General features: G+C 33.9%; 1 protein-coding gene across 1 annotated transcript; it reads left to right on the plus strand.

Moving 5' to 3' along the window:
• The first annotated feature begins 4,786 nt into the window (after window positions 1-4,786).
• Window positions 4,787-20,452, plus strand: LOC131070147 (triacylglycerol lipase OBL1). Its single transcript, XM_059207087.1, has 5 exons — window positions 4,787-5,111; window positions 6,146-6,360; window positions 6,447-6,480; window positions 19,434-20,056; window positions 20,185-20,452. The coding sequence occupies exons 1-5, from the start codon at window positions 4,823-4,825 to the stop codon at window positions 20,341-20,343; spliced, it is 1,320 nt and encodes a 439-aa protein (XP_059063070.1). The 5' UTR covers window positions 4,787-4,822; the 3' UTR covers window positions 20,344-20,452.
• The last annotated feature ends 47,865 nt before the right edge of the window (window positions 20,453-68,317 follow it).

The raw sequence follows: 68,317 nt of genomic DNA on the forward strand, positions 1-68,317 counted from the left end.
AATGAAGACAGTGTAATGGCCAAACAAAGGATTGAGAAGTCTATAACTCCAAAGAAAAGGTTAATCTCAAGTGGGAAGATACAAATTTGCTAAGGGGAAATAGGTGAACAAGTCAAGGTGGTCGAGAAGTTCAATGGAAAAAAAATTCATTTGTGAAAGGTGAAGATGAGCATGTTGCTCTGAAGAGAAGATCTATAAGAGATCTTTAGTGAAATTTAATTGAAACTTATTGATGGAAAGGTAACAATTAAGTACGAGTAATTGATGGAAAAACATTAGCTATTATATTGCCCAACTTGAAACATTCACAATTTTTGTATACAAGCAAAATAAAATCCTTAAAGAGGGCTTGGGAGATTGTGTCAGTTATTCAAGATGAAGGATGTGATGACAACAATGTACTTTTAGATAAAAATAAATTCACATTCAAATGGTTGATGAAGACTCAATGTCATCACACATCAACAATTTAAAATATTTCTTGAATTAGTTGGCTAAAATTGGTTTTCTAATCTTACAACAGGATAGAATTATGACACTTATGGGGAGTCATCCATAATTGTTTTGAATCTTTTCCTCTTTGGACTCACAAGATAATATCAAACTCTAAACAATTATAGGGTTGCTACTATAGGATGATTTGAGAAGAAAAGACATGGGACTGAAGAAAAAAAATCCATTGCCTTATGCCTTAGAAAGAAAAGTTACCTAATGAAAGATAAATGAATAAAAGAAAATTAAAATATCACTATTATGAGAAGGTAGGTTAATAATATCAAAAAAGGAAATATAATTACTTGGCACTCCTTAGCCCTATTATGTTGCTCCTCACTATGTGGACACTCTTAGCTTACCTTTTTGAGGCTCAATGTCATTCATGGTAGTACAATTTAACATGAAATCATTATTAGCTAACAATATAGAATTTTAATTATTCTTGTATCTATGCTAGAGGAAAATAATGATTTTCAAATAATTCATTCATTTTTAAGGATCCACTTTCCCTTTGTAGACTTATATCTTCTATAAGGGTATCCTTTCTTGCGTAGAATTTTTCTTTTAAAACTATCTTTTCCTTTCTTAAAGATTGTATTCTTTAAGGATATTCTTCCTAGTTTTGAACACATGCATTTTGTGAAGCTATATCCTAAGTGATGAAGATGTTTTATAGTTGATGTGGATCTCTATCTTCCTTAAGATTTATACATGACAATATCTTGACATATTAAGGGGGGGATGGGGGGGATAAGGCCTCCTCATGTTTGTTCTTGGTGCCACTGCAACACCCATTTCATAGTGTCACACACCATATTTTTTCTGGGTGTCACTACAACACCCATTTTGTAATCCATTTTCTAGGTTTATTTTCATTTGGCCTTACAATTTTTCATTTTCTTTAAATGTAGTGTTGTAAATTGTAATACTTCACAATTTTACACTCCTTTTTGGGTTGGTTGCTTTAGTGTGTTCTACTATATAACTCATTTCAAGCTTATTTGTAGCCTTGTCACTACCAAAATGTCATCATATTCTCAGGAGATAACTAAATCCTATGTCTTGGGCCTATGCACTCTACAACCATCCTTCTTTGCTCATTTTCTAGGTGGACTAGGGTGCCTACTATCATATTACTCCCAAAAGGGCCCAAAATAAAACATCTTAGAGTATTGGTTCCCACCACTTGTTATTTGATCCTGATATTTTTTATATGACCATTAAAAGTTAGCCTATTATAAAAAATACCTTGGGATACCTATATAAAATCACTATTTCTAATTCAATTTCATGTAAGCATATTCTAAGAACACCCTAGAGAAAGTAAATATTAAGCAAGAATCTTAAGATCTGGGCATTATGGAATAGAAAGCTAAAACAAACTATATGAAAGTGTGTTTTCATGATTGATCCTTTTGTGTCTTTTCATGTCATGTTATTGCATCAACCCTTTTGGAGGACTTATCCAAAAATAATTGCATCATCACCATTATCAATCCTAAGGTAATATCATTTCAATTCAATATTTTCTTTCATATTTACCCTCTACCCTACCAGAGGTAAGGTCTCTTTTCTAATCAATCATAGATATAGTGAAGGTTAACACCTACTTGGGGTTTGAATTAGGCAAGCCCCTATATAGAACATAAATTTCTCTAGATTTTGTTTGTGTGGTTACAAATCCGATAGCCAAAAATTATAGGATTACAACTTAGAGATGATTGAGACATATAGTTCTAGATTTTGAACAAGTTAAAATCATGGCCTAGGGAACCTAACACACTTGAATCTCATTTCCAATCTCACATTTCACTAACAAGTTCTTTTTTGTACCTCATCTCTAGATTTGTACTTCTACACTTTCTTTCTAATCTATTTTTCCTATTTATGTTCAATCTTGTTAATTTCCTTTAATTTAACCTAATTATTACATCTCCTTATCTAATCACAAACAACAAGAAGATCAAGAAATAATCACACACAACATCTAGCTCTCCTTAGGGACTATAGTTGGATCTTATTTATTATCTTCTTCCAATGAAAAGTGGAAATAGTAATTAATTAAGTTCTTATTTTAAATTTCGAAGCTAAGACATTTGTTTCCACTATTTCACATAAAAAAATAATTTTACATATTTTGAAAGAGTTTTATCACAAATTTTCTTCACCAAGTTAACAATATTGAGAAAACGAAGAAGCTAGACATGAAAATAACTAGAAGTGTATCTGTCTTGGATACACCAATGGAGTTAAAGGCCACAAGGTGTATAACCATGTTAAATGCTTAGTGACAATAAGTAAAGCTATAATATTTATTGAAAGCATGAACCTACCAAATAAAGGGATTGACAATAAGATTTAATTTTTTGTCGATCTAATTTTATTATTATCTAAAACCATTGTACCAAGACATAAATCAAGGTAGTGATGAATAAGAAAGCATACAAACTGATCTATATGTTAATAGAGTCTTCAAGATCCTTAAATAAGTAAACCTTCATGCAAAGTCTTTTATAGAGACAAGCTAAAACAACCTATTTTGCTTAACATGACACACATGACCTATAGAGGTTGAAATGCAATTAAGGAAAGGTCATAGAGGTAGGGAAATTGGAGAAATATACCTAGATTGGAGCTTACATGGTATGCTTCTAAAGGGACCAATGTTTCAAGTCTAAGGGGATAATTGTAATAAAACACAAATTTCAGCTCTGAAAAAGAAAACAAATTTTAGTGAAGTTTGGAATAGTTTTCACATGGAGCCTATAAGTGGTTCATGTGAAATTGATTTATTTTTAAGGACTCTTTTAAAGAGGATCTACCAATAAATTACTATATTAAAGTAAAAATTTCAAGCCATTTAGATGTATTATTAGAATTATAAAGTATTGATACAACATTAGGGCCAAAGGATCAACCATGTCTACTACTTTTAAAATAATTTTTTGGGATCATTTTGACAATTCTATTGTCTTGCATTTATTTCCAAGCTAGTAATTTAACAACTACTAAATTGCTAATATTAATGTTTAAATAGAAAATATGCCATTTTAAAACAAACTCTTGCTTTTCAATATAATGTGAACTTTGTTGACAAGAACAAAAAACTAATAGACATAAGAATACACAAATCAAAACCCTTTAAAAAAAATTAAAAAACATATTACTTAATTTTTGTCTTCACATTTTTTAATATTTTATTTGATATAAAACTATATTCTAATGTCAAAATTTAAATGTAATGAAATATGTAATACAGTTTAAAAAGAAGTCAAAATAGGTTAGACCATATGGCCAAACAAGATCATAATAATATATGATTAAAAATATAGTGATGATGATGATGGATTTTAATTTTTTAATAAAAAGCATTCAAACATATCATTTAGATATTATTTATGAAAACAGCCTTTTAAAAAAAATTAATTATACAAATTTCTGTAGAATAATAATTTTGAGATCATCTATACGAAATATTATTTATATTAAAAATTGATAAATAACTTGTTGTTGTGTTGTAGATTTCTGAATTAAATGTTTTTTGTTGGTTGGTTGAGTTTACTTGTCTTATTTTTATGAAGAAAGATTATACCTTTAAAAAGTCCGATCTTATCATTTTCAATTAAAAAACATGTGACAACCAATTTTACACTTCGTTCACATAAAACATATTATGAAAAACTAAAAGAAGATATTAATTATGATATGGATTCTCTATGTCTATAGTCTTATATTTTTTAATTTGTGAACTTTAATCCAAAAATTTAAAAAGATAATATGTTACTTTTAATTTTCAAATGTGCATTAGTGCTGAGGTCAACATCATTCAATTGAAATATTCTTTCCTTAAATAATTAAATAGTCAATTATAATTTTATTTTATTTTTATTGATCAAAGTACCCTGTCCACATGTGCACCTACTTTCATATTAAAATCACAAAGAAATACCAACTAAATAAATATTTCATTTTCATAATCAAAATTAAACTTGTCTTAATTTAAGAATAAAGTTCAACGCGGTAAACAACATTGATTTCATTTTGAGGCCACATAAAAGAGACAATTTCGATCCGACATTTAATCATCTTTATTATTTTAATTCAAAATATAACACAATATTTTAATTAATAGTTACAGTCAAATATTCATTGAATGCTGAATACGCAAAGATACCCAATATAATATGAAATGTCAAATGCTGAATAGATTGCCACCAAACAAATTCAAACTCATTAATATGATTAACTTTCAGAGTAGAATGGCTTGTAGACATTGGCAACACATTTCTCTGTGGGTGTAAATGCATGAACTTGTAAACTTGTGAAAATGGAGACAACTGGTGACTTGATAGCCTACCCTGAGAGGCTCAGTTTGTTGAAGCTGATTCTGAGTGTAATGTTGCCTTATGGATTAAGATCCCACCTCACTAAATGTGAAGACCAAGTCATATTACAGCTGAACCAGAACTGGAAAATGAAGCTCTCACTTATATTGATGAAAATTGTGGGGTATGTTGCAGGACCCTTGAAAGCATTGGGTATCTTGGTTGAATTTCTTCTGAACCTGTTTTCTCAGAATGGGGGATTGTTAAGAACCCTGTTCAGTTTATTAAACGGTAATTGTACTTATTTTTATTCAATGATTTGTTCTCACAAAAAAAATTGTACAAGCATTTTTATATTATTATTTTTTCATGATGGATCATTCCTTTCCATATATTTATGGGATGAAATTTGGTAACCCTTTTTCTTGGCTTAAGAGAGCAAAACACCTGAGATTATGTTGATACTATAATTTTTTTCTTCTATTTCAAATTTATACAGCTAGAACTTTAGCTTTTATGTCATTGTGAAACAAGTTATGAATTTGGTGGACAGACTCGCTCTTATATCTCAGGCTCTTCTGTAGAAATTTACTACCAAATCTAAATCCACTTTTCTAAAATTAGATTTATTCATATCCACTTTTCTAAAATTAGATTTATTCATATCCACTTTTCTAAAATTAGATTTATTCATTGTTTCTTTTTCTTTGACGTCAAATTTAAGAAATATCATTTTTGTTGAACTACAATTCATATAGATCAGACCAATGATTAGATTAAGATACTGCCCTGATAGAGAGATTATGCACCATAGGATGACCCAACTTCTTATTACCTGCCCTTGATCCCCTTTTTTATATTATTGCTCTTGGGACAGGAGAGCAATTACGGCTCAAACTTAAGACCTTCCAGGTGTATTCTATCAGGCTACTGGTCTTCTTTGGCCAACTTGTTTCGGTTCAAGTGTGGCTTATTTCCAACATCTTCTTTAATCGCACTGTTTTGATGACACATATTTAACTACGACTCATATGAATCATTTAAGACTCAAACCTAAAAGCTTTCATTTACTATTAGAGTGCTCTACCAACAGAACTATGGACCCTTCTTTGACCAACTCACCATATGAATCCGGATATAAACTTATTTCTAACAATTTTGAAAAAAAAATCACTGTTAGCGAAAGAAATATCCAAATCCAGATTAGCATCAGGTTCTCCTGGTAGTATGATTGACAATGATGAATAATCAAAATAGTTTTGAATATCTCCTCCAAATTTATGTCTACATCACCCTCATACTCATGTTTGGATTGTTTTATACAGGAAGCATGATCATACCCAAGAGAGGATCAGAGGAATTTTTAAGTTTGATTGGCCATTTAGAGCGGCGCACAGATCTGTATAAGAGCATCTCTAAAGATGATCTCTCAGTCATGGAGGGTGGGGATCGAGTGTTTGCAGATATCTCAGCCATGGCTTCAACTTTAGCTTATGAAAACAAGTTGGTTATCAGGAAAAGAGTCAACCAGCACTGGAAGGTATTTTATTTCACTTGTTTTAAAATCAGAGTACAGAAATTTGTTTAAATTTTTCTTTGACTGAACAAAAATGTCTAATCTTGCAGATGCATTTTGTGGAGTTCTTCGACTTTTGGGACGGTATGGAATCTTTCTCCGAAAAACTAAGTTTAATGAAATCGTAAATTACACCTTTTGAATATAGATTGATCGTTAAATCGATATGAATCAATATTGTCTAAATTTAAGATAAATTAGAATACCCAATAAATTTTTAATAAAAAAAGTCAATTTAAGAGTTTTTTTTTAAATGATTGAAATATTATTGGGTGAAATTTTAGGGTATTCTTAAATATTTTTAGGTTCAATGTTAAAACAAACTTTGTCAATAAAATCATAATAATTTTTTATATCAATGAAGGGAAATTGATTAGTTGAGCTTGACTCGTACTTGTCGTTTTAATATTAATATTATAATAAAAGGAATAAATGTAATAATGTATTATAGTTTGAAATGAGTTTGGATTAGAAATATTAAGATATATATTATTATATTATTTGATTTTATTCCACTCAAAAGTGATAGAGTATTAAATTACATGAAGATAACCTTCACTTAACTAAAATAAATAATTTAATATTATAATAACTAAAATATTGTTATTCCAAATATTATATTATTACTATTATATTAATAATATTATTTTATTATCAATTATTTTTATATTATATAATTCATGAGGATAAATCTAACCTAACTAAAACAAGGCTTAGTTCAATGAAAGCTACGTTAAATTGTCTATAGAATGGTGTGGGCTTCTAGGTGGGACTTAATGTTGGGTTAGAAAGTTGTCAATATCAATTTGACAATCAAAAGAATCTACTATGTCAATTGTCTTATGTGTTGTTTCAAGTATTTAAAATGATTATACAGTTGATTTGACAAAGAGTTAAACTTTGAAGTTTGGAAATAATTATTCACTATTTAATAATTTTTTATATAAATAGAACACTTATGATCTTACTTATGAACACCTTACACTAGTTTTTAAATTGCCAAAAGTAATGAAAACTTTAATCTAATTATGCTTTCTTTCAAGCAATTTTTTTTTCTTTTTCTTTATACATATACATTTTCACACTACTCATTTCCCTCTAAAAAATTACTTTCTTTAATTTTTTTTTTTTTGCATAAAATCAAATCACAAAATAGATAAAGTACATAATCATAATGTAAAAATACAGATTTATAACCAAAAAGATAAGCATTGGAATATCTCTACAAGTCGTCTTAACAAGAAACAATTATTTCTCCTTGCTTAGTTGAAAAGAGTTCACAATAAGAAAAAATGTTTAATAATGCAAATTTGAATGTACTATTTTGCTAAATAGAGAGGAGAGGTAAGTAATAATTTTTTCTTTTTAATTTTTTTTTATGTATGAAGCTGGTAGATTCTATGTTTGATTCCTACAAATTTGGTATATTTAATTTTCTTCCAAGATTCATTAAAATTTGAGTTCATCCGTTGTCATTTTCAAAGGAAGTGCATTAATACAACAATAACTTACCTTTTAAATGAATTTCAAAGGCCATCTAGAATATCTGTAAAAAATGTTTGTATGGTTAGAATTCAAAAGTAATATCATTATTGCCACGAACTATGAAAAATTTAAGTATATTATTAACAAAACTAAAAAATGAAAAAATTAAATTACCATTATTAACTCTTAATAACTTAGAATTGGAAGAATTTATATATAATTTTTTTGAATAGAGTGCCAAAACCCATCTATTAGCTATGTATTGCCACACAAATTAGCTATTTTAGGTGAGTTCCAAAGAGAAGGAAAGAGCTTGAATTTTTTTTTTATATTTGAATTCCAAATCAAAAGAATATCAACCCCTCTATTTGAGAACAAAACCTTCTATTTTTTTTTAATTGCAAAACAAATATGGTGTATATGTGGTATAATTTTCACTGATAATACCTCTACTTATATTTAGACTATTTATGAATAGTAAAATCCTAAATTGACTTGCAAAATGTTGAGTCGCAACCATACATAGATGACCATATCTGTTTATTTGGAATAGGTAGCACATATTAAAAAAGATCGTAATCACCTAAGCAGGGATATGAAAGATCAAATTTGAAAAAATAAGGATCATAATATACTAAAAAAAGAATCATAATATACTTCATTACATTTGTAGATATTTAGAGAAAAACTTGGACTGCAACTAAAATTAAAAAATATTCTTTTACAAGGATGAGATTTGCAAGCCTCCTTTGTTCATGGAGTCATAATGAGTTAAATAGTCCACCTTTAGATTGTTCTTAAATATAATACATTGAATTTGGTTTAAACATTTGAGGCTGTAAAAAATAATCATTATTATTAAAAAAAAATCATTATTATTAAAAAAAAAATATGAAATGTAGAATAGGATTATATGTTACTTCTTGAAAAAACTAAAATTTAGAGGATAAAAACAACATACATATATTGTAAATTAGTCACTATTCATTAGAAATACCTCTACAAAACGTGTCATTATATCATGCATCCAATAATAATAATACTTATGGATCCTATATGCTCACAATGTTTTCAAGTAAAAACAAAAATAACAAACCAAGTCGAAGCAATTTTAACAATATCCATATGAAAGAAACAATTTTGAAAATGTTTGAGGGAATATATTGAGAAATGATAAGTGGGCATCCCATGCCATTAGAAAATGTAGGTAATTAAATACCATGAGAAGTCATGATTGATACTAAATATAACATTTTTTGGTTCACAAAACAATATTAATGAATGTTATATTATAAACATTATCACTTCAAAGATGTTAGAATTGGTAGGCTCAAAGGTCTTTGCCCCTCTTCTGGGATTCAATTTTGCTCGCATCAACAATTTGTTGATGACACTCTTTTGTTGGGTGAAGGATTGGTGTTGGAATCTAAGAATATGAAGCAACTTCTATATCTTTATGAAAAAGGTTCATGCCAAAGGATCAACCTTCTTAAAATTTTCATCTTTTTCATTAACACCCCTAAACATAGGTAGATCAAAATTGCTAGAACTTTGGCATGTAAACTTGCTTCTTTTCCATCTACGTATTTGGGGCTCCCTCTCTATCTGTGGCTTGCCCCTGATTCCTTCTAGTCCAATCTAATTGATAGGTTTCAATCCAAGCTGGCTAGATGGAAAGGTGCCCTTTTGAGTCAAGCAGGTAAGCCACAACTGATCAAAGCTTCTCTGCAAAATCTACCTATGTATGCGATAGCTTATTCAAGATACCACCGAAATTTGTGGATTGAATGGAGAAAATCCAAAAGAACTTCTTATGGATGGATACAAAGACCAAAAATTGACTTCATTTGGTTGTTTGGGATTAGGTTTGTCTCCTGAAGAAGCTTGGCAGTCTTTCTATTAGACATATTCAAGATTTTAACTTTTCTCTTCTAGCTAAATAATTGTGGAGATGCCTTACGGATTCTAATGAATGGATCTCTATCATTTGGAATCTAGATCCCCCTCACTCCATCCAACATGTTTTAGAAGATCCCTCTATTACTCAATCGATGTTAGCCCTTTGGATAAATATTCTTAAGAAAAAGACCATAATCTTAAAAGGCTCAAGATGGAGCCTCGGTAATGACCAAAAAATTCAATTCTTGAAAGATTGGTGGGCGAGTGATGGCCCTATTGGCATTGCATGAAGGTTGCATTTTAATGAGCTATAACTGTTGTCATTGATGTCAATTGTAACCGGTAATGGAGTTGTATTGCAACCAGTAGTGATGTAGTAATGCAATCAGTAGCTGAGCAGTGAAGGAAACTGATATTACTATTGTAGCAGTAAGACCAACCGGTAACCCTTACCTATTGATATGCCAAACCCTAACCTATGGAGTTTGGTGAATCAATTGTGTTGATCTATGATCGAATAGTGATCGAAGATGATTATGCCATGTATGCATGATGCACATGATGAGTTTCAAAGTGGTTTTGGCATGTAGAGATAATTGTTTTATCTTGGGAATGAGTGATTACATTGCATGAAGTGGAAACCATGTGATGAGTTACATGATTCGATGAGTGGTGATCAAGGAGCAGTCAAGGTTGTCTAGGACAATGTGTAGATGATTGCTATGTAATCCAACGGTCATGTTTGAACCAATTTGTTTGTAATCTCTATGAGATCTTAGGTTTGGTGATGTTTTACTGACCTATTTTTTTGCTTATAAGGTCGATTTGTTGTTTTGTATTTGTGTTGGCAATTTTGGTTAAGTGTCAGTGTGATTGATTGTCGAACCAGAAGGAGTATCTACAAAATGTCTGAAGGTAGATAGGAGCATTGATAGGATTTGATCAAGCATAGTAGTGCTATTACCAGATCAACAAAAACCCTATTGTTCTCTAACAATTACAACCATTAAATCCCTTAACCAGGTTAGCTTTAACATGCTTGGTGTTTTCTAAATGCTCTAACTAGGTGATCCATTATCTTGGATTTGAAATCCTCTATCAAGGTTACTCCTAACAGGGTATTGCCTTTAACAGGGTATTGTAGTCAATCCCTTAACCGAGTGGTCCTTAACTAGATATGTTCCTAACCAGACATTTTTGTAAAGCTTCTAACAAGGTTTGGCTCCTAACAGGGTGAACTTTAGAAGAGTTCAAAATACTTGTGGGTATTCATCCCCACCATGGTTTTTTCCATTTGGGTTTCCATGTCAAAAATCATTGTGTCAAGTGGTGAATGGTTTTTGTGGTTATGTTTTGATATGGTTAATCTATTTAACTGGTAAAGCCACTTAGATGTGTTAAGATGATCGAAAGTGATATAAAATGTGCTATTACTTATGTTGGTAAAGTGGTTTGATGTTTTGGTTAAATAGTTTGATAGTTTCAGACTTGTTACATTATTATTTTGATATTCCAGTCAACCGATAAACTTGTCAGTGCAATTGTAGTTTATTGTTCATTGTTTAAACCGATTAGTCCAGTGATTGATTTATGAGTTAGGTTTGAGTTTTGTGAAAGTTTAGTCTTTTTTCTATCTACTGATTCACCCTCCTCTCTCAGTAGTTGTTCGGATCATTATTGATTCATCATATCACCAGGTACCCTGATTGATAAACCTTAGAATTCTTAGATTAGAACCTTTTGTGTGCAACAAGTTGGAGTCTGGGTTACTAATTATATTAGGGAATGCCACTGGGTAGATCTTTGTAGACTGGATCCTATTCTGAAACCCCTGTAGGATTGGCTTTCTTATATTCATATTCCCTCTTCTCATGTCGAGGATTCCTTAGTTTGGGGAGGCTCTTCTTCTGGTGTTTTTTAAGTCTTCCAAGCTTTTGACTTGCACTTTAGGATCTATTATCTTGGTCCTTTTTGTCCCTTCTTTGGAATCATCTCTTGGTTCCTAAAATTAACATTTTTTTCTAGCTTTATATGCAGAATAAGGTTCTTTCTATTGATAATTTATGCAAGAGAGGGATGTCTATTATGAATAGATGCTTTCTTTGTAAAGAAGATGTAGAAGATACCTCTCATCTGCTAGTTCATTTTGTTTTCTCCCAAGTGAGAGATATTGACCTATTTTCTTGACCTTTGGGAGATTATGTGGAGTTTCCCCTTCAGTCTCGTAGGCTGTTGGTTGCAATGGAGGTGCACCTCTCATTATCTCCCTCTACCTCCCCCTCCCTTTCTCTTCCTTTGTTAAGTATTTCTTTCCCTCTAACTCTCTTTCTCTCTCCCCCTCTCACTCCATTTCTCTTTCTCTCAAGTCTCTCTCCTTCTCTCTATCAAGTCTCTAGCTATCAACCTTTATCTATCTCCCTCTCTCTCCTCTTCTATCAAATCTCTCTCTCTCTCTCTCTCAATTATATCTCCCTCTCTGCCTCTATCTCTATATCTCACTCTCCTCTATCAAGTGTATCTCTTTCCCACTCTCTCCCTACCTCCCCCCTGCCCTTTCTATTTTTCACTTAACTCTCTCTCTCTCTCTCTTTGAAGTTTTTCCCTCTCATCCTCTATCTCTCTATCTCACTCTCCCCTTCTCTCAGGTGTATCTCTCTCATTCTCTCCCTCTCTCCTCCCCCTCCCTCTCTCCCTTTCTCATTCTCTCTCAAGACTCTCTCTTTCCCTCTAACACTCTTTCTTTCTCTTCTATTCCCCTAAATTTGCAAGTGTAAGAGCTTGACCTAACCCTAAGAGTACCACCTTTCTAAAACATATGTTACTCTTAAATTTGCAAGGCTATAGGACTGATCTCTATTATGACTATAGGAATTAAACACTTGATTTATTTCATGGGTATGTACCCTTCAAGGCCTTTTGACAAGTCATGATCATCATATACTATCACTTCCATGCTTACATCAAACTTCAATTCCTTTAGATGATAGGCATTGTGTAATAGCATGGGAACTCTAGCATACCCACCACTATCATTCTCTATGACATCATCTGTGTTACTCTCCCTCTTTCTCTTCCTACCGGTTGTTTCCTTCGAAAAAACATATTTTAGGTAGTTTGACTCATCATTTTGCTTTGTTGACACTATTTTCCACATCTTCTCTGCTCATTAAAAACACATCCAAACCATGATTGGAAAACCAAATAAAATGATTTTGTTAAAGTTAAGAATGAATAAAGTCGGAAGTAATATAGAACCAAAAAAAAAAAATATGTAATTACTCATGATATCTTCAAATATGACTGATTCTAGCTCCAGAAGTGCATCTACAAAAGTGGTGAACAACTTGCTTTTGCTTCCTACTTTTGCATTTGGGTTCATTTGCTTAGACACAATTTTGTGAGGGGAGCTTATTTTTTCTAAGATTATAGAGCAACAATCAAGTAGGCTAAGTTCCTCCAGTAAGGTTGATAAAATCTATAAGATAAAAATTGCCCATTGGGGTAATTCCAAAAAGAGAAAATGATAAGAGTTATCAATAAGAAGAAAACAAAGATCAAGGATAACTGCCAACTTATTTTGTATTCTCAACCAATTTATAAGAAGAAAGTTAGCAAAAGGTTGCTAACCTACTTATGATGGAAAGAATTTGGAGGAAAAGGAGCCCAAGGCATTGGAACCTCCACAAATATATCCATTCTTTTAGGAGATTGCTTATCCATGTCTCATTTTCTCAAGATCTACACTAAATTGGGTATCAATGGGGACAACCAATTTTCCTTTCATTTGGGAAAGAGCTCGAATGATTTGTGTAGCCATTCGAGAACAATATTGCTGTAGGTTTCCTTGTTTGTCACAGTAATGCACCCATGGTTCAATTTCAGACCCTTCTTGCTCCTATTCGATATACACACTTAAATCCATCAGTCAATTTTCTTAGGAGAGTATACATGATAAAAATCAAAGAGGAAGTTTCAGATAAGAAATAAATTATACCACCGAGCTTTCATTATACATGATAATAATCAAAGTGAATGATTCTAGGAGGTGTTAACATAGGTGCATTGCTTGCATTGCATGGAGGTGTATGTTCATCATTTAATTGATTATTCAATGATGTCCCTTCTTCAATTGCATTAGGTTCATACGGTAAATCAATTGTCTCTTTTTCAATTGCATTAGGAGCATTATGTTCTTATGGTAAATCGAATTGAGATGTTCAGGATGACATACCTTCCTACCCCATTGCTCTTATCTCATGTAATTTCTTCATACGCTTCCTTTATCTTTCCTTTATAGCGTCTCGTTGTTTCATTGTTCCTTGCTTATTCTTTCCCATGGTTGATATCGGTTGTCCTAAATAGAATCACATTACATATATATGTAAACAAAAGTAAATTTGGCATCAAATAACCTTAAATTTGAGCATTATAATTAATTTTTTGAATCAAAATTATTAATAAATCACAATAATATTGACAAAACTAATAAGAACGAAAATTCAATCATTTGAAATCATGTAAAAAATTAAAAAAACACTTACATCTATTTATAAAACAATGACAGAAGTGTAGAAACAGTTGCAGTGGGGCCTTCAACAACCTTAAAAACTTCTTTTGAGGTTGTTGAGGCTCTTGGCCAACTAAAACTATCTAAGTACCATGTATGCGGTATAATACTAACCGCGTACATGCTGTTTGTCCCTAAAATGCTGCCCAATGGTAATTTTGGTCACCCTATATGTTATTTGTAGTAAAGAAAATGTGAAGGAAAAGGGAGGGGGAGAGAGAGAGAGAGAGAGAGAGAGAGAGAGAGAGAGAGAGAGAGAGAGAGAGAGAGAGAGAGAGAGAGAAAGAGAAATCAATTAAATTGTATAATATAAAATCAATTGCATAGGTTAATAAATAGTTAAATGCAATGGAATTGAATTCCTTGGCATGGCTATAGATTGCTACCCAGACCATGAGTTTGGAAACCACTTCATATTCTAAGAATTGCAAGGAAGCAAATTAGGAAGAAAAACTGTGCATTACCAAAGATTTCCCAAAGCCCACCACAGGAGGAGTGTGGTGAAGGGATGATGCACAATGGGATTTGTACACTAAGTCAAATGATAAGTCTATCAAGGAAAGCATAGCCTCTGGAGCTCAAACTATGGGCCTTGGGATTATTAGATCTACTGTTCATCCAAATGGTGACCACTACATGGAAGACCTAATTGCAGTACAACAATATAAAGTAAGGGAAATAAAGGGGGTAGGGAGAGAAAAAGAGTGGGAAGGAAGAGAATAAGAGAGAGAGGGATGGTGTATGGAGGAAGGGAGAAGGGGAGAGAGGGAGAGAGAGGTAGAGGGAGGGAGAGAGAGAGAGAGGAAGAGAGAGGGGGAGAGAGAGAGGGAGAGAGAGAGAGGGGGGTAGAGGAGAGAGAGAGAGAGAGAGAGAGAGAGAGAGAGAGAGAGAGAGAGAGAGAGAGAGAGAATACACATACACACGTGTGTATATATATACTTAGTATATTATATATTATATATTATTATATACATATATATATTATATGTATATACACATATTATATAGTATTATATATGCTATATCATATTATACATATTATACACACTCCCAAATTTTAAAAAAAAGTAGCGCGTATGCACTTCTTACACCATATGTACCCCGTACGCGCTTTTGACTGTTTTGGCTTGTAAATAGGCCTGGATGAAAAAGCTACACGTTAGAAGTTTGATTTCCCTCCATTTCCCTCCTTTTTGATGTGTTTTATTTTATCAACTTGGTTTCTCAACTTTTTCATCATTAGGTTTACACTTCATCAAGTGGGTGTTTCTAAAATTGCCACAAGATTTTCACCCATGTTCTGAGCTTTCTAACCATATAATTTTTTTTAAATTTGAACAACAATAACATATTATTATTGAATTTCTTTTATTGGGTCAGTATCTCCATAGTTCTCACAGACATACATGTACCATTTTTTAATAACTTTTGATCTACTTATCCAAATTTAAAAAACTTTGTATATTATTGCAGTACACTTTATTCTTTACCATTTAAAAAAAAAATTGTATTTTCAATTTTTTTAGTGCAAGTTATGCTTGGCGCACAAACAAGTACCAATTTTCAGGACGTGCTCGATTGAAAAAATCATAAAAAAAAAATACTCAACAAAAAATTACAAAAAAATACACAAATTCTAGTGCTCACTCTTAACTATCTTTCTGCTAAAGAATTTGTCAAAATACTAAATCTAACTATGAATTTTTTGATGCACATGTCAAACACTATGTTATATTTTTTCAAAAAAAATCAGGCTCTATTTTTCATGCGCAAAGGATTTGACCCCCTTAATCTTATCCAATTTGAAAAAAATGAGTAGTTTGGAAACTAGATTGAGAGTACTACAATATTTGTTCTTTGATTATCTTCATATCTTGAGTGGATGACTTTCAAATTTTGCCTCCAAGTTTAGGTTCACCTGATTTCATAAAAAAAGTGTCCACTTATACCCCCCTTTTTGACCAGCATCTTTGTGCACTTACCCTAAGCCAATAGGTTGTGGGGGAGTGGCACGTGATTACAATGGTAGGCTTGTTTCAATAGTGGCACACCCTCTGGGTATCTAGACAAACCACTTTGCCAATGAAAATGCAACCTACATTAGGCTTCAACTTGCTATTCGAGGAGGACATAAAAAGGTATGGTTAGAAAGCAATTCCCCTCATTAATTATTTGATTAAAAAGATGCCTCCTAGTTGGACTATCAAACATTTAATCCAAGATTGTTTCTATTTGATGGCCAAGCTAGATGAATTTTGAATTACTTATGTTTATTGGGAAGATAACCAACCTGCAGACAATGTGGCCAATTTGGGGGTTACATATGATAAAATCAAGTGATGGATGGAAGGGGAAACCGTCCCAATATACTTGTGTGAGTTGACACAAAGGGATGCTACTGATCTTGCTTTCTCTCAACAAACAAATATTAATGGTGTCGTCCTTTCACATGATTAAATCCACTTCTTGTAATAAGTGGAATCGACATAATGCAAGGGCTTCCAGATTGCTCCTAACCACCTGGTTTTGTGTTATGTGGTTTTCGATGGGGTTTCAACAGTAAACATAATCAACAAAGAAAATCTGAGTATGGGGGGTGATAAAAATAGAATGGAGCCGATTGCGTACTAGAATTGGGAATGAAATAAAGAATTAAGGACTAAAATCTCTTATGGTGGCCTAGTTACCTATATGAAAAAGCTCCATTGTCAAGACCCCAAAGTGACAAAAGGTTTTGAAGAAAGTTGGAATAAAGGCATCCTCGGGGCTTATCAAGCAGAATTCAAAATCGATAAGATTTTCATTGAAAAAATAAAAAAGTTATCAATAGAGAGGAAGCAATTTTACAAAGAGCACAAGGCAATGAAGGAAGCCCTATCTGTGCTCTTTGACAAGCAGATTGAATGAGACAGGGTGAGGAAGATGACTGATGGGGGATATAAAAGAAAATATTTGTTGATCCTATGGGCCCATATGACAAAGGTCATTATGAGGTACATTACCTTAGATGGGTGGTACGCAAGTATTTTCTCCTATCATTTTACTATTTTAAATCACTTTAGACATGATAGGAAGATTTCTCTAGTGTTTTATCTTCTTCTTCTCTAGAGAATGGTCTTGCTAAATATGCTAAAAATAATGATAACCCTTTGTTACATGAGGGACTTATTCTCATTATCATATAATATGCTAAAATGAATGAGGTTACACCTTCCCCAACTCACAAAATTGGGTCCAACCCGAAACCCTCCTCTAGCCCTGATGTACATGTGGTGTTTGACACCAAATATAAGGATGATAAGGGGTCGGGTGAGATGACCATGGATTGATGTGATCTTCATGTGTCAAATGATGACCCAGAGTATTCAACCCTCAAGGAAGAGGGCATCAGACACTAACAGTAGTAGAAAAAGCCCTAGATTTGTAGCTAAAATGTACAAAACCCCACCTTCCAAACCCCAGGAGATGGGACATAACAAATCTTTAAAAAAAAGTGGAGAAAGAGGTGGATACAAAGGACAAAGGGGAAGAAGAGATAAAGTGGGATATTACCCTTAATATGGACCAGATGGACCCCAAAAATAATGAAAATATTGAAGTGGATATCAATACTCTTTTGGCTAATTCCACATCTAGCCAAAAGAAATATTTTTGTAGGGTTATTAGTGAAGTTTCCTCAAACAGGGCATAAAAGAGATCATTAACACATTCACTAAGAACCCCATGCTAGATAAAACTGATAAGATGCTGGAAATGACTCACAATCTGACTGAAGATGTGAAGGTAATGAAAACTGAACATGAAGATAGAATCATCAAGATGGAGAAGGGTATGGACAATTTAAAAGGTACAATCTCAGGGCTTTGGTGGATATAAGTAAAGAAGTGATGAATAACAGCGCCAATGGTCTCAAAAAATTAAATGAAAAAATCTCTATTCATATAGCCCAGCCGCTTAGTAGCATTCCATCATCAACTGTTAAATCAAAAAGAAGAATCTGGAAAAGAATCCATAGGGATCAGAAATGCAAGTTTCTACAAGACCATCTTCCAGAACCAATAGTAGGAACCAAGAGATAAGTGACATATGGAGCATCTTGGAGGAGCTCAAAGGAATCAACAAAAGCATCATTAAGAAAAAATTTTGAGCTTATGTAAGCTCTTGGTTAGTTTTTTGGTAGGATTGCCCAGGTTTCACTGTTATTTCTTTGTTGGGCTCTATGGGGTATTTCCCCTATTTTTGTCTTTGTTGGGCTGCTGGCTTTAGACTATTTCTCTTTTGTTTATCTTTTTGATTTTGGTGGGTTTCAGGTCCTTGTAAAACCCGTTTTATCTTAATAAAAAATATTATCATTTCAAAAAAATTTAATTGCTCAATTAATTTCAAAAAGAAATTAACCTAAAAAATTGCCTCATAAATTGCATTTAGATAGTGGCTATGTGAAATCCGATCATAAATACATTCTAGAAAAATAATTTCTATAATTTAGAAACTTAAAAATCATGCATTTTAACTTTAAAAAAAGAAAAAAAAATCAATTCTAATTGGTGAGAAAAAATGAATAATAATGAGCTAACAAAAAGCGATTGTTCCAATAGTACTAGCCTAAAGGCAACTACTAATAATCTAAATGGAGATAAAATCAATCATCACTTTTAAACCGCAACTTATCAAAAATAAAATTTGTCCATGTATACACATTTTTTGATCTACCTACTTTTATTAGGTGTATTTAATTAATTAAAAAAAATGGAGTACAATATTATAACATTGAAACATTATCAATTCCATTCATGTTTAAAATTTGATTTAATACTTTAACTAAATAAATTTAATAATAAAAGATAATAAAATTGGACTATTTTCCCAAACACATTCTAAATATTCTTTTGGCTTAATGTGTGTTGAAATTTATTGCTATTTTTTAATTCATGTGGGAGAGAATTTGTGATGATCTTTCATGTTTTTATTATAACCTCATTATTAATTTCACCAATTATTTACATGCATATTTTTAAAAGTAGGTAAAATCTTTATGTTAGTTGGATATGGTGAATACTAATATGTTGATATGGGTAACTTACAGATCACTTGCAGAAAAAATCTACACAAGCATTTGTATTATGTGACAAAGAAATTGATGCCAAGTTAATACTGGTAGCCTTTAGAGGAACACAATTATTTGATGCAGATGATTACATAACAGATTTAGATTTCTCTTGGTATGACTATGCCCAAATAGGAAAGGTCCATTTAGGATTTCTAGAGGCTTTGGGTTTAGCAAATCGTTCAATTGATAAGAAATATTCACATCATTTGGAAACACAAGACATCAACAAACCTCTAGCCTATTTTGTGCTATGTCAAAAGTTAAAAACCCTTTTACAAATCCACAAAAATGCAAAATTAATTGTGACAGGCCATAGTTTAGGAGGAGCCTTAGCTATATTATTTTCAGCAATGCTATTTGTGAATGAGGAGGATAAGTTGTTAGAAAACCTATTGGCTATTTATACATTTGGACAACCTAGAGTTGGTGATAAAGAATTTGGAGATTTCATGGATAGTACAGTAAATCAACCCACACCCAGATATTTTAGAGTTGTATATTCTAATGACCTTATTCCAAGATTACCTTTCGATGATGGCCTATTCAAGTATAAGCACTTTGGAGTATGTCTTTACTACAACTGCTTTTATCACCAAAAGGTATTGAAATTACTATTTAATTTTGTAATACTCATAATTATTTTTTAAGATAAGTGATATGCATTAAATTTTAGTAAGAATGTCTCTATGGATTTAATATATTATTTTGTTAAAAATTGTTATTGTAGAATCTTGCAGAAGCTCCAAATAGAGATCTCTCACTGCTATTTTTCATACCCATAAGAATCACTGCCATATGGGAATTGTTACAGTGCTTAGTACTACATTACATTAGGGGGGAGAGCTTCAAGGAGACCACACTTTCTATTATCTCAAGAATATTTTGAATTTGGGTTCCAGGGATTTCAGCACATAGTCTAGTAAATTACATTAATTCAATAAGATTGGGTCCTCCTAGATTGAATCCAACTTTTAGTAATGCAAAATGATAATATATCTCATTCAAGGGATGAAGTCTTATTAATATGAATGGTTAAATACAAATGTTTCTTCATATTGAAAGAAACATATTCACTTTCAAACTATCTTTTAATGGGTTTTTAATTATTTAGAAAATATTATTATGGAGTTAGTATATTCAAATTGTCTTATTAGATTTATAGAAAAACATGTTAGTAGTATATCCATCGATTGAAATATTTCTTATAGAAAATAATTTAAATAAGACTTAACAAAATTTTAAAAGTTATGAGTTATGTTTTTGTTTTTTATATTTTAATGAGTGACTAATTTAAATGGATGTTTCTTGATCTTTGATTCTAAACAATTAGAATCAATAGCTTGTATATTATTGTTAATGTGTCGATTATTCATGTGGTATATTTTCTTCTATTAATGAATCAATGAATTAAGCATGACATGTAGTTTTTTAAGCCTTTCTATTTGATTGATTGTGGTTTTTAGAATTTCAATAGATTTACTATGAGAAACCATATTTTTTCGATATTATTCTTAAAATTCTATGTATTTAAAAGAGAAATTCATACATATACATCTCTACGAAAATTTATTTGGTATCATTTTGATTTATTGTAGGAACCATTTATTTATTTTACATGAAAAAATGGTAACCAAATATTTCATCCATAAAGAAATAAAAACATGTTACCCAACGAATCAATCAAAAATCTTTTAAGATATTCAAGTGTAAGGATTCAAATGTATATTGTACAATTTCTCCATTTATTCTACAACACTTTGTTTTGGATCACTAATACATTGTCCCACCACCTAATTGGTCACTTTTGTGTTCTAGTTGATCTTGAGGCTAAAATACAACACTATATTATGTCATATCACATAGTTCAAAATTATAAATCTATTTGCAATAACTTTTCTCATAGTAGACAAGAATATGTTTCAAACTATGTACCTTAGACTAGACCACACCTAAAACATCATCCCTCCATTTTAAAATTCAAATTTAACTATTTGATATGTGTTGAATCTTCTAAAATATGATAGTTAGTCATTGAATAACATGTAAAAGATTTTGAATTGTATGTCTATTGGTTGCATTTAAGGCCATATCACATCATTCATATCAATCGCAAGATAATTATAGATTCTTTCATCTCAACTACTTTTAATTTATATTTTTTTAAAACCTTTAATACTAACTTCTACAATTCTCCATGTCCCAAAAGTTTTTCATGCTTGAACCATTTGTTAGGATAATTTCCATTGTCTTTTTAGTAGCTTAGGCCTCTCCAATCTCTCCCAATTTTGAGCTAGAAGGATATTTAGATCCACATCCAAATCTACCATTACATATTTAACTTTTCAATTTTTGAGATGTGCAGTGAAGAGAATAGTGCCATTCTTTTGGAAGGAGATTTGAAGGGACCTTAATATAGAAGAACCTTGGACTAACCAAGGGAGAAAAATTCTACAAATTAGAAGAGGAATAAAATAGGGAAGGCACAAGATTTGAAATAGAAGACACCAATACCAAAAAGATCTTTGAAGTAACAACAAGGGCTAGTGGGGTAATTCCATTTGAAGGGAACTACCAACCAGAGACAAATTAGAGAGAAAGTTTAGATAAGTATCAATACCAAGGCTTGAGAACACTGAAATCATTGAGTAACTTTAGAACACTTCTCATTAGACATATTGATGCTATTGCGAATACTCCAATCTCTCCCAATTTCTAGCTAGAAGGATATTTAGTTCCACATCCAAATGTACCATTACATATTTAACTTTTCAATTGTTGAGATGTGCAATGATGAGAATAGTGTCATTCTTTTGGAAGGAGATTTGAAGGGACCTTAATAGAGAAGAACCTTGGACTAACCAAGAGAGAAAAATTCTACAAATTAGAAGAGGAATAAAATAGGGAAGGCACAAGATTTGAAATAGAAGACACCAATACCAAAAAGATCTTTGAAGTAACAACAAGGGCTAGGGGGCAATTCCATTTGAAGGGAACTACCAACCAGAGACAAATTAGAGAGAAGGTTTAGAGAAGTATCAATACCAAGGCTTGAGAACACTCGAATCATTGAGTAATTTTAGAACACTTCTCACTAGACATATTGATGTGGCAAGTTGTGTGATGAGTAACACCTCCAAAATTTAATTGTAGATAAATAAGAGACCAATTCTCATTCCTAGAAAACTTAGGTTCTATATTTTTAATCTTTGATGACTGTTTTTTATTTGAAAAAAAATAATAAATATTCCATGCCACCGCTTTAAACTCTGGCGACTCTTTTCTGTTCTGAAGATATGGGAAGGTTTGCTTAAGATAGTTTAAATATTCATCAATATATTATAGCATCCTTTTCTTTATAATTTCACATCATAATAGTTTAAGAAATTCATCAATATATTATAGGATCTTATAATCTTCAAAGTTTTCTTTATAATTTATATATTGTTGCACATCGAATAATCCTGAAGTAGATTCCTGTTCCTACTCCAAATACAGGTAGGTAGGAGGCAGGTCAGTTCGATGGGCCGTCTAACGCAAATGGTCATTCAATTATTTTTAAAATAGTACTAAGTGATGACCAAATTGTGGGAGACCCATTGATATACATCTTTCTTTTATATAATTAACAGTCAGCTGTTTTTAAGTAATGATAAATTAAAAAAATTATGCAATTAGTTTGTTGGATGAATCTGAAGATTCAGACAGTACAGATGGACAAGGAAAGAAAATCTTTAAAAAATGTAGAGAAGAATAATTCAAAACAATCTAACTTCTGGCCCACATTTTGACATGTTCTACCTAATCTTAGAGATCATCATTATTGAGGTCATCATGGGTAGCCTTCATTTCACTTCATGTTCTGAGAAGACACATAATAATTCGCCAGCAGATAAAAATAAAAACATTGCCATTATAGGTTTGTCATTATAGAAGAAGCTGCAACGATTCTTCTCTTTCACATGCCAATACACATTTTTCACGAGTTTTATTGAATACAAATGCTTGAAGATCTAAATAATGGCAGTGCAAGTTTCTTCTTCTTCTGAGCTTTTGAGAACTAAAAGAAGATTAGATATGAAATTGTATTCATTCAAAACTGAATATAAACATTTTTTGATCGTGCGATCAAGGATCAGTGGTGAAATGATCAAAAACAAAGATTTCATTGAAATTAACTCTTATTTTGCAAACTATAATTCTTCCCATACAAATGGAAAAATTACCAACATTTCTATTTTTATCTTATGCAATAAACTAATCACTGAATGTTGGCCACCATGTTGAAGTTGTTTCTGAGTGTAATCTTACTTCACTCGTGGATTGAAATCTTACTTCACTGAATGTCCAGAGTCAATTAGATTAGAGCTGAAAGAGAACTGGAAAATGAAACTCTCCCTTATTATGATTAAAATTGTAAAGTATGTTGCAGGACCCTTAGAGAGTATTGGGAATCGTCATAGAATTTCTTCTGAACTTGTTTTTCCATAATGGAGGGGTGTTAAAAATTCCGTTCAAGCTATTCGATTATTCTACGAATATGACCAGACATTTTCTTTCAGTTGGGTCAATCCTTTTTTCTTGTTGAGGTAGATGTAGAGCCCCACTTATAAACAGCTGATTAATAATAATATGTTTTGAATCTTCTATCACATATTGGACTAATTAATAATATGTTTCGAATCTTCTATCATCAATCATTAGATGAACAAGCAAGAGAAGAAAATAACTTTTTGTTTAACTCCATCACATTCTATGATTTCTGATCAAGATGAATAAATAAAAGAAAAAAAATGATTTATGAATGAAGAATTCAAAAAACAATATGCTCTGATATCAATTGAAGAAAATAAAGAAATAAATAGACACAAATTGCTACATAGCAATAAACATAGAATTGCTTCAAAAAACAGATAAAATTTAATATTCATTCAAAACTGAATACAAACCACTTTTTGATCGCGTGATCAAAGATCAATGATCGAATGGTCAAAGACAAATATTTCACTACAATCTAGTTCTTTATATAGAGGTCTTTGGCACATGAATGCTAGCTAAAAATAAACAAACAAACATGTAGTTAGCTTTTCATGCAAATTATATTTTTAGAAATACATATCTTCAACTACAATTAAAATCTTGATGTAAATTCCATTTTAGAGCTCTTATTTTTGACTCATGCAAATAGAAGAAATTACCAATATTCTATTTTTATCTTATGCAATGAACTGCAGTTCAAACTATAATTAATCACATGAATATGAGGAAATTAACATGCGAACAATGAACTGCACTTTTTATGCAGGAAGCATAAATATACCCAAAAGAAGATAGAGGCCTTTTTTAAAGACATTTTTTAACATTTTATTGGTCAAGTAGTTGGCCGTTCAGATCTGTATAACTGTGGCTCTCAAGAGGATATAAGGGCTATGAATGGCTCAAAACCCATGAACCCTGGGGACAAATACTTTGCAGATATTTCAGTTATGGCTTTAACCCTAGCCTATGAAAAAGAGGCGGTTATAAGGAAGAGGGTCGACCAACACTGCAAGGTAGGACACTGATTTATTTATTTTTAAATCTTGTTTTACAATCACAACAGTGAGAATTTTATACAAATTCATATGTGACATTAAATTTCGATTGCAAATCTTGCAGATGCATTTTGTGGAGTTCTTCGACTATTGGAACGGTATGGGAAAGAAGAGTCTATGTACTCAATAAAAATATATTGTATATATCAAGTGGGTAGTAATTTTCTACCTAGTTGCATTTTTTCGTGAATACTGATATGTTGATAAGAATAATTAACAAGATCACTTGCAGAAGAATTCTACACAGGCATTTATATTAAGGAGAAAGATGTTGAATTAATAGTGATAGCCTTTAGAGGAATACAACCATTTCAGAGTGATGATTACATAACAGATTTAGATTTTTCGTGGTATGACTCCCCTCAAATGGGAAAAAGTCCACTTTGGATTTCTAGAGGCTTTGGGTTTGGGAAACCGTTCAAATGATAAAAAGTTCTCATAGCATCGAGAAAAAAAGATTCTGACACATATGGTCTACCATGTGCTACATAAAAATCTTAAAGAGCAAAAAACATATGGTCTACCATGTTCTCTCTACTATCATCCTGATGATGGATTGTGATCCTAAACGTTGATGCAAAAAAACTTACACAATCGAATCCAGAAGCATACACATATTTAGACTAATGGATTATGGAAATATACTGACATTAATCTTAAAGAACTTTTAGAATCCCACAAAAATACAAAATTCATTGTGACAGGTCATAGTCTTGGAGGAGCCTTGGTTGTATTGTTTACAACAATTTTGTTTGTGAATGAGGAAAAGATGTTGGAAAATCCGCTGGCTATTTACACATTTGGACATGATGTAGAGAAGGGGATTAGCATCTCTCTACTAACTCAATCAAGTACTCACAACAAGTCTTTTGGCATGGTTCAATGGTAGATTGTTCACAACTAGACCTCTTCCTTAGTAAGCCTCTTGAAGGGTCTATTCCCCATAATGTTTGAGGCAGGCATGATAATCAAAATGTAAGACCAGTTTCAGATACTCTTTTGGCTTTTATTTAACATATCTCACAATTAGGGTAGGTCACTTTGTCCGAAATGCTTCAAAAAATGATTGTCCTTCTGCCAATTAGACCTAAAAAGGGCTAATTTGGGACCTAATGCTCTAGGACATCACCACAAATAGGTCTCTAGAGATCTCCCAACCATATCCTGGTCCTAACTCGGTCTTTACAAGTCCAATGACATGTTTCCCTTTCCAATAATGCATTTACAAACTCCCTTTGTACAATTTGCTACTCCTTTCATGGTTTATTGGCCTAGCACATGAAGATATCAGTCAACCAGTCATTTATAACTTTCACACAACACCAAATGAGATCAATTTCTCTAGTCAAATTGTAGATAAGATAGTTACAGAATTTTCCCCAAAGTTTCATAAATATATAACATTGGAAACAAAAGTTATGTTGTTTTCTCCAAAAATGGTAACCCTAGGTAGAGTTCCAAGAGGCCTGCAACAAAATTGCCATAACTCCCTCCAATCTTATTGAAATTAAACCAAACAAAAACCAAATTAAAGTTAAATCATTTATCTTTCCAACCATACCATATTTAGGCCATACAAATGTTGTACATATCCATACCCATTAAGAAAGCAACGAAGAAGTGTTTAGAAAATGCAGGAAAATAGAATTTTATTGCTTTCAATCTGTACAAAACATTGAAAAACCCCCTTTTTTCTCAACTATACAAGGCCCTTTTAAACCCTTTTCAATATATCCTCAACAATCCTTTTTGAATTGCAACCATTCAATTTCCCACATTTACAATGTACTTAGCAAAATTGACAACTTTCGCAACTTGACACTTCAACACACCTAGCAACCTAATATGGACTCCAACACACATAATATGGTCTTAAATGACCTTATTACATGGAAGAACATAAAAAAAAACCAAAATGCTAATTTTGAACCTATTAAAGCTACGATGCTCCTACATGAGGATAACCCAAAGTTGGTGATAAAACATTTGCAAAGTTTATGAATGTAATGGTACTTTTCCCCTATGATTAATTAAGTATTTGCAGAGGATTAAATAAATCAAATATTAAGTTAAACCTAATGTAATTAACCTTTTTCTTAAGGTAAATAATTTAAAAGAAAGGTATGTACATCAATAATCAATAATAAAACATTGAGATAATAATTTGCAGCAATGAAATATTAGGGCAATGACAATATGGAATTGATTAATACATATCTGTAAATCACGGAGATGTTGCTTTCCTACACGCATATGATTAGTTATAGGTATAGGGTTTCCAGACAAGGGAGCACTCCAAGAGGACACGGTTCTTACACAGAACTCCACATGTCTTCACGGCATGAAATAAACACGGTTCTTACACAGAACCCCACATGCCTTCACGGCATGAAATAAGCACAGCCCTGGCCAGGACACTCCCGTATGTACGTTGTACTCCGAGTTGGACACACACCGTATGGCACTTTTCCAATGCCCACTGCCCATGTATGCCCCTTCTCCAATGCCCACTGCCTACCCACCAGACCTTAACTATCCCCTCTCTTGTGCTTCCTTTAATTTATCCTTCTCTTCTCTTCTTCTCCCATATCCCCCTTCTCTATTAATTCATAGGTTTATATAATTTTACAAGGGTGTTTACCAAAAATCACACCCTTTCATTATAATAATATTTTTTAATTGCTTTGATTTATATATTCTTTTATTAAAAAAAATTTCACGGGAAAAAGTCCCATAACATTTCTCCCCCTGTAATTTAGTTGTTGTCCTCAATAGTAGGAGATGCATCTGCATCACAACTCAAAATAAAGCGTGATTAATAAATAAAATTACTAATATTGAATATTTGTATACTCCATTATAATTACATGTTCTATTTTACTCCATCTATATCTTTTGATTCAACGAAATTCAGAAGTTCAATAATCATATTTCTAATTAAAATTATGACAAATTTTCATACATGTCTTATGAAACATATCATGAGTTTTTTTTTGTTTTTGTTGAAGAGTCAATCATAATTTATACATTTTCATCTCCTATATTTTTAACTTTACCACTTTACTCATTTATTCAACTCCTCTTCTTTTTATAAACTTATTATCACGTGGTCACACAACACTCATCATGGATGTCCTATATATGGTCACTCATAATTTATAGAAGTGTAATCTTTATATTCAACACACATGCCAAGATGATATTTATGCATTTCGGACTACATGAGCATCCTCTTTTACTATAAAATAAAGCACATGTACAAGGTTATTGGGTTCATCAAGTCCAATAACAAGGTACAATGAAATAAAACATGGTAATATTGCTAGGCATCTCAACACTAATAGAACAAAGGTAACTATTAGCGTGCATTGAGAACTTCATAAAAATTTGGTCTAGTGTTTCCTTTATAAAAAATGATCATTTGATCAAGAAGTAATGGTCCACTCACAATTATAATTATGTAGGAAAACTTTCCATGAAATAGAATTGGAAACTATTAGATTATATATAACATGGATTACATGAGATATAAGACAAAATAGTGGAGGATAAGGATTTTTAAATTTACCTAGCCATATGTTCAAAAATATAATGTAATATATATTTGGAGGTTTGTGTACCCACTTGAGATCATACAAACCCTTGATTAAACACATTTCTATTATTAAGTGAACTTATTAACACCAACCTAAAACAACATTTATGTTGAATACAATGCACCTAATATATGTAGCTAACCTATCCATTATTATTGCTTAATATTGTTGCTACTATAAAATCTTCAAAATGCATATCATTAAATGAAGTTCTAAATATATTTGATAAATCTATCCCACATATATTATTTTAGAGGTGGTTTCTCCCCCTGCAAAAATTGTACATGTCCCCATGTCTAAATGTAATAAGAACATTTTAGTTTTGAAACTTTTTAGCCATTGTATTATTTAACTAGCATATTCTAGTAGCTAAAGTATTTTACCAGTTTTAAAAATGATCTTAGGACCTATGGGTTATGGGCCCACAATGCAACCTAGGTCAGACTTAAGTAAATCTAGATGCGATATTTTATTTTTATTTTTATTTTTATTTTTCTAACAATGTATGGATTATAAATACCCTTTAAAAACACTTGTCAACTTCCTAGATACAAAAACTCAAGGTTTTAGTTTTTATAATCCTTTTTAATTTTACAGCTAATAAGATCCCAATATAGATAAACTATGCTGGATACAAATAACTCATTGATTACTTTGAGTATGACTTATATCCTTAACTAGAAAATATAAATCTTTCAAGTTTATTCCAATAGAAGTGCATATGCATTAAAGAACATTTCTAGTGAGATTTAGGGAATAACCCCTTGAAACTAGATGATAGATTTATTTTAACCTTGGCAAGCAAAAAAAATAGAGACAAGGTACTTGAACCGTTTAACAGATACCTCAAAAAGTTATCATCTCACCAGAATGGAAATTGTATGTGAAAATGACTATCTGGTTATGGTTGAGGGCGAACATCACATCAAACACATTGAAATTGATATTTGCCACTGACATTGCACAAGAATTTTTTTTATCTAGAATTGGTTTTCAAATAATCTATGTACAATGATTCATGCCCCAGCCGTTGAAATTGATATTTGCCACTGACATTGCACAAGAATTTTTTTTATCTAGAATTGGTTTTCAAATAATCTATGTACAATGATTCATGCCCCAGCCTAATCAAACCTGGCAACTATGGTTGTATCCGACAATTAATTCCCTATTGCACTTCATAATAACAAGAGCAACGCCCATTGTCAATAATCTACAAAGAATATAGGGTTTTAGAGCTACTAAATTTTTGAGATGGAAAAAATTGCAGCCTTTTAAATGAGAATACTAATTGCAAGTTGAAGTTTGTTTTTAGGCATGGGGTAAGAAATGTTCAACTATTTTGAAGTTGTTTTTGCAACCTATTAGATGAAAATTTTGGTTCGATTTGAGATTTGGTTTCAATATATTCTTGTCTTATATTGTTCTTTTAATACTTTCTTGTGAATTTGTATGCTAACAGCTATGTTATATGAATATTGAGATGAATTTATTGGTGTAAGTGAAACCATATCATTCTTGTTGTTATAAATACGAGGGTAAATTATGTTTTTTTAAAATTTGATGAGAATTTATCTTATTCATTTTCAAGATTAACATCTCTAGCGATTCGCTCATTCACTAAATCCATTGAATACTAAGAACCAAATCTATACTATCAAATACACTAAGGACTTACGTTTTGTACGTAGTCACAATTTCTTGTTCTTAGCTGATATTTCAAAGTCTTGATTCCTGTTCAATTATAAAATTCTTGAAATGCAAACTAGACCTTAAGAACAAGAAACAAATTTAAATTATAAATTTTAGAGCTCTATTTTGGGGATCGATAGAGGAGGATACCTTTTGTCAAACTTTAAGAATGCAACACCGTTATTTTTCTTATGACAACATGGTGTGCAGAAATGGGTAATGGACATGATTATAAAATATGGAAGCATGTATAATACAATGTATAATGCCTCAAAAGAATGTAGTCACAAGGCACACTATGATTGGAGGATGTGCCCAAAATGAATTTTGTTGAAATGCCTATGGAAATTAATACAACATGCAGTAAATTTTATCGGTAGAGAATATTTGTTGTTATTTGCAAATTATATGAAATAAATTTCAAGCATGAGGTACTACGAAATATATAATGTGCAGATTTACTGCAACCTCTATACCTACATTTTCAAAATTTTCACTAGATGATTCCAAATGTGATAAGTTTTTAAATATTTATTTATTTATTTATTTTTTAATTTTATTTAATTTTATTTTTTTCTTCTTTTTATGGTTTCAAAAAGAAAATTTGTCCTCAAGTGGAATTTTGAGTCTTTAGCTTTAAATCTTTCATGAAATAATTTTATTTAAATTATAATATCAAATAGAAATCTTTATGCAATGGATTAGGGTTCTAATTTGGGTTGGTAAAATTTTATATATAAAATAATAGTAACCCAAAACTAATAACTAGTAGAGTAAAGATCGTTGAGGCTCTGATACCAAAATGTAATGGTACTTTTCCCCTATGATTAATTAAGTATTTGCAGCAAATTAAATAAATCAAATATTAAGTTAAACCTAACGTAATTAACCTTTTTCTTAAGGTAAATAATTTAAAAGAAAGGTATGTACATAAATAATCAATAATAAAACATTGAGATAATAATTTGCAGCAATGAAATATTAGGGCAATGACAATATGAAATTGATTAATACATATTTGTAAATCACAGAGATGTTGCTTTCCTGCACGCAGAGGATTGGTTATAGGTATAGGGTTTCCAGGCAAGGGAGCACTCCAGGAGGACACGGTTCTTACACAAAATCCCACATGCCTTCACAGCATGAAATAAACACAATTCTTACACAGAACCCCACATGCCTTCATGACATGAAATAAACACAGCCCTGGCCAGGACACTCCCGGATGTATGCTGTACTCCGAGTTGGACACACACTGTATGCCCCTTCTCCAATGCCCACTGCCCACCCACCAGACCTTAACTATCCCCTCTCTTGTGCTTCCTTTAATTTATCCTTCTCTTCTCTTCTTCTCCCATATCCCCTTTCTCTATTAATTCATAGGTTTATATAATTTTACAAGGGTGTTTACCAAAAATCACACCCTTTCATTATAATAATATTTTTTAATTGCTTTGATTTATATATTCTTTTATTAAAAATTCTTTCATGGGAAAAAGTCCCATAACAATGAACAAGAAACTGAATAAGAATCATGTATTCCAATGACCTTATTCCTAGAATACCTTTTGAGGATGACCTTTTTCGAAGATTCTAGTAATTTCTACCAGCTTCCAATTTCACTGATCACATTAAATTCTCGTACTCCACCAATTGCAAAAATGATGGTGATAGAAGAGTCTAGGTGATAGAAAAGTCTAGAAAGAAAATCTGAGAAATTTTGAAAACTTTTGTATTCTTCTAAGATCTCTATAAATAGAGGTGGATGTAATCCATTTGAGATAAGCAATAAAAACCGCTCTTTGTGCAATAGCACACCAAATTTATGTGTTCTAATATTTCATGTTTCTCCATCCACTCCATCAGACCTATTCATGTGCAAGCACTTTGGATCATGTATTCACTCCAACAGTTTCTACTCTGACCAGGTATTATTTTCTATTTAGACTAGTGATGTTCTTCAAATCTCTAGACCATTTCTATGGACTTGATATATTATTTTATGTTGTGACAAAATCTTGCAGAGATCCCCAACAAAAATTTCTCACTTGTGTTCTTCATACCCATGAGAATAAAAACCCTTTGGGAATTGTTGTAGTGTTTAGTTCTACATTACAAAGAGGGAAATGAATTAAAAGAAACTAAAGTTTCTATTGTCAGTAGAGTGCTTGGAATTTTGGTTGCCAGGCTTTCAGCCCATAGCCAGTAAATTATATAAATGCAACAAGGTTGGGTCCTACATTACTCAACCCTAATTTGGGTGTACTAGAAGATTAATTTACTCAAAGGACCAAGTACTATTCAAAACAAACGTATCAGAATCTAATAAAAAATATATGTTTCACAAATTTTCATGTAATTTGAAGATGGCCAACAATTCATTGAGATCTCAAACTCTCACTTATTTGTAATGTTGTTGTTATTGGATTTAATTGTGTATAGTGAATTTAATTGGGTAGATACATTTGAATTTGAATGGAGGAAAGTTTTTTGTATGAACATTGCAATGTGAATGAGAAGTATTTTGACTATTCAGAATATTGATAATACCACTGCTGGAAAGTGATTTTTAAATTAAATATGTTAAAGCATTCAGTATTTTTTTATTTAATTAAAATTTTTAAGGCATTTATAAAAAATAAAGAACACAAAAGCTCAAACAAGCATGTACATACAAATAGGGAATTCATATTATAGTCCATAAAGATATATAGGGTCATTATTGTCTGTATAAAATGAAATCAATATTTTGATTATAATAAATATTTTTTAACTAAAAGATGGCTAAAAATTATATTGAACACAAAGAGATATACAAAGCAAGAAAGATCAAGCCCCGAACAAAGGAAAACACACTAAACAACCCTATCATTGTCACCAAGTGATCCAACATTTGAGACAATTCTGGAGCTAATTGTCCCCTATCCACAATATTCCAACCTTGCATTTGTTTAGAAGCCCATTTGGCCAAAACAATATGCTACTCCATTCCACTCCCTAGGAATGTGAATAAAAGTAACAGAGTCCAAGGAGCCACACAAGCAAAGAATCTAACGAATCACCAAAGCTAAGTGCCAATCAACATCATCTAGTAGCTTCTCATTCAACAAATTCACCACCACTTGAGAGTCAAATTCACAAAGAATCCATTGCTAGCGAAGAACAGAAGAATGCTCCACCACATACAAAATGGAAAGAGCCTCTATGAGGTTATTGGTACGAAGACCCTTATAAATCACAAAAATAAACTAAACATCTCTAGAACTATCACGACCTAGTCCACTAATTCTAGCATGACTCTAAATCATCAATGTTAATTTTTAGAACTCTTGGAGGAGGAGGAATCTAACAACCCTCTTGATTGATCTTCCACATAGGATGTCTACACCTAGTCCTCATGATCTGCCTAGCACTCCATACCCTATAAGAAGGAACATCTCCCTAAAGAGGAAATTTGAACCACTTGTAGATATCCACCTTCCCAGAATCCACATATCCGGCAAAGTCAATTGTTATTTTCTAAAATTATTATGAATAATTTAATCATTAAAATAAATTAATGTTCTAAAAAATATTATGGAGTGTTTAATTATTAAAATGAAATATTCAGTATATATATTATGTACTAAGATAAGGTTCAACATAGAATAATTTCATATATTAGATAGGAAATGGGAAGGACTGATAGGTTAATCTTGAGGAGATTATGTTCAAAATCAGTAATGGTAAATATTTTTATTGATAGTCATTCATCATAAATTGGACTGTGATTCTTATCCATCTGTTCTTAAATCACATTTAGTTCATTGCTCAATATTTATTTATAATCATTTATAAGAAATTGGACCGTGAATCTTTCACAATTATTCTAAGCCATATTTAGTTTAACAATAGAAATAAAAATTTGACCAAAAAATAGAATAATCGTTTATCATTTTTCTTTAAAAAAAAAGTAATGCTAATTGTAAATTGTTAAAAAAATAATATTTTAATAGAATACTCTTACCCATCGTACCTACTTAAATGCATTTCTCATGCTCATGCAGTTTGAGCCCTTTTTGAGTTGGACTTATTATCTATTAAGTATTTTGCACGCTTAAGTATTTGACTTGTTTTTTATAAAGATAAACAGGTTTTACAGGGACCTGAAACCCAAAGTTTTACAAACCAAGGCTAGCAGCAAAAAAAACATTAATCATAAGCGAAATAGGGGATAACCCCACAAAGACCCAACACCAAAACACAAAACGAAAGTCTCCAAAAAAGACAAGAAAAGGCCCTCAACTGAGTGAGTGCACCAATTCAGTATTCTTTTGAATAACCTTCTTGTTTATTTTCTCCAGATCCTCCATGATGAATCTGGAGGTACCCTGGTCCTGGCTTCGGGTCCTGGTCCTAGTACAAGGACCCAAACTAGTCCTCCCTCCAGTAGCACTCTGGCCACCCTCTAAAGCATTCCTTTTTATGTTTTTCCCCCAAGGGAGGATCGCTGGCTATGGGTCTGGTTCTATAGTCGACCATCATGGCATTGAATAAGTATTTGACTTGTTAACTATCACTTGATGTGAGATTTTTCCAAGATCTAGAAGCAATTGAAAGCAAAAATAAGAGAGAACAAAATATATGATAAGAATAAACTATATTCTATCAAGATGAAAATACTAATCAACTAGATCATCAAGCGTTACATACAATGAATATGAGCCTGTTTATATAAGCAAGGCTATATGGATATGTGAGCACACAAACATGACATGTGACTCAATAAGAAACAACAGTAGGTAGGAAATAGGTGTGGGTAGGTAGGAGAAACAATATAATATTCTACATGAGGTGGGTCACCCACTGAATGTGGAATGTAACAACAAGATAAGACCACAAAAGGTGGAAATTATCCTACACACACTATCCCAATGTGGCACAAACACCCAAGTGTCTCATATCCAAACTACTATTAAATGCATGTACCTTTTTAAGTAAAGTGTAATAATATCCAAGATGAATAATTATTTACACCAACACCCCCCCTTAAGTGCAACTTAGCGGAATGCACTAAAGTATACAATGCAACTAAGCAATGCAAGATGGGTCCCGACTACAAGGCCATGTTAGGTACCCATGTACAAATACAAATGCACTCTCCCATAAATAGAGAAAGAGAGAAATCCAATGGGAAAAAACCCTCCCCCAAAAGAGAGATGATGAAAGCAAATAATGCTCTCAATGATGAATGTTAGGTACCCATAAGAGAGAAGAGGAGACCATGAGTCCCCCCTTCAATGTCGAATCTCTTGCAAACATGGTCCAATAATGTTGCCCAAAATACCTCCCCATAAGGAAGAAAGAGAGACAATGATGCACTAATAATGTCAAAGTGTGACAAAACCAGGTACCAATATCGATGACGATGAATCACTCATTGCAACAAAAAGAAGATCAAACATGGAGACAACCTGCTTTGAGCATGATCTGGATACTCATAAATGGTAGAAATACTGGTACAATCTAAGTCTCACGGGAGCCATGCACAAATGTGTACAATGTAAGTCTCAACTAGAGCCATGCACCAAGTCTCACAAGATATTCCTAATCTACGTGTACAAGAGGATTACATCAAATAGTCAACAATGACAAGATACAAAGAGGTGTGGCACTTTATGATAGTGTGAGTGTAGACACCCAAAATTGTCATGTCTAATTAAATAAATATTTTATTTATTTAATTATCTAAGCCTAATTCTTCTATTAATTAAATAAATCTTTATTTATTTAATTAATTCATTTATCCTCTTCTAGCCTTGTTTCTCATTTAAATAAATACATTTATTTATTTAAATTATCCTTTTCTTTAATTAAATAAATATTTTATTTATTTAATTATCCTACTTCTTCTATTAATTAAATAAATCTTTATTTATTTAATTAATTCATTAGCTTTTTCTACACATGACACATGTTATTCATCTCTTAATTCCTACACTACCTACCCCTTTCATTATTTTACTATTTCTTCTACCTACCCTCTAATCCTAGCCGACCTCCTTTTTACACCTCTCAATCTTATCCCTCCATTTCATATTGTGTCTTCTATTTAAGGAGATGCTTTCTTCATTGTCAAACCCTAATCACTCAGGCTAACAACTTGATCAATTGGCTACACTATGATCCTACTTGCAACCACATTCCGTTCTTTGTTGAGCTCTTGTGCACATAAAAACTGAGAGCAAATATATATCAAGCAAGATCAATGGAGATAGGAAGAATGGAGATCAAAACCCTATTGGGCATGTGATGGTATAATCTTTGTGATTTCATGTGATTTGCATTGTCTTAGGTAATCTTCATATGTTATGGTGGATCTTTGTTGATTGTTAGGCTAGGGTTTTGTGGTTGAATTCATTTAGCCTTTCAATATTATTATTATTGTTATCCATTTTCACCATACACATTTTGGCACGCCCGGTGGGACTCTTGTCCCTTTGCATTTAACCTTTTTGTTGCAGATTTTGCATTTTTGAAGTTGCAGATCGGACATTTTTCGACGACATTTTAGGTTTTTCCGCGTCTGCGAACTTTCGGATCGCGTCTCTGATTTTTAGGAGCATCTGCGGAATCTTGAATCGCGTCTGTGTTTTCGACAAGTTTTATTTTGCAGGTTTCAAAAAGGGGCGTCTGTGTTTCAGAAGCGCGTCTGTGTTATTTCTAACCGTGTCTGTGTCGGATAAGGGCTTTTGTGATTTTTGGCCGCGTCTGTGCATCACAGAACCACATCTATGTCGTGGGTAATAGCATCCGTGTTTTATTGTTTCAAAATTTTCAAATTTTCATTGATTCAATTTTCGGATTTCGCGCTTAGGGTTTCAGATCTGGTTTATTTTTTGGACTAACCCTTTCAGATCTAGCTAACTAAGTTTGTGCAGCTTGTCTTGGAAGCAAAAAAAATGTTTTTGTTGAAGGCCCCTCTTCCACAAAGTCTTTTGGGTTTCTAAAATTTACCTAACTTGTGTGCTTGCAGGAAGGGGTGATCATTTGAAACAACCCAAACTACTAACAAATTTTGTTGCAGGTCCTTGGCTAGGGTTTTGAAATTTTGTTGTGTGCCTTGTTTTCATAGATTAGCAAACACTTCCATTGGTGCACTAAAATTGAATCATTGTCTTTTGTGTCTTGAGCAATAGGCTCTTTTTGTTTAATCTTTAGAGGGCCTGTCTTCCCGTGTGGTCATTAGGACTACTAGTGAGAAGAGAACGACCCAAGTGGTAGCGAAGAAAACCCACCTCATCCGAACCACTATAATCAAATGTATTCATGGTGAAAACTATGAATAACGTGTGCTGATTAGTTCATACCGACACTATGTCTCCCCATAAACCCGTTTGATCAAATTTATTTGATCATTTGTAGGGCGTAACCCCTACCAGCTGGGAGCCTTCTGTATTTACAGAGCTGAAAGTGCCGCATGTATGGCCACACGCGCAGATGCCCTTACTAGCACCATTTTGTTTTAGAGGCCCAAATCCTTCTAGTTGTTGGGGCAGGAGGTCAGACCTCTGGTAGCGGCCCACACACATACAGTTCTTAGTAGAGATACAAAGTTCGCCATGGGGAGTTTTCATGGGGACTGATGCTTGGCTGACCCGAGAAGTGAGTGCCGAGGGTGGAGCCAGTGAGGTCAAGCATCTAAGTATCCGCTTTGAATAACCTAGCCTCGGGGGTAAAACCTTATGTGGGATCAACAACTATTGTCTTGGCCAGCCATAAGAATTGTGCTTGTCTTATGTTAAACATTCAAACACTCAAGACCAAATAACAAAACATTGTGTCTTTTGTGTCTTCAAGTGTATGCAAAACATTTTACATCAAACAACACACTTTTAGAGTTTAAACACTTGCAAACATTGAGTCCTCATCAACATTGTGTCCTCTTGTCACGAAAAACAGTCAAACAGTCGGATGTGGTCACAACAAAACAACTTCACAGATTGGAAAAATTGCATGAAATTTACAGAAACGCGTCTGTGTCTGTTTTAACCGCGTCTGAGTCATCTAAGCACGTCTATGAAGGGCATAATAGCGTCTGTGTGTCTAGCAGCGTCTGCATAGAACAGAGACACGTCTGTGTCTAGGAATCGCGTCTGTGAAGTATACAGAAGCGTCTGTGTCTAGAATTGAAAATTTTTACAATCCAGCAAACAAGAGAAATCAGTTTCGGAATACTTGAGCTTCCTAGGTTGTTTCTTCAGGTTTCATCTAGCATTCAACCTGTCTTTGGGTCTCACATAGTCCATCATTGCTTCACATCTCATTTTACATTCATACTTGTCTAAACTTGGGTCAAAAGGTCACTTTCTTGTCCTCATCATACTTTGTCAACACACTACATACAACTACAGTTTGCTAAGTGGTCCCTCATCAAGGTTTCTTACCTTTGGGTCTCATTTGGTCTTACTTAGAGTCAAGGTCAGCTTACCTCATCAAGAGAAACTATCCTCTCTTTGGAAGTCACACCTACTCTACTACATACATACTTGGTCTTACACTTTGGACATTGCAAGTACACCTCAGATTCATTTACACTCCATACAACTCTTGGTCTTCCATACTCTTTCCATTTTTTTCATCTAGTCTCTCACATCTTGGTCAATACCTATTTCATGGTTGAAACACGTCTTCAAAAATCTAGGAGAAAAGCTAAAGAAACTCAAGAGTCCGCAACCATGAGTTCTTATGAGTATGACAATGATTTATTTTTCAATCCTGAGCACACTACATTGCCTGACATGGATGTTTATAGAAACATTCCAAATGTGGAAAACGCAGACACTACAAACAACAATGCTACACACAATGACAATGTGGACAACTTTTCAATACATTCAGCAGATGTAGAAGAATCCATAATGAATCCCCATTTCAATAAATTGGTTGAAGAGATAACGAGGAGGGATAGACAATACTTTTTACACATGATGGCACAAAGTGGAGCTAAAATAACTCATGATTTTGACATGTCTCAACTTATGGAAAACCGACCTTTGCAACAAACTCATTCCAACATGGATCAAAGGAGACCTAATAGTGGAGGAAATAGAGGACCACATATGGTACCTGAATCACCATCAGCTTTGCTTCAAAAACCAGAAGTCCCACATGCACATGGTCAAACATATGATACTTACCTTCGAAGACCATTATGGAAGTCGTATGCAGACAGATATGCTCAATCACATGCTCAAGCTATGGATCAACCAAAACAATTGGACATTCAAAGGCATGCTCAAAATTTGGACACAAGGAAACCTCATGTCAAATTTGGGGGCAACACAATAGAACATGACATGCCTGTAGAATATGGTATACATGCACAAAATAGATATGGGGTTCCTCAACATGAAGCTATACCAAGTGCTCCATATATGCTGCATCAATATAGACCTCCTCCATATGAACATGTGTATGATCAATATCATCCATACATGCAATATGCTCCTCCTACAATTGGTGCTTCAAACATGGGGTATGCTTCAAGAAGTCGATCTCCACCTAAGAGCAATTTGGAGCAACAAATCAGAGATTTACAAAAGAAAATGGAGGACATAAATACACCAAAGCCAACGTACACAATGAGAGACATATGTCCTTATCCATTTGACAAGAGCATTCCAATGCCTCCATTTCCTGCACACTTTGTGACGCCTAAATTTGATAAGTATAGAGGAAAAGGCGATCCTAAGGCACACATAAGACAATTTTTCACGGCCTGCATTGAGGTAGCGGCAGAAGAAACATATTTGATGAGATTGTTCCCACAAAGCTTAGGCGATCAAGCTATGGAATGGTTCTCCCAACTACCACCTGGTATTAAGTCATGGGGTGACTTAGCAGAGGCATTTATTCAACATTTCTCCTACAATATAGAGACAGACATATCAATCACTACTTTGTGCAACACTAAGCAAAGAGAGGGAGAGTCTTTTGCATCATTTTTACAAAGATGGAGAAATCTAGCCAGCAGATGCTCTTGTGAAATTCCACAGAAACAAATGGTAGAAATGTTCACTCAAAACATTAACAAGGACATTGGCTATGATCTAAGGAAAGCTTGTTTGTCCACCTTCAAGGATGTTATTGAAAAGGGTTTAGCAACAGAAAAGGTCTTAATTGAACAAGGAGTCATTAAGATATTCAAGGAAAACAAAGATGACTTTAAAGGAAAAGACAAGCCAAGATTTTGGAATAAAAACAAGAACACAGTCAATGATGGTGTTGTTGATGCCAACACAGTGCGACCCAAAGTCATCTTTTCGGGATCAAGTTCTACAAACAATCAAGTGAATACTCAAACAACTTCTAGATCATGAAGGAAGTACACTCCATTGGGAGAACCACTTGAATCAGTCTTCAAAAAGCTTGTGGCAAACAAAGTGATCATAGTTCCAGATTTTCCTCCATATGAACCAAAGGTTAAACCAAATTGGTGGAATGATGATGAGTGTTGTGAATTTCATAAGAGCAAGGGTCATAAAACAAGAAATTGTCATCGACTGAAGAATATCGTGCAAGATCTCATTGATAGAGGTGATATTGAGATTGAGGGACACTCATCCAATCAAGAACATGAGATGTTTAAGGAACCATTCCCAAAGCATGACAAGGGAAAAGCCAAAGTCACAGATGATCAAGCCAACTATACTAGAGCACCTTATAACTATGATTCAACTATCAATCACATCTCAATGGACAATCATATCTCTACTATTACCATCAAGAACAAAAACCCAGAGAATCCTCCTCAGCGACCCAAGATTGTCCTAAGAGGTGTTGGATCTTCTTCCGAACATACCTCTGAATGTCATGTTACAACTCGTCGAGGTAAAATTACTTTACCAGGTGCCTCAACTAAAAACACCACTTCTTCATCAACCAAACCTAAGTATGACCTTGTAGAACAGTTAGGGAAGACACCCGCACTCATCTCCATTCTTGAGCTCTTACGTATATCCCCCGCTCATAAAGCTATTCTTGACAAAATCTTGAGAGACACTGCCGTTCCTACTGATCTAAACATGGACCAGTTCCAAGCCATGGTGGGATACTTGTCCGTTCCACATTCCCTTACATTCACAGAAGCCGATGACACCTCCGTAAGTCAGCCACATAATGCACCATTACATGTTGAAGCCTTCATACACAAACATAGAATCAAACGAGTCCTGATAGATGGAGGAGCGGGTCTAAACATTTGTACATTGAGCACTATTAAACAATTGGGATATTCTGACAAAGCTGTGAATTCTACAAATAAAATTACTATCAAAGCATATGATGACGAAGAGCGTTCATCCAAGGGTACAGTCACCTTACCTCTCAAAGTCGGGCTAGTTACAAAGGATGTGGTTTGTCAAGTCCTAGACCTAGATCTCACATATAATATATTGCTAGGACGCCCATGGATTCATGAGATGAGGGCAGTCCCATCTACATATCATCAATGTATCAAGTTTCCACACAATGGAGTTGAAGTGACTGTCAAAGCGGATCCAAATCCATTCATATATTGCAACAATATGCGACATAGATCAGAAATAACAATACCAGTCAATGTAGAATCCTTGAAAGGTTCTACATCCAAACAAGCAGAGCTCAAAGACAAGTTCAAGATTAAAGACATGGGATGTGGTGAGTATATCTTTCATGTTGATCAACTCCCACAGTCTCCTAAGCCATTCAGTCGACAAGAACAGTCTACAAACAAGTTGCAATGCCAAGGAATTGGGTGTGAACCACCTAGTGTTGTGGCTACTAAGTCTAAATGCAAATCTCCTCTAGTGGTGCAAGCAACTCTTGATATTAATAGTCCTAAGAGTGGTTCCAGTGAAGAATCTATTGAGCATATTGCTAGACCTCTTGAGAACTCACACAACTTTACCATTTCATCCACTCATTCCATTTCCACTCCGCTCCCAGACATGGATCAACAAGAATTACAAAAGCCCTTACTCATTGGGGATCAAGAATCAAGCTTTGAAAAGAAAAATATAAAAGTCAATAATAAAGAAAATTCCTTGAGTCCAAATCAAAATCAAAAGCTATTGGACTCTACAAAAATCAAAGTCAAGGATAAAAATCCTATAAACCAAAAAGAGAAAGAGTTGATCTCCCCTAATATCAAAATAACCAGGGGCAAAAGCTCTAAAATTTTAAGTCAAAAAGCATACTTGTTGATCCTAAGTCTCCATCATGCTATCCTACTCTCACTTCTTTTCACAGTCATAAGCCTTCATAACTCGTCCACTTGTTCCACATATCCTTTTCCTTCTGGTGATACATCATGGACCTTTAATGGAGCTTCCTCGCAGGACTTTGTTATCAAGGATGCCCAAACTTCTTCAGGTGACACGCATACGGGTCTGTGTAGTCCACACACTAGTAATTCTATCTCAGTTCCTTCATCAAGGAAGACATTCAATCAAGCTACACATCATTCAATCAAGGAACAATGCAGCTACAATCACAAGGTCCAGCCTCGCACATTTGAGGTAGGTGACTTGGTTCTCAAAGAAAATCCTAAAAATCAACAAGACAAAGAGAAGAAGGGCAAGTTCGAACCGAATTGGCTTGGTCCTTACATCATTACAGCAGCATATAGATCTGGAGCATATCAGCTCTCAACTACAGAAGGTGAACCTTTGGAGGATCCTATCAACAGCATGCACCTTCGTAGGTTCTACACATAGCTCTTTGGAATATCCTAATTCAAAAATACAAAAAAATCAAAAAATTTCAAAAATACAAAAAAATTATAAAACAAAAAAATCATTACTTGGTGAAAACCTGGCAAACAGGCGCCTTGTGACACAAAAAAAAATTGAAAAATCCAAAAAAGTAAAGAGAAATAATTTCGTCCAACGGTGAAAACCACTTCAGTGGCGCCCTGGGCACGTACCATGGTGAAAACTGAGTCACCAGCGCCATGCGTAGAGACATTGCTCCTCCCTCCTTCAGGATTCACTTTCATCCTTTCACTTTGCACACACTCACAACCTATTCGTTCATAATAAACTTACCCATTCCCATCATGGCTTGTTATTGATCTACCCAAGATTGGTTAGCCATTCATAATAAACCCCCCTTTTCACTCCCTTTCCATCCATAATAAGTCAGATCTTATCTGTGGCTAAGGCAATTCCTATGTCTAGTGATGGGTGTGGAACTGAGAACACCACATGTTTCGAGAAGTACAGTTTCTTCCAGCTTCCTTCAAGTCTATCCGCGCACAATTCGCAATAAAGCAACATTTGCATCACAGATCTGCAATAAAGTTTCGTCTTCTCCACAATAAAGTATCAGTTTCATGGATTCAGTCAGTTTCAGATGAGCCAGCAGCAACAATGGGCTTCAACAAATCAAATCTTTCAACAGACTCAGACAACATATGGTTCAGTGCTATCTATCCTTTTTGTGAAAGTAAACATTGTGACCACAATCAAATAAGACTTATACAAGTGACAAGAGACACTAAACTTGAGGACTACAGTGAATGTTGGTGTCGAGTCTTGGTTTTCTTTTGATTTTATCTTCTTGGTGACATGTCTTTTAGCTTTTCCAGGATGTCTCTGACTAGAGATTCTATCTCCAGGATGTCTTTGACTAGAAAGGCGAGGATGGGGTATCGTCACCTATTTTTGTTTGTTGTCTGTGGATTATCTTTTTAGTAATGCTATGACTTGTCCAAGGATATGAGGACACTGTGAGTCTAGTATGAATTGGGGCATTCCTTGTTTGTGACTGTCTTATCTCCATGCAAACGGGTACAATGACTTTTTGGGTCGAACATATGCCTCGATTGTCATAACCTATTTGCCATAATAAAGCTCAATGATGATAACGCACAAGAAGATCTTTCACTTTCATATCTTTTATCTTTCATCCCCCTTTCTTGATTGACTTCCATCATCCTTCTTGAGTCCGCTTAGCCTGCTATCACATGACTGAGTATAATGACACACCAAAAACATTTGCATTTCATGTAGTTTACACCTGCATTACCACATATAAGCATTTCATACATACATATAGATATCACATCCTGCACACAACACTTGTTAGCACAATTTATATTTACATTATCATATTCATCTGCATTACATACATTCGCATTTGCATCATGCATCACTTATAAAACATAAAAGAACAAAAAAAAAATATTGCATTGCATCATATACATATTTGCATCCATATCATAAGCATCACATAGAACATCTCATCACATAGGTACGCATGCATATAGCTTCTGCAAAGATGAATCATCTCATATATATATATAAAGTGTCATGATACAATGATGTCAAAATCATATGGCTACAAAATCACCTGCAGGTGTCTACAATACTAAAATGGTACAAATACTGATACAAGGGAGCCCTCTATGGCTATGATGAACTCCCTCCCTCAAAGCCGCCTGGCCTCGACAGAATCTGAGCCCTCGAAGGACCCGCCCCAGGATCACCCTGCCTATCCCCCCTATCTGGTGGTGGTGGAGGACCCATGACCCCACCACTCGATGCCTGTCTCCTCCGGCTCCCTCCCGTAGCTGTCGCTGTCCGCGATGGTCTATGGAAGCTCCTCGCCCGCTGATCTGCTGGCATGGCACCATAATACAGGTCCCTCTAGTAGGCAATCTCCTCTCCGGCTCACAGGACATATGCGTAGCCTGCTCCTGTGTCCTCCGCCGCCTGCCTCCCTGCCCTCAGCGCTGTCTCAGCCTCCATGTAGCACTGAATTGCCTGATCCCTCTCCCGCTCAGTATCCCTGAGCCTGATCCTGAGTCGGTCCCTCTCCCTCTCCAGATCCTGGATCTCATCTGCCTGGCCCTAGCAGATCTCCCTGAGCTCAATCAGCTCATCCTCCTCCGGATCCCCACCCTCTACCTCTGCCTGTGGCTCTCCCTCTACGGGTGCCTATCCTTGTGCCTGTCCCTATACCTGTACTAGTGCCTGAACGAGTACCTGTCTCGGTACATGCCTAGGTCCCTGTACCTGTCTCCGTCCCTGCTCCTGTGCCTGTACTGGCACCTGTCCCTGTACCTGTCCCTGTCTCTGTCCTTGTGCTCTAGGACCCTGTGCTGCTGGTACCTGTAGGGGCAATCCACCGTGACCCCTCACCACCTGGGCCTGTCCCTCCTGTCCACCCTCGATCTGAGGTACCACCCTCCTCCCCCCAACTACTCCCCTTCGCCTCCGTCGGCCTCGGCCTCCATCACCCCCACCATCATCATCATCATCTCCTCCTCCATCTCCCTCCAGTAGCTCTCCTAGATCTGTCAATCGAGGGAATGGATGCTCGGCCCAATATGCTGCATACTCTGCATCCATCCCAGCGTCCTTGATCTCTGGCCACATATCCCAGGGTAGGGGCACCATCTCTGCCAGCTGTGTAAGCGCCTGATCATATGACAATAAAGGCCCGAACTGCACCTGATCCCTAACTGTACGGGCATACATACCCGAGCCTCGTGGCATCCTCTGGATCCTGCCATACTGCCTACATACTCTGTCCACCAGCTGTCTCTCCAGTATATAGGGTGTCCGCCTAATTAGATACCTGCTCTGGAAGGTGTAAGGTAGCTCCACTGCGTCATCCTCCCACTCCTCGCATCCTAGATACGGCCTCCAGATGACTACGTCAATGTCATCTATCACTCGCCGCCAATGCTCTAACCTGCCAATCCGCGGCTGCGAAGTGATCATGTCATATAGATGAACAAAACTCCGTCCATGACCTCTCCCTCTGAAATGTATCGGTCGCGTAATAGGCAGATGCTCGTATGCCCAAACCTATAGTAGTGTCACTCCACAGCCCAATCCCACTGATCTATGGTATACAAACTGGTGAAGCTCATAATATAGGTGGGCCAACACACATGGACCCCACGCATATCTGGTGTGCTGCGTCACCAGTGTCTCCAGTGCTCCTCCCTAGCCCACTGCCAACCCCCGTGTCGCCCTATCCGGACATAGGAACCCACTGATAGCTCCTCCGATCACAGCTGGCAAGGCTAACCCTGTCATGGTCATGGTGTCCCATGCCACATGTCCTGCTCTCATCTCTAGGCCGGGATCCTGAAACACCCGTCTCAAAGCCTCTCTGTCTCCGTCACGATCATATGGAATCAGATCTCCATCAATCGGTATATACAGAATCTTGTAAACATCCTCAAGGGTGACTGTCATCTCACCCATCGGCAAATGGAATGTGCAAGTCTCTGAATGCCATCTCTCGGCCAGCGCAGTCAGCAAACCCACGTTTACCCAAAACTCAGGCACATATAGCACGTGTCTCAAACCCATCTCCTCGATGGCAGCTCTATCCTGAAATGACAACTCCGGTCGTAGCCTCTGTGTCGATGGGAATCTCTCTCGTGACTCTAACATAGGCAAATACTCCTGCAATCAAGCAAATCAATCATGTCAGTCATCGTGGCATTCACTGTTCATCACAAAATGCTACCTTTTATCTAAATGCATATGGTTATCTATCTTAGTGACACTCACTGTTCATCACAAAGTGTTGCTTCTATCCTAGTAGTACTCCCTGTTCATCACAAAGTACTACGTGTGTGACACTCCCTGTTCATCACAAAGTGTTACTCACATTTTGCACTCCCTGTTCATCACAAAGTGCTACTCATACTTTGGGTACTCCCTGTTCATCACAAAGTACTCTATCTTGGTACTCACTGTTCATCACAAAGTGCCTTGATCTATTCTAGTCTTCCTAGAGGACCTGCTTGAGTGTATCCTCTCAGCAGCTTATCCAATCGACAGCGTATGTTCATCACAGAACTGCCGATTTGACCTAGAAGACAAAACCTTGCATTTTTCAGACATAAATGCGTTTCTAACTCATAAACGTGCCTATAGACTGCACAAGCGCGCCTAAACAACACAGATGTGCCTGTTTGACATAAACGTGCCTATATTATCCACAAACGTGACTTTGCAACATAAACGCCCCTGAAGGATGTAGACGCGCCCGCATCTGACACAAACGCGGCTCCAGACACAGACGTGCCTGGCACCGACACGGACGCGCCTGACACCGACACAAACGCGGTTTCCCAGTTTTTGCATTTTTTGCACCCTACTTCTAAGCGCATTTATTGCTCTATTCAGCATGCATTAATGACAAAAGCAAATGCGTCAAATTACGAGGAGGTTTGGTGGTACTTATCGGCTCTCCTGCCTCTGCTGGCCTCTGAAATTAGCGAACACGGTCGAATCTTTGTACGAGAGCCATTGCTGCTGACTGCTGTTGCTCTTTTCTTGCTCTGCACTTTGATCTCGTGAAGGTGTAGATGACAATGAGGATGTCTTTTTCCCGTGGTCTATCTTATAGACTACCCTAGCCCTCGCATTCATTTCCCGAGTCAATCTTCGTTATCCCGTGACTCTGTCACTTTATCCGGTCAGTCCATTATTTCTTATCGAGAGATTGTCTGCAATCTTTTCAGACATTTTCATCCAATCTCTCGAGGGGGCATATCATTCCCATACTGGGGCAACTCTGTATCAGTTCATCTTATCTTCTTTGAAACAACGCGACAAGCCGCATTGTCTCAAAGAGGGGCAAAATGTAGATACCCAAAATTGTCATGTCTAATTAAATAAATATTTTATTCATTTAATTATCTAAGCCTAATTCTTCTATTAATTAAATAAATCTTTATTTATTTAATTAATTCATTTATCCTCTTCTAGCCTTATTTCTCATTTAAATAAATACATTTATTTATTTAAATTATCCTTTTCCTAAATTAAATAAATATTTTATTTATTTAATTATCCTACTTCTTCTATTAATTAAATAAATCTTTATTTATTTAATTAATTCATTAGCTTTTTCTACACATGACACATGTTATTCATCTCTTAATTCCTACACTACCTACCCCTTTCATTATTTTACTATTTCTTCTACCTACCCTCTAATCCTAGCCGACCTCCTTTTTACACCTCTCAATCTTATCCCTCCATTTCATATTGTGTCTTCTATTTAAGGAGATGCTTTCTTCATTGTCAAACCCTAATCACTCAGGCTAACAACTTGATCAATTGGCTACACTATGATCCTACTTGCAACCACATTCCGTTCTTTGTTGAGCTCTTGTGCACATAGAATCTGAGAGCAAATATATATCAAGCAAGATCAATGGAGATAGGAAGAATGGAGATCAAAACCCTATTGGGCATGTGATGGTATAATCTTTGTGATTTCATGTGATTTGCATTGTCTTAGGTAATCTTCATATGTTATGGTGGATCTTTGTTGATTGTTAGGCTAGGCTTTTGTGGTTGAATTCATTTAGCCTTTCAATATTATTATTATTGTTATCCATTTTCACCATACACAGTGAGTACAACATTTATCAAGCAAGAGAATACATTATGATAAAATATTCAAATGTGGAAATATGAAAATGATGCCACCAACAAAGAAGCCATGTAGAATATCGCAGATGAAGATGCCTCCGAATGGAATTTCACCAAGAGACATAAATGAACAACTGACCCCCCATAAAAAGATCATGTTGGCACTTACAAATAATGGCAAAGTGGACTTCTGATTTCAAGTTTACAACTTCTCGAAATGAGATATAAGAGACTTCAACAAATACTTCTAGTGATCTAAACTGAGATCCAAGCAAAATACAAGTACCAAATAGGCCAAAAATAATCAAATACTGAAAGTACAATATCCCTTTAAAATCAATGCAAACTAATAACAGATTATGAAAGTAGACAAAAAATTGTGCACACTAAAAAAAATGACACTTGAAAAGGAGGTCATATGAGCCCAAATGAAGCCTCCAAAGTTGTAAAAATTCGGATTTCATGATTTCTGAAAAACATATATCTAAAAAATAGAAAAATCCGGCACCACTGTACAAATCACAAAATTCTACCCCAAAACAAAAAAAAATTCTCAAAAAAAGGGGTCCAGATGAGTGAGATATCACTATTTGTCAATTGTCTGCAAACTTATAATTTCTGGAAAATTTCCGTCGCAACTTCAAACTTCAAGTGCCTTTAGATTTGGCCTCCGAAGTCTGATTTGGATGAAACAAAAGGCAAAACTTACTTTCTTGGACCTCCTCAATTCAATGATAACCTCAGATTTGACCCATCAAGCTTCAATAATAACTTCTAATAGAAAGCTCCAAAATACAAACCCCAAATTTCTCTCAATTGGGAAACCAATGCCACTCTAGTGGCTCTGATACCATGTGATATTTTGCCAAGATCTAGAGGCAATGGAAAAAAAAAGAGAGAGAGAACAAAATATATGATAAGAATAAACTGTATTCTATCAAGATGAAAATACTGATCAGCTGGATCATCAAGCATTACATACAATGAATATGAGCCTATTTATATAGGCAAGGCTATATGGATATGTGAGCACACAAATATGACATGTGGCTCAATAAGAAACAAGGGTAGGTAGGAGATAGGTGTGGGTAGGTAGGAGAAACAATATAATATTCCACATGAGGTGGATCACCCACTGAATGTGGAATGTAACAACAAGATAAAACCACAAAAGGTGGAAATTCTCCTACACACACTATTCCAATGTGGCACAAACACCCAGTGTCTCATACCCAAACTACTATTAAATGCATGTACCTAACTAAACTTAAGTAAAGTGTAATAATATCCAAGATGAATAATTATTTACACCAACACTTGACTTATGATTCTTCTCATCATACGTCTTGCAGTCGACATTGAAAAGCCTCAAAATTGAAATTTATATCTTATTTAGTTCTATTTGGTCTGCTAAATAGTGAGTCGCATGTTTTGCACAATTTTAATCCATTATGAGAAAAAACCACATTTATAGTGCAGTTTTCTAAATGGTATAAAAGTAGTATACACGATAAATAATTTGTTTTTGATGTTCTATTTGTTCTAATAGTTGATTGATATTACCGATGAATGACATTTGTTAGATTTGGTTAATAAATATTTAATTAGAGATTTGTTTGGTAATGTTTCAATAATTGGAGTTAGTATGTTCAATATCTTTTAGTCAAATAAATCTTAATTTGTGTAACTTTATTTCAATCCTTACAAGATTAGTGGAGTAGGTCTTTATATACCTCTTTTTTATGTGTCAAAAATTATATTGAATAAACATGAAATCTTTGTTTTTGTCTGTTTACTCTATTAGGGTCTTCTTTATTTGCACTCTTTGTCCACTAATATTTAGGGTCATTTTTGAAATATGGTCTCAGAGCTAAGCAGACAACAAAGGGAGTGTAATGGTAAAACCATGGATTGAAAGTAAAGTTTGACTCAAGCATATGTATAATAATTAACAACAATATGAAGATGATAGGAAAGTGAGTATGGTGTGGTAGCTCATAGAAACCATACTCAGCAAGTGTGGAAAAGAATGGTTCTATTGCAAGCTCATATTATAGAAAATCATAAGGGTGCATTTATGGCATCAAACAACATGTAATATCTACAATTATGGGATAACCGAAAATCCATGTTGTTGGATTTATACAAGGAATCAAGCTCATACATTTTAGGCAATCATTTAAGGACAAATTCCAAAGGAAGGAGGCACTCGAGCAAATGAGTTGTGACAAATCACGGATTCTAACATATATGGGCCAATATAGACCACAACAATTTGAGGAGCAATATATTTTGCCACCTTCATTGACAAATGTAAAGGTATACTTATGTTTTCTTAATTGAAAAAAAAGCTAAAGTTAAGTTCAAATGATTTAAGAATCTTCTGAAGAAGCCTATAGGAAAATACATCAAGAATCTCAAGAGTGACAATGTCAAAGAGTATAACTCAAAAGATTGAAATAATTTATATGGATGTATAAATCCAAAGATAGTGGACCTTATCATACAATTAAAAATAGAGTGAAGTTGTTGAATGTAAACAAAATTCTAGTTGAACAAGCATGGGGAATGTTGCGGTATGTTCGACAATCAAATTTTTGGGGGGCTAATATAGTTGCTAATGTACTATACCTTAGAAACAAAGTACCAACCAAGGAAATGATTAGAAAATGGATAATTTTAGAAAGGACTTATAAATATCAATTTATCAGGTATATTTCATGTATGTTTTTTTGTTACATTTGATGATTAAGAATTATGGCTACAGTGGCAACATTTTTTGGTATCCCATTTTTTGTGCAATTTTAATCCATTCCAAGAAAAAACACATTTATAGAGATGTTTTAAAAATGGTTTGAGTTTATTATAAAATTAGTACACAAGTTAAATCATCCATTTTTTATGTTCTATTTCTTCAAACAATTGATTGTTATTAAGGATAAATCATATTAGTTTGTTTTGGTTAATAAATATTTAATTAGAGATTTGTTTGGTCAAGAGTCAATAATTAGAGGTAATATGTTCAACATGTTTCATTCAAAGAAACTTTAATTTGTGTAATCTTATTTCAATCCTTCACATTATTAGTAGAGTATGTCTCTATATATCTCAATTTTATATGTTTCAAATCATAATGAATAAACATGAAATATTTTTTTTATAGGTTTACTCTATAATTTTCTTCATTATTTACATTATTTTTCACTAATATCTAGGGTCATTTTAAAAATATGGTATTGGAGATAAGTTCATAATAAAGGCAATGTAATGGTCAAACCATGGATTGAAAGTGGAGTTTGACTCAAGCATATGTATGATGAAGAACAATAATATGGAGATGATAGTAAAGGGAGTATGATGTGGTATCTCATAGAAAATATGTTCATCAAGTGTGGAAGAGAATGCTACTATTGCAAGCTCATAACATAGAGAATAAAAAAGGTGCATTTATGACATCAAAGATTACCAGCATCAATATGTAGAATTTAAAACTCAAGGATAACCGAAAAATCATGTTGTTGGATCTAGACAACGAATCAAAGTTGAAGCCATATGATTCATACATTTTAGAAATGTATTTATGGATAAATTCCAAAGGAAGGAAGCACTTGAGCAAATAAGTTGTGACAAATCACAAAATCTAACATATATGGTCCAATGTAAACCATGTCAGTTAGAGGAACAATATATTTTGTCACCTTCATTGATGAATATCAAGGTATATCTTTTCTTCATTTAACATAAATAAATTTAAAAATAAGTTTAAATGACTCAATAATCTTCTAGGGAAACATATATGAAAATACATCAATAATATCAAAACCAACCATGTCAAAGTATAGCTCAAAAGAGTGAAATAATTTATATGAATGTAGAAATCCAAAGATAGTTGAATTTATAGTATGAATTTATAGACTTCAAAAATAAATTCTATTTGAATAAGAATGGAGAATATTCAAGTATGTGTGACTATCAAATATTTTTTGGGCTAATACAATTGCAACTATACCTTAAAAACAAAATCCCAACCAAGGCAATGATTGGAAATTTTTTTGAACTTTCGTTGGGGATCAAACTAATAGTTACCCACCTTTTTGTATTAGGTATGTAGCATATGTGCAACACCTGATTCATGAATATTAGGATATCATGATATTTAATTACAATATTGATATCATTTATGCGTCTCCAATAATCTTGGAATGCATACCTAGACACACATGTTGTCGAGAGAGATCATTAATTAATTTATATTATTATCCTTGTTGAATTGGAATATTATTAATAGAGGCCTTCATGAAGGAGGTGAAGTCGGTATAGGAGTTACAATGCTATTTTTATCATATTCCTCAACTTAGGCATGAGAATTGAATAGTTGGACATGTTACATGTTATTTCTATAGGTTCCTTATGACTTGGGAAATGAATTTGGATGCTTTCCTTGGTATATGGGCCTTTATGAAGGAGTTAAAAGTCAAATATTTCATCTATTAATATTAACATAGAGGCTATATTTTCTATTCATGGCTCATTGTGAGCTACTTGTACTATCTTTTAAAGATAATCTTCACTTTGGATGTGGAAGTTTTTGTATTTTTTCATGGTTTAATGGTACATTATTTTGGAAAAGAATTTATAGTATTTCTCTTTCATCTTTTGTTATAAATTCCAGGCATGAGATAGTAGTTTCATTATGTTCTCTTTCAACTAGGTCTTCTAGTTGTTTATGAGGGTTGCAAACTAAGATGGGTCAATTGTATCCACAAGCACATTGATCACAAACTCCCAAAAATCATTTGCAACCATAATGATCTTCATCTTCTTTTACCAAACATCATAACTTTATCCATTAAAAGATATTGGTTGCTGTCAACTCTTTCCTTCATGTCCATCCATATCTCCCACAAAATAAAACTCAATACCTAGAAAAATAAATGCCCAAACTCACAAGGATTTAGGGCCAAACAACTTTATACCATGTAAAGAAATTGAAACTCTTAGAAAGGGAAGAGACTAAGATTTTATACCGAGAGAAAAAAATAAAATGCTCAAATATAGAGCTATGATACCATGCAACGAACAAGCTTTTGAGACTAACGGAAGAAAAAACCAAAGAGATAAAACACAGGTTGGAGGAATGAAACTTTATTGTCTGCATTAAATCTGGAGATTAAATTTTACAAAATAAACAAATACAAACTCAAAAATAAACTACTGAGTAGTTCTAATTAAAAATTAGATTTGCAACGTTTTGGAGTCGCTCCCAGACACTCAGCAATCTGGAGCTTCTCTGACCTCTCTTACAAACTATGAAGCTTCTTAGAAATCTCTCACTAACTCACACATCTCTCACTTTTCGCTACAAAAGCCTGGAGCAATCACTGCTAATTAGGAACCACCAAACACTTGAAGCAATCACTACTCTCAGTACAAACAATCACACAACTACTCCTGCACCCTATGAATCACTTAGTGAACAAAGAAAATTCTTCTTCCAACTCTCTGACAGTGAAACATTCTTCCCTTTTGTCTTGGATTTATTCAATCCTTTCCCCCTTGAAAATTAAAATTCAAACTTACCGACCAACAATAAATTCACTAGCTATTGTTGTAGCAACGTCAGAGGCAAGTTGGGGATGGAAATCCCAAAGTCTACACACATTGCAAACAAATCCCGTCAGGAAAGTGTGCACGGAGGCTCAAGAGAAATAAAATTTCCAACATTTTTGTTGGGAAAGATGTGTTGTACACTTTGACAATAATGAGTACATTTCCAAGATGAGATCTTTATCGGTAATAGTTTCACTTGCATTTCAATGAAATGATCTAAAATACCATTGAGCATTAAGAGATGTTTTGTTATGCTTCCATGGATGCTTACATTGTATAATTGAGTTTGGAACATGTGCTCTCACATCACTCTTGTACTCAAATATTGTAATGATTGCATCCCAAGCTAATTTTGATATGGTTACATTTCACACACTTTTTAAATCAATCTTTTATTGATAGACAAGTTTATCAAAGGAAATACTTCATGATTTAATATTTATTAATACTAAGTGAAATTTCTTTATTTAGAATCATGCATTTGTTGTCTTGAATTACAAGTTCATAATAATGTTACTTACTTTGATACATAATTTAAGATAGGAAACAAATTAAATTCTCCTAACCTTTTAGATCTAGCAATGATCACTGTGATCAATGCTACAAACCTGCTATAATATCAATTGTATAAATTAGATATCTTTAAAAGATCCAATGTTTGTTCAAGTAGACAAAATGTATGGATGAAGAGATTTAAAATCTTATGCGAAAAGCCACAAATAGATATAAAGATAAAAAATCTGAATAATTTCAAACAACCAACTAGCTCTAAAATGACAAATATAATATAAATCTTAATATAAAAAAAAAACTATTATAGCTATCAAAAACAAAGGGCCATGATTGCACACATTTTAAGTAGTATGAAAATAGAAAATGTTAATGTTTTGATCGAGCTTTGTCATTGGCTTTAATTTTTGCTTAGCTGCAATCTTTTCTATATAAATTGCCTTTTCAAGAAATTTTGATGGCTAATTTTACATGAGGAAAACTAACTAATCTAGTAATTTGTTCTACTCTTAAGATATGGGAAGGTTTACTTAGGATAGTGTGATATATGTTGGCAATATGCTGGATTTTGTTAAGTGTTGTCATTGATGTCAACACTGTATCCTGGTTGGAGACTATCCCAATTGGACCTATCCGGGTTAGTCTTGGTGATCATCTTGGTTTTGGCTATGATTCTGATCCGGTATAATCAGATCTCTGGAATCGGTTTTGGATCCTTACCTTGGATGGTTATATGCTTTCTATATTATGTTGGTTCATGATTTGGTGCTTTGGTTGTTATAGCTTTTGGTATTTACTAGTGTCGGCTAGCTTCTAGATTTCCTTGTTAGCTTTACCGGTGAGTGATATTTGGTGTTTTGGTCAGACGATCTTGGTTCGACTTATGGAATTAGTTTTTATCATGCTAAAGGTGCTTCTTGATCATATTTTGAGTGTTTGGTGACTTTGCATTGGTTGACATGATGTTATGGTGCTCCTATTTGGACCCAGTTAGACTTTTTGTGTTACTTCACTAAGGGTTTCTACCAGTTGGTGAAGCGTGTTGTATTTTGATCATAGCGGAATTTCTAGCAGATGGGATTGTTTGGTTACTTGATTTAGGTCCATGATATGTAGTTTAAATCATAATATTGGTCTAGTGATACCATGTAATGTAATTTTTGTTATTATGGGTTTATGGGTTTAGGGTTTAGCTAACCTTGTCAATAAGGTTGATGATCTATATTTATAGGTGATTTATTTATGTAATTTGGATATCAATGGGATGGATGGTTATGTCTGCATTATCAAAGGAATTTTTATGTGCAGACAAGTGATATATCATTCGGTGAAGATTTTTGTATTGTAGGGAAAACATTTGTGCTTAACCAGAACTATATCAAGCATTAGGAGATGCTATTTTCATAGTTCATTCTTTCTGGATTATAGTCCGATATTTTTGTAAGTCAGTGAGACTTATTTTTATGATGAGCAGTGTGCTCTAGGATGCTGGCCTTTCTGCACCCCATTGTAATTGTTTGCAATACTACTACAGAGTATTCATTTGATTGTGGGTAGGGTTTCCCACCATGGTTTTTCCCTTTATCGGGTTTTCCACATCAAAATATTGGTGTTGTGTGTACTGATATTTCATGTTCTATTCTTCATTGTATTGGTTCCTTTGTGCTCCAATTTAATGATTTTGATATGCATCAAGTTCTAATTTCTGATGGTAAACTGATTCACCCCCCCTCTCAGTTTACTCCTGGTATCAAATCTATCTAACAATTGGTATTAGAGTGAGGTCCTCTCTGTAGAAGCTTAACTACTTGAGGAGATCTAATGACAACTATATCTAGTTTACATCCAATCCCTATCGGAAGGATAGTTCCATATTTGATGGTACAAATTACAAAATATGGAAAGAGCGAATGAAGATTCATCTTAGATGTCTTGGATCTAAAGTTTGGAAGATAGTGGAGAAAGGGTATATACCTCATGATCCTAATTTTGGAACAACGAAATCTATTGATGAACAGAAGAAGGTTGAAAATGATGTCAGAGTTAAAGAAGCATTGTTAAGCACCATATTTGATGAAAAGCTATTGAATATCATAGAGTTGGAGAATGCAAAGTTGATTTGGACAAAGCTTGAAACTCTTTATGAAGGTGACCGGGTTGTGAAAATTGCAAAACTTGAAGATTCCCGGGTAAGGTATGAAACTTTAAAGATAGAAGAAGATGAGAAGATAAATTCTTTCATGGATAAAGTAAATGAGATCTTGTTATAGGATTCAAATGCTACGGTGGATCGATTAGTGAGGATGAGATAGTGTCAAAGGTTCAAAGAGTTCTAGCTCCAACTTATAAGATGAAGGCTACTGCAATCAATGAACTCCAGACAATGTCAAGTACCCCTATTACCAGAGATACACTGCTTGAGAAATTGACTTCTTTTGAGCTCGAGGAACTTGGAGATCAGAGTGCTACTAAAACTAAGACCACATTTAAAGCATCTACCTTTGGTAAGAAAAATATAGATTGGTAAGAGATGTATGTTGAAGATATGGAGGACATTGAAAGAGAAGAAAGAGAACTTGAAGAGATGGAAGCCCTAATTGCTAGAAGAATTCCTAAAGGACGAGCTAGAAGTAAGTATGAATGAAAAGTCCTTTTTAAATGTTTTTCATGCAATAAAACTGGTCATTTTGCTTCTAGATACCTTGAAAGAGCTCCTAGGAATCATGAAAGATTTGTGAAGAGTTATAAGCCTAATCCATAATATCAAAACATACCTAGATTCAGAAGGAATAAGGATAAATCATTCTATTATGCTGGTGATGATGATTTTGGTATTACAGATGACGATGATGATGATGATCCTATGAGTGGAACCAGTAATGGGGCTACCTCTAGTAAGGAATGGGTTTTTATTGCTATCAAGGATGATTCTCTAAAACCTATCATTGAAGCAACTCATACCGAGGAAAAGGATTTAGCTGCAAAAATTGAAGAAAAGGTTGAATGGGTTATAGATAGTGGATGCTCACATCACATGACTGGTAACAAGAGAAAATTTCTATCGCTACAAGAATTTGATGGTGGATTAGTCATATTTTGAGACAACGAGGCATGTAGGATCAAAGACAAGGGAACAATATCATTGGATGGTAAGACTGACACTGACAATGTTTATTATGTTGAAGGCTTAAAGCATAATCTTTTAAGTGTAGGTCAGATGATGGATAAAGGATTTCATTTATGATTCAAGGATGAAAAATATAAGATCAATAATAGATCTGGATTGGAAATAGCTTCTGGAACTTGGACCAATGGGAACATCTTTCATTTGAAATTCAGTGAGAAAAATTGCTTGATTGCTCAGATTGATGAAAGATGGTTATGGCATAAGAGGATGTGTCGTGTAAATTTTGATTGCATAGTGAAGATCAGTTCAACACAGACTATCAGAGATTTGCCCAAAATTGTCAAACCTCATAATCCGGTATGTAGAGAATGTCAAATAGTTAAGCAAGTCAAAAATTCTTTTAGAAGCATACATGATAAATCTAATGAAATTATTGATCTTATTCATACTAATCTATGTGGACCGACAAGGACTAAAATTTTTCAAGGTAACAGATAATTTATGTTACTTATTGATGATTATTCTAGAATGATGTGGGTAGAATTTTTGAAAGAGAAATATGAAGCTTTTGAGAAATTCAAAATCTTTAAAGCTATGGTTGAGACTAAGACATGACTGAAGTTAAAGTGTTTGAGATCAGATCAAGGTGGTGAGTTTACATCTGGTGAATTCAACAACTTTTGTGAGAACAATGGAATCAAAAGACAACTTTCTGGAGCTATGACTCCATAGCAGAATAGATTGGTGGAAAGGAAGAACAAAACCATATTGGATGCGGCAAGGACTATGTTGACAAAAACTAAATTTCTGATATTTATTGGAGGGAAGTTGTCAATATAGTTGTATACACTTTCAATAGAGTACACATAAAAGGTGATACCGGTAAGACTCCTTATGAATTATGGTTTGTCCATACTCCTACTGTCAGATATTTTAGAATTTTTGGAAGTAAATGTTACATTAGAAGAGATGATGCATTGGGAAAATTTGATCCTAGAAGTGATGAAGGAATATTTTTGGGTTATTCTACCAAGAGAAAAGCATATAGATGTTATAACAAAAGATTGAATAGGATAACAAAGAGCATAAATGTCAACATGGATGAACATGGCAGTAATCAGATTACATCATATGATTGTGGACCGGAAGATGAATTTATCAGACTTGAACCGGTAATGCATGAAGCTACTCAGAACAGTGATCCTGTAGCTCTGGTAGTATCAGAAAAGTCAGTTGTTATAGAGGAACAATAGAAAGAGTCAGTAAATCAAGAAAATTCAAAGACTCCTAGGTATGTGAAACTAAATCATTATGAAGATCAAATAATTGGAGATAAAAGAAAAGGTGTGATGACTAAAAGAATACTAGCTACTGAAGAGGTATGTTTGATTTCTCAAATTGAACTGGAATTATTTATTGAAGCAAGTAAAGATGAAAATTGGATAAAAGCAAAGGAAGAAGAATTAGATCATATTGAAAAGAATATGACATGGGAACTAGTTCCTAGACCTAAAGACAAGAATATTATTGGAACTAAATGGGTTTACGGGAATAAATTGAATGAGGAAGGTCAGATTGTAAGGAACAAGGCTAGATTGGTTTGTACAAGTTACTCATAGGAAGAAGGAGTTGATTATGGTGATATTTATGCCCTGGTTGCAAGAATTGAAGCGGTAAGACTTTTTATTGCTTATGTTGCACACAAGAACTACAAGGTAAATCAAATGGATGTCAAATGCACATTTCTAAATGGAGATCTTGAAGAGGAAGTCTACATTGAGAAACCTGGTGGATTTTCTTTATCAGAAGACAAGGACATGGTTTGTAGATTGAAGAAAGCTTTATATGGGATAAAACAAGCCCCTAGGGCATGTTATGCTAAATTGGATAAATATATTTCTAAGCTTGGTTTTAGCAAAGGTAATGCTGATAGTAACCTATATTACAAAATTGAGCATGATGGCATACTAATCATTGAAGTCTTTGTGGATGATACCATTTTTAGAGGAGAAGATAGTCTATACATGAAATTTGTTGATGATATGAAGAATGAATTTGAAATGTCTATGATTGGTGAGATGAAATTTTTCTTAGGTTTGCAGATTACTCAGACTGATAAAGGTATTTTCATTTGTCAAACTAAGTATGTGAAAGAGTTACTTAAGAAATTTGGACTTGAGAATTCTAAACATGTCAGTACTCCTATGATAACCGGTTGTAAATTATCAAAGGATGATGAATCCCCTAAAGTGAATCCAAGTAGATAAAAATCAATGATTGCTGGATTGTTGTACTTAAATCAGACTAGATCTAATATTATGAATGTTGTTTCTATTGCCTCTAGATTTCAGTCAGATCCTAGAGAAACTCATGATATTGTTGTTAAGACAATATTCAGGTATTCGGTAGGTACAATAGACCTTGGGTTATGGTATCCAAAGGATGATGACATCAGATTATGTGAATACATAGATTTTGATTGGGCAGGAGATGTGGATGACATGAAGAGAACTACCAGCAATGCATTCTTTCTTGGGAAGAAGTTAGTTTCATGGCTTAGCAAGAAACAATCATGTACTTCATTATCTACTGCTGAAGCGAAATACATAGCTACTGCTACCAACTATACTCATATTTTATGGATGAAACAAATGTTAAAAGATATAAGGGTAAGTTATGATGAGCCTATTGTTATTCACTGTGATAAAACTATTGCTATTGATATGTCAAAGAATCTGGTATTTCATTCCAAATCAAAACACATTTCTATAAGGTAAAATTTCTTGAAGGAAAAGGTGGAAGCAAAGGAAGTCAAATTGGTTTATGTGCCTACTAAGGAGAAGATTGTAGATATTCTAACTAAACCATTACCTAAAGATACTTTTGAATATCTCAAAGATCAGTTGGGGGTTACCAACCCTCTGAAAGAGACTTAGAGATGCGGGAATGCATCAATCCGATAAGCTTATCAAATATTTTATTTGATTCAGGTTGATGAGATGATGCTACTACTCAGGGGGAGTAGTCAGTTGCTTGGTTCAATATTTTTTATCTGGTATCTGTCCTTTTTCATTGATCTCAAATGGGGAGAGGTGGTATTCATGTGGAAATCATTTATATCTTTGAGGGAGATTATTGGCATTTCTTGGCACTTGGATGTTTTTCACATTCAGTGTTTCCATCAATGCCTAAGGGGGAGATTGTTGGCAATATGTTGGATTTGGTTAAGTATTGTTATTGATGTCAACACTATATCCTGGTTGAAGACTATCCCGATTGGACCTATCCCGATTAGTCTTAGTGATCATCTTGGTTTTGGCTATGATTCTGATCCGGTATGATTAGATCTGTAGAATCAGTTTTGGATCATTACTCTGGATGGTTATCTTCTTGCTATATTATGTTGGTTCATGATTTGGTGTTTTGGGTGTTATTGCTTTTGGTATTACCGGTACCGGCTAGCTTCTAGCTTTCCCGGTTAGATTTACTAGTAAGTGATATTTGGTGTTTTGGTTAGATGATATTTGGTCCGGCTTATGGAATCCACTTTTATCATTCTAAAGGTGCTTCTTGATCACATTCTGAGTGTTTGGCAACTTTGCATTGGCTGGCGCGTAGTTATGGTGGTCCTATTTGGATTCGGTTAGACTTTATGTGTTAGTTCACTAAGGGTTTCTATTGGTTGGTGAAGCATGTTGGATTTTGGTCTTAGCGGAATTTTCAGCAGATGGAATTGTTTGGTTACTTGATTTAGGTCCATGCTATGTAATGTAAATCATAATATTGTTCCAGTGATACTGTGTAATGTAATTTTTGTTATTATGAGTTTATGGGTTTAGGGCTTAGCTCCGACCTTGTCAATAAGGTTGATGATTTGTATTTATAGGTGACTTATTCATGTAATTTGGATATCGATGGGATGGATGGTTATGTCTACATTATCAGAGGAAGGTTTATGTGCGAACAAGTGATATATCATTCGGTGATGGTTTATATATTATAGGGAAGACATATGTGCTTAACTGGAACTATATCAAGCATTAGCAGATGCTACTTTCACAATTCATTCTTTCCATATTGTAGTCCAATGTTTTTGTAAGTCAGTGAGACTACTTTTTGTGATGAGAAGTGTGATCTAAGCTGTTGGCCTTTCTGCAAGTACAGACCCCATTTTAATTGTTCACAATACTACTGCAGAGTATTCATCTGATTGTGGGTAGGGTTTCCCACCGTAGTTTTTCCCTTTACCAGTTTTCCACGTCAAAATATTGGTGTTGTGTGTACTAAGCTTTCATGTTCTATTGCTCATTGTGTTGGTTCCTTTGTGCTCCGGTTTAATGGTTTTGATATGCATTAAGTTCTGATTTCTGATGGTAAACTGATTCACCCCCCCTCTTAGTTTACTCCCAGTATCAGATCTATCTAACAATATATTAAAGCATCCTATAATCTTTAAAATTATTTCTATAATTTCACATCATAATTTATATATTGTTGATCATATCTTGAATAGATTCTTGTCCCCAATTTAAATTATTTGAACCAAACTGTGGGAGACATATTGATATACATCTTTCTTTTATATGATTAACAATCAGTTGTTTTTAGATAATAATAATAATAATAAATTAAAAAAATTATGCAAGTAATTTGTTGGATGAATTTGAAGATTTGTATGGTACATATGGGCAAGGAAAGAAAATAATAAATAAATGTAGAGAAGAATAATTCAAAGACAATCTAAGCAGCTTCTGGCCCACTTTTTTGTCATGTTCTACTGTTAGTGATCGTCGTTATTGAGCTCAACACGACCAACCTTAATTTCATTTCATGTTACGAGAAGCCACAACGAAGATACCACCTATAAATAATTTGCCAACAGATAAAATAAAAACACTGCCATTATAGGTTTGCCCGTTTCTTCACTTTTCTACAGACGAATTATTAATATTATGACTAATTCATTATAGAAGAAGCTGCAACGATTCTTCTCTTTCACATGTTTCATGAGTTTTATTGAATATAAATGCTTAAACATCTAAATATTGGCAGTGCGAGTTTCTTCTTCTTCTGAGCTTCAACATCTAAATGTTTGGAGTGGAAGAATCAAATAATAGGAAAAAATTAATGTTTATTTGTTGGTAAACTAGCATCAAACATGGTGGTGAACAATCAGAGTTTTCAACGCCTTAAGCTGAATGAATAAGATAGATTTAAAAGATTGATTTTAATCAATATGGGATAAAAGAAACATGGTGGTGATCTTAAGTTGGTGAAGAGATTAATGTGTATACAACACCATAATATCATTGCTATTGCTAGATTTAAGATGGGAATGAAACATCATTGTTGGAGCAGGATAGCCATTGTTGGCTTTTTTGAAAAAAAAATTAAGATAAAAACATAGGAATAAGAGAACACCAAAGATGGAGTTTAATAACTGTACAAAGTGCATATAAAGTCTCCAACAAATGTGAATGGATTTTCTTGTTTTAAGTTAAGAAGAATTGAGGAATGTTTGAGGAAGTGAATATATTGTAAATCAATTATTTTAATTTAGTAAAATATTCAGATTTTCTATTAAAAAAAAATTTGAAAATCTTTGTAGTAAATTGATGTATTTGTTTCTTAAGTTGAAATTCAATAAGATGTCATGAGTTTTGTTTGCATTTATTTTGTGAGTTGTAAATTTTGTGAGAAAGGCATAATTTGATGTGTTGGAGTGCAATTTGCATCAACCTATAAATTTTGTCTCCTAACCTCTAGTATGTCTCCCTTCCGTAGGTCAGAGGCATTTCCCATAAATTAGCTAAAATCCTCTCCAAAAAAGGATTTCATTGTGCTTTTAAGCCCTTCTCGATAGTGAAGAATCACATCCCACCTATCAAAGACTCTAGGGACATTCTCTTGGAGTCAAGTGTCTGTAAGGTGACTTGTTCATGTGGTATACTTTATATAGGTGAAACAGGGTGCTCCTTCAATGCTAGAATCAAAGAGCATGGAGCTGACATTAAACATGAATGCATTCTTAAGTCCACATTGGCTAAGCACTCTTCATCGACCAAACAACATATTTTCCTTGAAATCACTGAAATATTGTTCAAGGAAGATAACTTCTTTAAGAGGAAACTAAAGGAAGCCATTTGTATAAACAACCACCCCTCAAACCTAAATTGTGATGATGGGTGGAGTTTAATTTTGTCATGGAAATCTTTGCTTTCTCACATTAGAAACCTTCATTAGCCTCTTCCTTGTTGTGCCTCTCGTTTACTTTCCTTCTCCCTTAACCCCCCTCCCTGCCTTATCCTTCTCTCCCTTGGTTCCTTGGTTCTAGTTTCCTACCCCTTGTTGTCCCATCTCTCTCCTCCTCGCTTCCTTTACCGCCCCTCGTTCTGTCCTTGAACCTCTCTCTCTCTCTCTCTCTCTTTCTCTCTCTCTCTCTCTCTTGAGTGCCCTCTTCATTCTTTTATTGTTTGGTTCCTTTCCTTTTCTCCTTTTAGTTTTAGGCTTTCTTGATCATTTTCTTATTTGTGTATGTGTGTGTGTGTCCTTTTTGTTAGTTTCCTTTTGTTGCATTTTGGTGCCTTGTTTTTTGTGTCTTTTTTATTTTCATGTCTCCTGCATAGACTTCCTTTAGTTTATATATTTATATAAATATATTCATATAAATATATTTATATGTATATAAATATATAGACACACACACACACACACACGTGTGTGTGTGTACATGTATATGTATGTGTGTACATATATATGTATGTATATACATACATATACATATACATATACACATATGTATATACATACATGTATATATAGACACACACACACACACACATATATATATATATATGCATATTTTTATTTATATACATATATATACATACATATACATATACATATAGATACACACACACACACAAGCATATATATACATGCATGCATGTGGTGTGTGTGTGGGGGGTTTTGTATGTGTGCTATGCCTAGGTATCTATTTGTATATATGTACATGTATATACATACATAAGCATAGATCTTGTGTATTTTTTTGGTGTATTCTTTTTTATTTTTTCTTTCTCTCTTTCATTATTTCTGGATTTATATTTTTGCTTATATATATATATATATATATATATATATATATATATATATATATATATATATATATATATATATATATATATATATATATATATATATATATATATATATATATATATCCCCTGGCAATTCTTGTACTTATTCACATATAGATAAGCATGTTGCTCTTTAGTTATTTTTCTTTTTTTCTTGTTCTTTCGTGTACACACACACACACACACACACACACACATATATATGCTTTTGTTTTTATTCTTTTTCTCTTTAGTTATTTTTCTTTATTTTCTCATTATTTTGTTTGTCTTGTTCTTTCACTATTATTGTAGCTTTTTAGATATATTTTAGGGCTATGTGTTGTTGACTTTTCTACCCTGGGTTTTCTTTGATCCTCATGCTCTTACCCCTCCTCTCTCTTTTATATATTTTTTGTCTCAGTCTACAACTCATTATTTTACAACTCCTTGAGCTCTTTGCATCTTGATGATGAATCATGGAGTGTGATTTGAAACGTTTATGAAAAAACCATTCACACAATCGAATCCAAAAGTTGCTCATATAAAAAATACATTTATTAAAAAGTGAAATAAAATATTTTTGTTTTATATTAAATATTAATACTATTCACCATAAGTGTATCATTTACAAAATAAGATGTTCAATAAAACAAATATTATTTTTTATTAAAGTAAGCACAGAAGGCCCTCAACCTATTATAGATCAGAATAAACAGTATAAACAATAGACTATTGTAAGACATAACAACAAGGTTACCCAAAAGATAACCATAAACTACAACACAACAATGCTAAAACAAACCAAAATTTTCCATAGAGAAGGACAAAAACCAAGCTATTGCAAATCAAATTTGGTGACTAGAAATGGACCTAATGGGACAAACTGAATTCTCTAGGCTGAGAGGGGTTGACTCCTTCTCTTATGACATACAATAGTCCAATAAGAAAAATATTTTTTAGGAGATTAAGCTAAAGGATCAGTGATGGAGGAACTATCAGGGGTAGTAGATGAGTTAGACAAATGGGCCGCCAAGCTCAAAGGGGGAACATGATACTCCAGGGACAAAGAGTCAAGAACCATGGAGAAAATAAGGGCTCAAGGGACCACTAGAAAGTCATAAGAGGGGAAACCAGAGTAGGAATAATATGATCCACCAAAACAAGGGCCACCGGAGAAGGGATTCTATGTGCTACTAAAATAGGTTCAAAAATCGAAAAGGGAGTCTTAGAGTCCACAGGAGACTCCAAACCAAAATCTGAATTAGCAGGAAAAAATATAAGGTGGCACTATTCGGGATCTTTCCACTCGGTGGGAGAACAATGTAAGCAAGAACCATATGAGCACAAAGAGGTTAAATGCCCTTGGCTAAAAAAGCTACACTAGAAAGTGATCCCTTCATAGCCCAAAATCTATATCTAAGGCATCTCACCAACGTTTAGTGATATCCTAGTAGGAAGTGATTTTGAAAGGTACAAATCCACAAAAATTCTAGTATAAGAGGTATGGGAGAAAAGGTTGGTGTTAGGTTTTACTTTGATGAAATGACCCAGTGTATTACCAATAGCTTCATAGGGAAAGTTACAATTCAAGTGGAGGGGAAGGTGGGCTTGCCTTACCCATGTAGGGGAAAACTTAATATGATCCACTTGAGAGTTGAAAGACGATGACCATGGGTAGAGGGACAAAGCATGTGAACCCCATTTCTAGACACCCATGGTTAGACCGACCTCCCTATCTTGAGTAGAATAAAATAATATAAGAAAGAAGCCATGAGCATTGGGTAAATCTCAAATTTACTTGAGACCAATGGGTTCTAGTGTTCCGAAATCTAGAAATATGGTGTAGAGAGTGAGGACCACAAGTGATTAAACATGCCAATTAGTGCCATATTTTTAAAATAGGAAATCCAATCCAATACCTTATGTCCCAACACCGCCTTTGGAATAGAGAGGCACAAGAGAGTCATTTCGTAGTTGGGGCAAAAAACCCCTTTGAGGATTTGTGGAGAAAATCCACAAAATAAATTTTAAGAGAGGACTGATGCATCTGGGATGACAAGAACATCAATAGCTTTTGGTAATGTTTTCTTCCAAGGGGATGTAGGACTTGAGTTGGAGATGTCTACCACCAACTTATAGGGAGGAACAATTACTCCATGTAACCAAGGGTGTGATATGGGCATTTTAAATTGGGGAGTGAGAGGCCATGGGCGGGAGAGGAAAGAACCTTTTAAACAATTATTGGGGTAGCAATCTATATGCATTGGAGTATTAATAGTTTGTCTTATCAGAAATATAAAAAGTGAGGACAACAAATACCTTGTATTTTCCCATGAAATGTGAAAGATTGTCAAAAGGTTTCAGTGTTCAACTATTCTTCTAGTTATGTTGGATATAAGTTGTATTTTAAATAATAATGTGTTTCTATTATAACAATAAATATTTTCTTATGTTCAATATTGGTCCATTTGTTTTGAATATAAAAGTTAGAGATAACAAAGATTTATGGTTATTAATGGGTATTTGGCCCATTTAGGTTGCATATAAGTAATCTTTTAAATATATACATATCATATTTCACTAATAACAGATGATATTTTTTTTTGAACTACTAAGGATACTATGATTAATTTTCAGTCAAACATTCAAAAAATCAAGTTTTAAAAACTTCTCACTAGATAAACTGAAGGAGCAATTTGCTTGATGAGTCACACCTCCAAAGCTTAATTGTAGATAGATAAATGACCAATTCACAATTCTTATAAAACTAAAAGAAAACTTTGATCTTATGAAATTGCATGCCACGGTTTGAAATTTTGATGGGTGTTTTTTCTTGAGAAAAAATAAATAATCTAGTAACTTCTTGTGCTCTGAAGATATGGGAAGGTTTACTTAAGATAGTTTGAGAAATTCATCAATATATTATAGCATCCTATAGTCTTCAGAGTTTTCTTTATAATTTCATATCATAATAGTTTGAGATATTCATGAATATATCAGAGCATCGTATAATCTTCAGAGTTTTGTTTATACTTTCACATCATAATTTATATATTGTTGCAGATCGAATACTAGTAGGTAGGAGGCAGGGCAGTTCGATGGCCCGTCTCGTAAAAATCAACCAAATTGAAATGGTTATATATATATATATTCATAACCAGGCAGATGGTCATTCAAAAATTTCT

Source organism: Cryptomeria japonica, chromosome 6 (assembly GCF_030272615.1).
Source record: "Cryptomeria japonica chromosome 6, Sugi_1.0, whole genome shotgun sequence".
NCBI classification, from domain to species: domain Eukaryota; kingdom Viridiplantae; phylum Streptophyta; class Pinopsida; order Cupressales; family Cupressaceae; genus Cryptomeria; species Cryptomeria japonica.

Bases quoted from the DNA above. Each gene is read 5' to 3' on its own strand.
- LOC131070147 (XM_059207087.1), top strand. From the start codon at position 4,823: ATGGAGACAACTGGTGACTTGATAGCCTACCCTGAGAGGCTCAGTTTG. The intron at 5,112-6,145 runs GTAATTGTACTT...TGTTTTATACAG, and splicing joins CCTGTTCAGTTTATTAAACG to GAAGCATGATCATACCCAAG. The intron at 6,361-6,446 runs GTATTTTATTTC...CTAATCTTGCAG, and splicing joins GAGTCAACCAGCACTGGAAG to ATGCATTTTGTGGAGTTCTT.